Genomic DNA, 72,089 nt, shown 5'->3' on the forward strand with positions numbered 1-72,089 from the left:
TCAGAGAGGGCCCCGCGGTGGTCGTTGTCCCGCTTCCGACTGCACCGACTTCTTCATGTTGGGACCTCTGGTGGCGCCCACCCTGGCTGCGGCCTCCTTGGCGGTTCGTCCTGGCCCGAGTCATCCCTTCAGCGCCCCCTCAGCCGTCGCTGAATCCTCGACCCACGCCGCCACCCTCGTGCAGGTTTCATTTTTTTAGGACATTCACGGCCCGCAACATGATTATGGGGATCTAGCAGGTGTATCATTTTTTTCAATGCAGTTTTTCCTTTCCGCTATGGCGGTGCCTCAGCGACCATCTTAGCCTATGGCGGCACCTCGGCGACCTATCCTAGCCTATGACGGCCAGGCCATCCCTCGCCTCCCCCACATCTCGTTTTATTCTCCGGTGACGCCAGCTCAACGGGCCCACCCTGCACCCGAACAAGTCAACGGTCGTATTCCCCTCTACATGCATCTTCCCCGGCTCCAGTTAGTTTCGGTCCGGGGTCTCAACATCTCCTCCACCTTGGTGCTCCCGCCGCGGTGCCGTCATTTGTCGTTCTTGACATGGTCAATAAACGAGAGGAATCGGGAGATGACAGTATGTGGAGAGGTTGACAGTTCAGGCCCACCAAGTCCATGGCCTAGGTTTTGTAGTTTAACATGCGCAACACATCGTACAGACACAGTTGATCCAACATGTTTCAACATTTTTTAGGTCCAGGAGGTATCAAGTGGCCTCTAGGCCTCCGAGCCTATCTTGTTTTATAACATCAGCAGCCCAACTTATTTTTCTATAAGAATGTCAAACTGAACCTATGTTTTCCCTTCTATAATAGTATACATATTTATATTTATATTTTATTTTGTTACATACATATATATTTGAAACAACCTAAGGTTCTCGTTTGACCTGTCCTTCGTCCAACATTTTTATAGACCTTACCACTTCCTTTATTTTCTTTTTTATTAATCATATATCTGATTTTTCTCCCACTTTCTTTTTTGAGGTAATCTGATTTTCTCCCTCTAGTTTTCCCTAGAACCAACTCAATTGTCCATCGTCTAGCTTAAAATATAATAATACCCCACGTCTTATTAACTCATCAAGTTAACATAATATTTTATTTTGTAAATGATAAGTTCTTACAAAAATTAATATTTGTTTAATAATAAGCTTGCAAGTTAATTCCTGGTGAACATAAGCTTGCTAAGATCTTAATGACCAATGCAGTAATAGACATGCAATCATGCATTTATGTTTTGATAACATTTCTCCGTCCATCCCAACATGATAACCCAGCCCAACAAATCTGTGTATTTTGATTTTTTTTTGGCAAATGGGCTATAAATTCTAACACAACACATAAATGGGCTGCATAGATGTTACATTATTGTTTCATCCAACCCACCAAATGGACTCGCTGACATGTGGGCCAATAGGTCGAAGCCTAAGCAAGGCGTTGGATTTACATCCAACGACCGGCATTCTTCTTCAATCTCTCATCTTCTTCCTCCATGGTGGGACTGCCCGCTCTAGCCTACGGCATCCAGCGGCATTGCTTCGCATGCCTCGGAGCAAAACAATACCCCACGGACGACCAGGCCATTCTTCCACACATCCGCACCTCCTGTTATTCTCCGTCGAGTCTAGCCCCAGCCGGCACCTGAACCAGTCATGTCTCGCACTCCTCTCCTTCTGCGACTCCACTTTAGTGTCTTCCCCATCTCCGTGTAGTTCCTGTCTAGGGCCTCACTGTCGTCCATCACCATGGTGTGTTGGGCATGGCGTGGTCAACATGGTCAACAAGCGAGAGTCATCAGAAGACGAGTGTACGTGGAGAGGCTGATAGTGGGGACGCACCACGTCCATGGACGCACACATGCAACTGCCTCCTTTTTACGCGAAAAAATAATGTTTCCGCCCCTGGGACCCACTAGATACATCTTCACATGCAAGGAAGTGTGCCCTTATTGTTGGGGAACGTAGCATACAATTTCAAAAAAAAATCCTATGATCACGCAAGATCTATCTAGGAGATGCATAACAACGAGAGGGGGAGAGTGTGTCCACGTACCCTCATAGACAGAAAGCGGAAGCGTTAGTTTAACGCGGTTGATGTAGTCGAACGTCTTCTCGATTCAACCGATCAAGTACCAGACGTACAATACCTCTGAGTCCAGCACACATTCAGCTCGATGACGTCCCTCGAACTCTTGATCCAGCAAAGTGTTGAGGGAGAGTTTCGTCAGCATGACAGTGTGGTGACGGTGATGGTGAAGTGATCCGCATAGGGCTTCGCCTAAGCACTACGACAATATGACCGGAGGAGTAAACGGTGGAGCGGGGCACCGCACACGACTAAGAACAATTGATGTGCCTAGAGGTGCCCCCCGCCCCCGTATATAAAGGAGGGAGAGGGGAGGAGGCTGGCCTAGGGCGCGCCAAGTGTGGGGGAATCCCACTTGGACTCCTAGTCCTATTCGGACCCCCTTCCTTCTATCATAGGGGGAAAGGGGGAAGGAGAGGGAGAAGGAAAAGGGGGCCGCGCCCCCTCCCCTAGTGCAATTCGGACTCCCCATGGGGGGGCGCCACCCCCTTTTGGGCTGCCTTGCCTCCCTCCTATGGCCCATGTGGCCCATTACTTCCCCCGAGGGGTTCCGGTAACCCCCTAGTACTTCGATAAATACCCGAAACACTCCGGAACCATTCCAGTGTTCGAATACTATCGTCCAACATATCAATATTTACCTCTCAACCATTTCGAGACTCCTCGTCATGTCCGTGATCTCATCCGGGACTCCGAACAATCTTCGGTCACCAAAACACATAACGCATAATACAAATCGTCATCAAACAGTAAGCGGGCGGACCCTACGGGTACGACAACTATGTAGACATGACCGAGACACATCTTCGGTCAATAACCAATAGCGGAACCTGGATGCTCATATTGGTTCCTACATATTCTACGCAGATCTTTATTGGTCAAACCGCAATGACAACATACTTTATTCCCTTTGTCCATTGGTATGTTACTTACCCGAGATTCGACCGTCGGTATCTTCATACCTAGTTCAATCTCGTTATCGACAAGTCTCTTTACTCGTTCCATAATGCATCATCCCATAACTAACTCATTAGTCACATTGTTTGCAAGGCTTATCATGATGTGCATTACCAAGAGGGTCCAGAGATACTGCTCCGATACTCGCAGTGACAAATCCTAATCTCGATCTATACCAACCCAAGAAACACCTTCGGAGATACCTGTAGAGCGTCTTTATAATCACTCAGTTACGTTGTGACATTTGATAGAACACAAGGTACTCCTCCAGTATCCAGGAGTTGCATAATCTCATAGTCAAAAGAATATGTATAAGTCATGAAGAAAGCAATAGCAATAAAACTTAACGATCATTATGCTAAGCTAACAGATGGGTCTTGTCCATCACATCATTCTCCTAATGATGTGATCCCATTCATCAAATGAAAACACATGTCTATGGTTAGGAAACTTAACCATCTTTGATTAACGAGCTAGTGTAGTAGAGGCATACTAGGGACACTTTCTTTTGTCTATGTATTCACACATGTATCGAGTTTCTGATTAATACAATTCTAGCATGAATAATAAACATTTATCATGATATAAGGAAATATAAATAACAACTTTATTATTGCCTCTAGGGCATGATATGTCTCCAACGTATCTACTTCTCACGCTTTTCCTCTTGTTTTGGACTCTAATTTGCATGATTTGAATGAAACTAACCCCGGACTGACGTTGTTTTCAGCAGAACTGCCATGGTGTTGTTTTTGTGCAAAAATAAAAGTTCTCAGAATGGAACAAAACTTTTCGAGGAATTTTTATATTATATATAAGAATTTCTGGAGCCAAGACCTACCGGAGAGGGGGCCTTGGGTGGGCACAACCCACCAAGGCGACCCCCTCTCCTGGAGCGCCCAGGTGGGTTGTACCCACCTGGTGGCCCCGCAGACCTCAACCATCACTACTGCAGGATGCTACTAACGTGACACTACGATCAGAGACCCTTCGACGAAACTGTGTGCGATGCCATAATGGCAAACGGTGGTGTAAAAAACCCGTCAAAAAAGGTGCAATACGTTTGCGATGGAGGATGCATCAAACATGGTTCAGATTTAAGTTGCATGTGCGATGCAGGGCATACGGTTCAGTCCACTTAACTGTTTGCAATGAGGAGGAACAAAAGAAACGGGCAGCCAGATGAAGGTGTGTGCGATATACAACATACGGTTCACTCGGATGAACTGTTTGTGATTAGGCATAACAAAAGAAACGGTCAGCCAGATTCAAGGTGTGTGTGTTCTACGACATGCGGTTCACACTGATGAACTGTTTGTGTTGAGACAACAGAACAGAAACGGTTCAATATAACAAGATGTGTGTGATACGCGACAAACAGGTCTGTAATCAGAAATGTGTGCGAAGACCAATAATAACACAGACGGTTGCTGCTAATATGACGTGTGTGTTGTGCGGTGGGATTGCATACAGAACAACAACAATATATACACACTTATGAGGACATGGTTGCATAAACAAATTAAACATCCATTTACATAGGTGGCTACTACAACCATGGCATTTGCACACACCAAAGTAAACTATTACATGCATAATTACATAGGTGGCTACTACACACATGACATTTCCACACACCAATAAAGTAAACTATATATTACATGCATGATTAACTAGTATAAACGACCATCTGATCATCATTTACTTCTTATGACGCTTGCTCCTCTTGTGGCTCGATCCGGGCTCATCGATTTGGGTAACGAGGCACTTCGTCATGTCAACGATCCGCCTGTGCATTTCATAGCATGTGTACACACTCTTGGCCGCAAACCTGAGGTGAGGTTCATCCAGTTGCCGCATCCAGACCTTGTGCCAGGGTACAGGACTTGTTCTCTGGGCATCCTGCTTCATCTTTTCGTAGTAGGGGTCGATGATGGCCGAGGCGAGTTCGACCAGGGAGTCCTGCTTCGTGCTGCCCCAGACCCTATAGTGGTCACGGATTTCGACAAGGTTCTTGCAGGCCAAGCCCGTAACGCTGAGCGATTTTACATCATCTTTGGTTTCCACCGTGGCGAACTTGTAGTCAGTGCTATTGACAAACCTGTTGAAACGGTCGCAAGGCTCTGTGGCCATGTAGTAGTGGTAGGTGAGGACATGATGGCACACGCACAACTGGGCGACGGCAACCTTCTGATCTATGCCGGGACGACTGGCGGTGTACTGGAGGTCGATGCCGACCACCTTGTACTTGTCTCGAGCAAGCAATTGCTCAACGCTGTTGATGTAGTCGTCCACCACGGCCGGGTCGATGGTGTACACCACCGAGAGATCCGTCTCCCTCGCGTGGGTCTCCACTCTATGCTCGCGTAACTCCATTGGAGCGCCGCTAGACATCCCCTCTCTATGTGTCATCGTGGGTGTGCTTGTTGTGTTGTGGGGCACGATTGAAAGGTTGAAGAGACTAAGGTTATAATGGCTGCGGGAATAAAAGGGGAAGCCGGACGGCCAGGATTATCGGCAGGCCCTGATGGCAGTTCTAATTTGCAGCGCGTAACTCCATCGTGTCGCATGTAACTGCATCGTGTGGCAACGCGCGCGGCGCAACCGCATGCATATGGGGGCCCCGACGTGATCGTGCGCGTGCCCAACCGCTGGCAGAGCACGCGCGGAGGGACACGAGCAGAGCGCTCTGCGGTCGCCTCAATGGCGAGCAAATATATATATATATGCATATAGGCATATAGTAGTTGAACGCGCAAGGAAAAGTTTTCCACAAGCCGAGCGTGCCGCAGCGCCTAACGGTGAGCACAGGGTGCTTCGGCGCCTAACGGCGGGATAGACCTTCATTCAAGCAAATCAACATGTGTTCAAAAAACAAAAATTATCAAAAAGTAACGAGATAGACATTGGCAGCACAACTTATAAATTGACAGATGGAGTACTAGTTACAATGATGCATATAATTAGGCAAGAAGAAAGATGCATCCATCAACGTATGACCTCCTCCTCCTCAACTCAGTGCACCGGGCCACCAACTGGCGGCTAAGGAGCGGCGGCTTTTGTGGCGAGGTCAAGGTGCTTCTCAACAATGGCATCCAAGGATTCCAGCCGGTTGAAGAAGGCCAACGTCATAGCGTCCTCACTTGCCTTGTAGATACCTATGTAAATGATTTGCTCATACACATAGGTCGACGGTTTCTTGCAGGGCGAGGCGCCTCACGGCGAGCGCAACCTCCAGATGGACATTCTTCATGGTGTCGGCGGGCAGTCGCAGGGCCACCAGTGCTTGAAAGAGGTTTCGACCATGGATGCCGATTAGGGTGGCAGGCAATGAGGAGCCCGGGCTCGCAGGCTGGAGGAGTACGGCGATGTCGTCCGCGAGCTTCTTGACGACGGTGAACCTGTTGGTGGTGCGAACGATCATCTGGTTGTACTGAGAGTTGTAGCTGGCGTCGACGGCGGCCATCCACCAGCCGGTCGCCAACACCATGTGGAGACGATCCACGGTGCCATGCCGCAGGCCGGTGTCGTGGACCATCTGGCACAGCCGCTGGCCGCTTGCGCGCATCACCGCCATGAGTCTGGAGTGAGCACTTTTGCGCTTATTAGTGTAGGTGCTTAGGCAAATGCTTAGGTGCGTACGATGTGGTAGATGCATTGGAATGGAGGGGCGCCTTTATATGAGTGCAAACTACATTGCATTCACATCGTGCTGCCTCTTTTCCCGGTCGTCCTCCCATTACTTCCCTCATGCATTCACATGATGCTAATTGAAGGAGGATCCATCATTGGCCGTTCAACATTTCGGGAACCGCTACCCTCTCCCTCGTCTGCATTAAAGCCGTATCGAGAACTGCGCCGCCCGCTGTCAAATTGAATAGTACTGCGCCGCCCGCTGCACGCCCGGCTGAACACGCCTCCTTGCCTCCATCTATGCTTAATTACTGAATATTAGTTGTAAAAATTAGATACTGCTAGTGATTTTTAGCTTCATATTTTGACAAATCGCAGTGTTACAAGGTTGGCAAATGGCAATGTTACTAGATCAACAAATGTCAATCTTTCTAGTTTGACAAATGGCAACATACCAAATATGATAGATGCAAATCGCACCAAATTGTTTGTAAGTGGTTCACACGGGTCATCTAAAAGAACCGTTTGTGTTCAAGAGATGCACAAATCCTGCTCTCACTTTGCATACGGGTGTTCTATCTAAAACATTTGCGATCAATAGCCATTAAAACCAAGACACGTGGCATCACGTGAATGGTTAACCGAACGCACACGGTTTGAATTATACAAACATTTGAGATATTAAAGTGGCAGCTATTTTTTAAAAAAATGCCTTTGTTGGTTGTCATTATTAGAGTGCGCCTTCTCTCAAAATGGACACGAAAAATAACACAGCATGTCGGGTGCCCTTCCATGATAGCATGCCAAGTTTCATGAATTTCAGACGAGTTTTAGATTTACTAGAATTAAAAAATCAAGCATCTCAATGTTTTGCAGGCAATCAATGGTGCCCTAGTGTTTGCAATTCATTCCCATTTCTTGCATGGGACCTAAGCATGCACCCAAGGAGACATATTTTATTTTTCAACCAATTTATATGCACTGGAGCATGCGCATGTAGTTCAAATTTGAATTATGCACATAAATGCATTGAAAACTCAGTTAATGCATAAAAATGTCCAAATGAATCCCGAAAAATCACAAAAATTCACACAACACTATTGTTGTTCTATGTTGACACGAGAAAAAAAATTGAAAGCAATAAGAGGCAATGGATATCGTTTCATCCCCAAAGGTGGGACGTTCCCTACCGAAAACCATCATGCTTGTTGTGAGAAGCTCCGGTTTGTGAGAAGCATAGACAAAAACCTGCCCCAAATGGGACAAAATTTGTACCATGACATGTTGATGCCGCTCCATGATAGCATGCCAAGTTTCATGAATTTCAGATGAGTTTTGGATTTACTAGAATTTAAAAACCAAGCATCTCAATGGTTTGCCGGCAATCAACGATGCCCTGGTGTTTGAAATTCATTCCCATTTCTTGCATGGGACCTAAGCATGCACCCAAGGAGACATATTTGATTTTTCAACCAATTTATATGCACTGGAGCATGCGCATGTAGTTCAAATTTGAATTATGCACATAAATGCATTGAAAACTCAGTTAATACATAAAAATGTCCAAACGAACCCCGAAAAATCACAAAAATCCACACAACACTCCCGTTGTTCTATGTTGACACGAGAAAAAAATTGAAAGCAATAAGAGACAATGGATATTGTTTCGTCCCCAAACATGGGACGTTCCCTACCAAAAACCATCATGCTTGTTGTGAGAAGCTCCGGTTTGTGAGAAGCATATACCCAAACCTACCCCAAATGGGACATAATTTTTACCACGGCATGTTGATGTCGCTCCATGGTAGCATGCCAAGTTTCATGAATTCCAGACGAGTTTTAGATTTCCTAGAATTTAAAAACCAGGCATCTCAATGTTTTGCCGACAATCAACGGTGCCATGGTGTTTGAAATTCATTCTCATTTCTTGCATGGGACCTAAGCATGCACCCAAGGCCACAGATTTGATTTTTCAACCAGTTTATATGCACTGGAGCATGCACGTGTAGTTCAAATTTGAATTATGCACGTAAATGCATTGAAAACTCACTTAATGCATAAAAATGTCCAAACGAAGCCCGAAAAATTACAAAAATTCACACAACACTCCTATTGTTCTATGTTGACACGAGAAAAAATTTGAAAGCAATAAGAGGCAATGGATATCGTTTCGTCCCAAAAGGTGGGACGTTCCCTACTGAAAACCATCATGCTTGTTGTGAGAAGCTCCGGTTTGTGACAAACATATACCTAAACCTGCCCCAAATGGGACAAATTTTTTACCACGACATGTTGATGCTGCTCCATGATAGCATGCCAAGTTTCGTGAATTTCAGACGGGTTGTGGATTTACTAGAATTTAAAAACCAGGCATCTCAATGTTTTGCCGGCAATCAACGGTGCCATGGTGTTTGAAATTCATTCCCATTTCTTGCATGGGACCTAACATGCACCCAAGGACACAGATTTGATTTTTCAACCAGTTTATATGCACTGGAGCATGCACATGTAGTTCAAATTTGAATTATGCACATAAATGCATTGAAAACTCACTTAATGCATAAAAATGTCCAAACGAACCCCAAAAAATCACAAAAATTCACATAGCACTCATGTTGTTCTATGTTGACACGAGAAAAAAAATTGAAAGCAATAAGAGGCAATGGATATCGTTTCGTCCCCAAAGGTGGGACGTTCCCTACCGAAAACCGTCATGCTTGTTGTGAGAAGCTCCAGTTTGTGAGAAGCACATACCCAAACCTGCCCCAAATGGGACAAAAAATTTACCACGGCATGTTGATGCCGCTCCATGATAGCATGCCAAGTTTCATGAATTTCAGAGGAGTTTTGGATTTACTAGAATTTAAAAACCAGCCATCTCAATGTTTTGCCGGCAATCAACGGCGCCGTGGTGTTTGAAATTCATTCCCATTTCTTGCATGGGACCTAAGCATGCACCCAAGGACAAAGATTTGATTTTTCAAAGAATTTGTATGCACTGGAGCATGTGCATGTAGTTCAAATTTGAATTATGCACATAAATGCATTGAAAACTCACTTAATGCATAAAAATGTCCAAACGAACCTTGAATAATTCCAATTCTTTTATGATCGCTGCAGATAAGAGGTCTAGCAATTCAAACACCGTCCATGGCCGCTGTAACCCCATTACGTAATTCAAATCAAGATGAAAAATCAAGTAGATCCCACACAGTTTATTATAACCAACCGTGTGAGATACAACACAAAATATCTTTGGGCCGTGTCTGAATAAGGGACCGTGTGTGATGACACTTTGCGCGCCAGTTTTTTGGCTGAAGCAATTCCAAATTTTCGACATTCGTGAAAATATCTTCCTCCCCGCCCCCTCCCCTTACCAAAAGCCACATTTCCTCTCTTTCCGCCTTCCTTTCCAAGTTGAAACCTTCACTCCTTGCTTGCAGTGCCGCTGCCTCCTCGCCGGCGACCCTCCTTCACGCTGCTCGGCCTCGCCTATCCAAGCATGTAATCCACACCGGACCCCCATCATCCTCCTCCTTCCACATCCCACATGCCCCGACTGCCGGCGCGAGCACGACACCTTCCACCCAAATCACCGACCACTCAACCAAATAAGCGCCGGCCTAAGCCATGGTGCATATAGTATAGCCAGGACCTCAAGGAGCATTTGGCAACGGAGAAGCAAATCGCGGCCGCGCCTCGCCAAGGTTGCGATGGCTGCCATTCGTCCTGCCCCCAAATCTTGGAGGAGCACCTCGTCGTCGAGGCCACCGTTGATGCCTCGCACGCCGACGCCGCGACGTGGTTGGCTGCTTTAAACGACAATTCGTGGTGTTTTCTCGAGGCCACCGTCGGTGCCTTCGACAAATACTACGAGGTGTTTTCTCAGCGTGCACGTGCTTACCTCATCTCGAGAGCCAGCAGGTTGGTGCCCGGAGCGGCTCAGGCAACTCACCACTACAATGAGGGCACCCATGATGCGGAGGCCTCACCCTCTCCCATGTCCAAGGAGCCAATCATCATCGATATCTCCGACAATGAGGAGTAGCTTGTCTTATTAGCTCTCTATAAGGACCCATGTTCAGTTTTCTAGCTACTTCCTTTCCTTAACAAATTCTAGTGAATTGTGCTATCTATTTTTACCATGCAATCTTCTACTATAATGTATATGTTCTATATGTCGTGCAATGTGGTGTTCAATTAACTGCTTGGTTCAATTCTGCAAATGTGATGTTCAATTCTTCAAGGTGCAATATTTCCAAGTTGTTAAGCATGCTTGGTTTGGTTAACTATATGATCTTCTATTAGGAGTATGTTATATTATTCAATTGGTGTTTAGTTAACTGCTTGGTTCATTTGTTGTGGCTTGGTTCACTTGTTGTGGTGTTTAGTTAACTGCTTGGTTCAATTCTGCAATGCGATGTTCAATTGTTGTAGGTGCATTCTGTTATTGTATACCATGTGAGGAATAAATTGAATTTGGCTGTACTAAATACATGAGAAACAAATACAATTGCTATATTTCCAAGTTGTTAAGCATGCTTGGTTTGGTTAACTGTCTGATCTTCTATTAGGAGTATGTTATATTGTGTGATGTGGTGCTCAGTTAATGTTTGGTTCATTTGTTGTGGTGTTTAGTTAACTACTTGGTTCAATTCTGCAATGTGATGTTCAATTGATGTGGCTGCATTCTCTTATTGTATACCATGTGAGGAATAAATCGAATTTGGCTGTACTAAATACATGAGAAAGAAATACAATTGCTCTATTTCCAAGTTGTTAAGCATGCTTGGTTTGGTTAACTGTCCGATCTTCTATTAGGAGTATGTTATATTGCAATGTGGTGCTCAGTTAACGTTCGGTTCATTTGTTGTGGTGTTTAGTTAACTACTTGGTTCAATTCTGCAATGCGGTGTTCAATTGATGTGGCTGCATTCTGTTATTGTATACCATGTGAGGAATAAATTGAATTTGGTTGCACTTAATACATGAGAAACATATACAAGTGTTGTATTTCCTAGTTCTTAATCATGCTTGGTTTGGATAAATGGGTTTTCCATGTGGCTTGAATTAATCTGATTAATCTGATGAATTAATCTGATGAATCTGCAAAGGTTTACAAGATGGTACTAACTATTATACCTTGCCTTTTTGTATTCCTTTGCCCCATTTCCAATATAGAGAAGATATTTTTGCACATCCTTGTTTTCAGGCTTCACGGATGATACCTCCCAAACCACCTCTGTGGTCAGGAGGTGAGGAAAGTTTTCATACAACACCCACGGTTTAATATTGAAGTGTTCCTGAAGAGATTGAAGGATGAAAGGTCAATCATCCATAGGCACTGGCCTAAAGTTGCAAAGACCTTCAACCTGAATGAAGGCTCAATATTCGCCTTCCGCTTCAGCAGTTTTCCAGATGAGATGCATCTCTCTATGTACCGTCTATGATGCTAATTTCGAATGGTTCTAGATGTTGCATGTGAAACTTGCTGCTGGTGCAGTTGTGTAATGGGGTAGCTGAGTGCTGACGCTATATCATGTTGTACTCAGATGTATTTCAATTATGAAATCCTACTTCCTTAATATGGAAATGGAATATATTATGTGCTTAATATGAATGTCAATTAGATTAGTAAATGGATTATCAATAATAGGGAAATTAGCCCACTAATTGGCCAATTAGCTTGCTAATTGGGTTTTCCTATTGCGAACGGATAATGAGAAACCACCGTGGGCGATGACCTCAAGCAACGCACACAGTTTCTAGGAATAAACCGTGTTGGATCAATGAACAATCACACACGACATTCTCTTCAAAATTGTTTGCGTTACGCCACCTTGCGCAAACGTTTTCCTTGTAGTGACCATGTGGGATGTATATACGAATGGAAACTTTTAGTGGTGACTGACTGTGTGGGATGTACTTACGACCGGAAATGATTTCGCCTATATAATTGTATTTTTTTAGCACTACTGTACGTATTTCTGTATTTGAGTGCTCGCCGGTCGCACACGACCTCATTTTGCCGAGCGTGTGTGCCAGGAGGGCATATCCCCAACGGTTTCTGGGTCGTGTGGGAAGGACCCCCCTATCGCCCACACTCACTTGGAGATGGTTCCGAATGCCATCGCGGAAAGGGGTTAAAAAACGTTTGTTTAGGACCGACGCATACCAGTGCATGACACTATAAATTCCTATTTTCGGAGAAAAAAATAGTGGAGAAAGAATTATCATGATCCACAAGACGGAGCCATCGCCAAGCCCTGTTCTTCCTCGGGAGCGCAGATCTGGAGTCCGTTTGGGTCTTCGGAGAGGGGGATCTTCGTTCTTCATCATCACCAACCCTTCTCCATCGCTAATTCCATGATGCTCCCCACCGGGAGTGAGTAATTTCTTCATAGGCTCGCTGGTCGGTGAGGAGTTGGATGAGATTCATCATGTAATTGAGTTAGTTTTGTTAGGGCTTGATCCCTAGTATCCACTATGTTCTTAGATTGATATTGCTATGACTTTGCTATGCTTAATGCTTGTCACTTTGGGCCCGGGTGCCATTATTTCATGTTCTGGACCGTTTATGTTATCATCATTATATCCATGTTCTAGATACGATCTTGCAAGTTATAGTCACCTACTACGTGTTATGATCCGGCAACCCTGGAGTGACAACAGCCGGGCCCACTCCCTATAATGACCGTAGTTTGAGGAGTTCATGTATTCACCATGTGTTAATGCTTTGTTCCGGTTCTCTATTAAAAGGAGGCCTTAATATCCCTTAGTTTCCAATATGGACCCCGCTGCCATGGGAGGGTAGGATAAAAGATGTCATGCAAGTTCTTTTAATAAAGCACATATGACTATTTACGGAATACATGCCTACATCATATCGATGAACTGGAGCTAGTGTCATATCGCCCTAGGTTATAACTGTCACATGATGAATATCATCGAACAAGTCACCGATCCAATGCCTATGAACTTTTCCATATTGTTTCTGCTAAGTTACTACTGCTATCATCACTGTTACACTCGCTACAAAATTACTGCTATCACTATTACTGTTACTATTGATGCTGCTACTAGTATCAAAACTATCAAACTACTTTGCTGCAGATAATTAATCTTCAGGTGTGGTTGAATTGACAACTTAGCTGCTAATACCTTCTAATATTCTTTGGCTCCCCTTGTGTCAAATCTATAAATTTGGGTTGAATACTTTACCCTCGAAAAATATTGTGATCCCCTATACTTGTGGGTTATCAGGGCATATTTCCTTCAGTATCCCACTTGCACTAGAGACAATAATCTAGATTACATTGTAATGATTCTAACACCCATGGAGTCTTGGTGCTGATCATGTTTTGCTCATGGAAGAGACTTAGTCAACGGGTCTGCCACATTCAAATCCGTATGTATTTTGCAAATCTCTATGTCTCCCTCCTTGACTTGATCACGGATGGAGTTGAAGCGTCTCTTGATGTGTTTGGTTCTTTTGTGAAATCTGGATTCCTTCGCTAAGGCAATTGCTCCAGTATTGTCACAAAAGATTTTCATTGGACCCGATGCACTAGGTATTACACCTAGATCGGATATGAACTCCTTCATCCAGACTCCTTCATTTGTTGCTTCTGAAGCAGCTATGTACTCCACTTCACACGTAGATCCTGCCACAACGCATTGCTTGGAACTGCACCAACTGACAGCTCCACCATTCAATATAAATATGTATCCGGTTTGTGACTTAGAGTCATCCGGATCAGTGTCAAAACTAGCATCGATGTAACCATTTACGACGAGCTCTTTGTCACCTCCATAAACGAGAAACATATCCTTAGTCCTTTTCAGGTATTTCAGGATGTTCTTGACCGCTATCCAGTGATCCACTCCTGGATTACTTTGGTACCTCCCTGCTAAACTTATAGCAAGGCACGCATCAGGTCTGGTACACATCATTGCATACATGATAGAACCTTTGGCTGAGGTATAGGGAATGACTTTCATTTTCTCTCTAACTTCTGAACTAGTCGGGCATTGAGTCTGACTCAACTTCACACCTTGTAACACAGGCAAGAACCCTTTCTTTGACTGGTCCATTTTGAACTTCTTCAAAAATTTATCAAGGTATGTGCTTTGTGAAAGTCCAATTAAGCGTCTTGATATATCGCTATAGATCTTGATGCCCAATATATAAGCAGCTTCACCAAGGTCTTTCATTGAAAAATTCTTTATCAAGTATCCTTATATGCTATCCAGAAATTCTATATCATTTCCAATCAACAATATTCCATCCACATATAATATTAGGAATGCTATAGAGCTCCCACTGACTTTCTTGTAAATATAGGCTTCTCCGAAAGTCTGTATAAAACCATATGCTTTGATCACACTATCAAAGCGTATATTCCAACTCCGAGATGCTTGCACCAGTCCATAAATGGATCGCTACAGCTTACACACTTTGTTAGGATCGATAAAACCTTCTCGTTGCATCATATACAACTCTTCTTTAAGAAATCCATCAAGGAATGCAGTTTTGATGTCCATTTGCCATATTTTATAATCATAAAATGTGGCAATTGCTAACATGATTCAGACAGACTTAAGCATCACTACGGGTGAGAAGGTCCCACCATAGTCAACTCCTTGAACTTGTCAAAAACCTTTCACAACAAGTCAAGCTTTGTAGACAGTAATATTACCACCAGCGTCAGTCTTCTTCTTGAAGATCCATTTATTCTCTATGGCTTGCCGATCATCGGGAAAGTCAATCAAATTCCACACTTTGTTCTCATACATGGATCCCATCTTAGACTTCATGGCCTCAAGCCATTTCGCGGAATCTAGGCTCATCATCGCTTCCCCATAGTTCATAGGTTCGTCATGGTCTAGTAACATGACTCCCAGAATAGGATTACCATACCAGTCAGGTGCGGAATGTACTCTGGTTGACCTACGAGGTTTGATACTGTCGGATCACGGGTTCCGGCAAAACCCTCAAGGTTCGAACACTGGGGTGCGCGCAAAGATCTCCCCCTACCGATCCACGTCCTAGCTCAGCTAAGATCTTACGAACTAACTCGACGAACTCACAACACAAAGGACACAAGATTTATACTGGTTCAGGCCACCGTTGTTCTGTAATACCCTACGCCAGTGTGGTGTGGTGGATTGCCTCTTGGGCTGAGGATGAATAGTACAAGGGGAAGAACGGCCTCCTGAGGAGAGGCGTTCTTGTGCTTGGTGAACTTGTGGTCATCCTAGTCTCTCTTGGCCAGACCGATCGATTGATCGATCACCTAGCTACGGTGGTGGCTAGTCCTACTCATAGTGGCCCTGGTCCTCTCCCCAAATATTGAGCGGGAAGGGAGCCAACAACGCCAATTTGAAAGGGGACAACTAGTACAACTTATCCTGACAAAAGAGTCTTCACATGTCAAAGGCTCTGGTGGTGACGCTGTCTTGGGCTCCACGGTGACCTCCGTCTTGCTGTCCTTCTGGTCTTGGTCTTGTTGCACTAATATGAAAACCTCTGCTTCATGCCTCGGTACTCCACGCCTGCGCCTGCTTCCTTAGCACCGAAGAGGAAACAAGGACACTGTGCACGCTGGCGCCCGCCTCGCCTTGGTCATCGTGGCTCACGTCACTAGAACCTCGCGAGGTTCGCCTGGCCTTGAACTCTCCGCCCCTCACGAGCCAGCCTGGTGAGGCCGCTCCTGAGGAGGTCTTGTGTCGCTCGCCTCGCGAGGCTCGGCCCCTCGCGAGGGTCTTGAGACCTTGCTGGTGAAGATGGGTCGTACGGGCCCGCTCGCCGAGCCACACCGTGGGCCGCAGGCAGGCAAGTCTGGGGATCCCCATTCCTAGAACACCGACAGTAGCCCCCGGGCCCAAGGCGCGCTTGGGCTTGGCTTCGAGGTGAAGCCAAAGGGGCAAGCGCAGAGCGCTGTGGGCCCCAATAGCCTGCGGCCTTGGTCGACATGTGGCGGTTGATTGGACGTGTGTCGGTGTCAAAACCGGCGGATCTCGGGTAGGGGGTCCCGAACTGTGTGTCTAGGATCGATGGTAACAGGAGACGGGGGACACAATGTTTACCCCGGTTCGGGCCCTCTCTATGGAGGTAATACCCTACTTCCTGCTTGATTGATCTTGATGAATATGAGTATTGCAAGAGTTGATCTACCACGAGATCGTAATGGCTAAACCTTAGAAGTCTAGCCTATGAGTATATGGTAATGAATCTGTCCTACCCGGACTATGCTCTCCGGTTTATATAGACACCGGAGAGATCTAGGGTTACACGAGGTCGGTTACATAAGAGCTTCATAATCGGTCGCCTAGCTTGCCTTCCATGCCAAGTAGAGTCCAATCCGGACACGGGTATATTCTTCAGTCTTCATGTCTTCATAGCCCATCAGTCCAGCCCATCGGATAACAGGCCGGACACCCAAGGACCCCATAGTCCAAGACTCCCTCAGTAGCCTCTGAACTTGGCTTGAATGACGAGGAGTCCGGCGTGCAGATTGTCTTCGGCATTGCAAGGCGGTTCCCCTTCGTCCGAACTTCAATATAGTCGGAGCTGATGATTGTATCTAGACCTGTGTATATAATTGCAGAAAGTACAATACTCCACAAGGCCAATTTGCAGACAATTGTTTACGGCACTATATTACGCCTGCTCGGTGATTATTTCCAACCGTTGGCTAGCATGTCGCCCCACGTCTCGGGAAGCGGTTTTATTGGCACGTCTTGTCAAGGCAGAGATCGTGCCCCCTTATTCATGGGATTTTCAATAATGCTGGCATGGGTAACCCAACCGTCCTCTGGGTACAACTCTTTGAAGATAGGTAAGTTTCTAGACCCCATGAGGGGACGCTCGATATTCTGGGCCTTTATATAGGGACTCGGACTTGTCTTTCTCTTCTGCACTTGCTTCTTCCTCAATCCCAGCCACCTCGAGTTCTATCCCTTGAGTCCCAATCACCACCAGACCCAATCATGTCTGGGTCCAGCCGTTCAGGCCGGTGGGTGGCCTCTTCCGTCACGGAGGAGGATATTGCGAAGCTCCGCGTAGCGAGGTACCTGACCCCAGAAATTTTTCATCGGCTCCCTACCGAGGGGCAGATTATTCCCACTCAAAAATCCGGCGAGAGGGTAGTATTTGTGTCCCACTTCCTTTGTGGTCTAGGGTTCGCGTTTAGCCCCTTTGTCCGGGGGCTCATGTTCTACTATGCGCTAGATTTTCACGATCTGTCCCCGGACGGCATTCTTATCATCTCGGCATTTATCGTCACGTGTGAGGCCTTCCTTCGGACTCCTCCGCACTTTGGTTTGTGGCTCAGGACTTTTGATGTGAGGCCACGGATGATAGAGGGGGAGCAGGCAGAGTGTGGCAGCGTTGTAATAAACAAGCTTGCCAGCGCGGTTTGGTTTGAAGGATCCTTCGCCGAGTCTTCTAAACTATGGCAGCAGAGGTGGTTTTATGTTAACGAGTCGCGGGGCTCCAAGTGGGCGGCAACGCCTGCATTCCGTCCCGGCCCTCCAACTCAGCTTGCCTCATGGATCAACAAGGGGTTGGACTAGGGATCCGCTAATGAGGTGCAGACTCTGCAAGGTCGCATCTGAAGCCTTACCGAGAAGGGCATCGATCTTGTGAATGTCGTTCAGGTAATGCTGGTCCGCCGGATCCTGCCGTGTCAACGGCGGCCTCTCCGTATGTGGGAGTTCAATCCAGAAGGGCGGCAGACTCTTCAGCACTTCTTCGGTACTACGCACGAAGGAATGTGGAAATTATATTTCGAGGAGCGAGAGCAATGGCTGGACACCACCGAAGATGTTGGCCTCGACTGCAATCATCCGGACACTTCAGTAAGTATTCAACACCTTTTACTCCAACATCTTTTGACAAGGTACTGAGCAATCCGTCCCTACATGAATGGATAAAGAAAGCGGTATTAATCTGGAGTCCGGCGCCCCTTCCCGAAGATCCCGCGTCCCCTCTGCTGATGCAGATGTTAGTTCCGACACTGTACTGGGTGTCTGCAGAGGGGGGTGAGAGCGGGGAGCCCAAAGGAGATGCATGCCACGGCAAGAAGCGGGCTGCTTCTGGAGGCCAGGAGGGGAAACTTTCCAAGAAAGGAAAAATGCCATCGTCGGTCGGCTTGAGCCGGGCAAGCGATGCCGATGTAGAGCTTGATGCTGAGGACGAACCTCCGGCCAGACCGTAAGTGAAGCGGGGTACTTTAACCATTCCTCATTCTTTTCTTATTACTGAAGTAGTTCTCCGACATGTGCACGTCCTCGCAGGTTAACACCTGGTATTTCTCAATCACCCTCCTCCTCGAGCGACCTTCTTCCAGAGATGATGGAGAGTGACACACCTTCTCCGGCCTCCTCGCCCAATAGGGCGGTTGATCTTGAGGTGTTGTCCCGGAGGGCCCCTCCCGTCCGGCAAGTAGCATAGTTAACGAGGAAGGAGTTACCCGAAAGTTGTGCCTCTGTCACTCTGGGTTCGGGGGTCAAGAATGGCGGCCCTGAACTGTCCGGCTTACAACCGGAGATGATTCTGGAGGCAGGTAGGTGGATTCCTTTAAAGGAATGTCGTGCTCCGGCAACGACGTCTGAAGACCCCGGAGTGCCGGAGACACTGACGGACATGCTGCGAGAGGCGTCCGTTTCATAGGAGCATCGTGCCTTAATGGCTACATTGGCCGAAAAGGTTCTCTCCGCGAAGAGCGGGTTGAATGAGGCCTTCATGAGCCTTCTAAGGGGTTTTGAGGTTTGTGATGTAATTTTGTCAATGGAATAATGTTGACAGAATGCACCTCTTGTGTATGCAGTAGCCCCTGAGACTCGGAACACCTTCAAAGGAAGTTATCGGAGGATCGAAAAGAGATCTTCAGGTGCTAACCCTGGTTTAACTTGGAATGCAGGCTGTCTCCCCTCCTGCCACTGCCCGGAATTCGGAGGTAACCGAGCTACAGCGAAAGCTGGATATTGCGGAGGATGAGATTGCTTTGATCAACAGGCATCTTGATGACTCGCAAGGTATATATTTCAAGTATTCCTTACACCCATGTGCTTGTAATTGAAGCCGGACTCTGAGAAAGAGTTGTATATGAAATGTGCATGAATGCAGATGGTGCCGCCGTCGTGGAAGCTCTGCGGGCGGAGCTGGCCCGGGTCGAGGAGCAGGCCTGGTTTAGTGATGCGGTGGCCGAAAAGGCATCGGCTGAGTTGAAGGCCGAGCAAGCTGCGCGGCGCCAAGACAAGGAGAAAATGTCCACCATGGCGCGCAAGTTAGAGAATGCGGCTAGCCGCTGTACACTTCTTGAGAAGGAGGATGAAGCCAAAACGGCTGATCTTGACAAGGCCTTACGAGAGGCGAAAGAGGCGCGGTCTGAATCCAGAGCAGCCCGTGAGGAGATTCGGCAAGCTGGGGAGATTGTGGCTGGCAAACCCTTTTTGCCACAGGCTAAGTTCGGCGATCCGAACTATGCTCAGCTTAACCAAGTATGGAGTTCTCCAGAGAATTTTTTAGACTTGCCAAAGAGTTTTTTCGATGCGGCGCAATTTTATCAGGCGTAAGAGGGGTGTGCAACGGAGAAGCTTTTTTGGTCGCAATTTGGCGCGTCAAAGCGCCCTCTGTTGCTGAATGAACAGATGTCCCAGTGGGCCTAGCTGCGTAGGATATCTGGTGCTGCCATGAAGAACATCGTAGTCCATTTGTGGCTGACTGAAACTATTTCGAGTAGTTACTTCGGCCTAGTGCAGCAGCTTGCTGACGCGGTGCCGCGTATCGACGCTGTGAAGCTATCGGCGTGCATTGAAGATGCACGGATGGCCTTCACCCGAGTCAAGACATTCTGGGGGACGATGAAGGCCATCAATATTGCGACGAAGAGTCCACCCGAAGGCAAAGACCGTCCGGAACCGGAGCATTATTTTGGAGACCTCCTAGAGGCCGCCCGCTTGATAGAGGGCCAGTGCTCGAAAGACATAATATTCGAGTGATGTGTACAAGGGTTGTAACAGACAACTTTATAGTTAATCAATATTTTTTTGAAAGCTTGTATTCCTCCTGTGCGGCCGTTTTAACATGATTTGGAAGTTTTCCAGTCGTCGGCTTCAGCCCCCTCATAGGAAATACGGGGGTGTTCGGAAAAGCATTGAATCACTCTTTATCCAACGTCTTGGTCCATAAAGGAGGTGGTAATGCGGCGAACCAGGCAATCGGACTATAGGGCGTTAACACTTTCACTTAGCCATAGGAGTTTTATGGTGGGGCTACGACATAGCCCCTGGTATGTATGTGGCATATCGTAATATTGTGCCTTACATGTTTTGATCTAAAAAAGATCCTTCGTGTGACACGGAGAATCTCTAAAGATTCGGATAAGTCGTCAAGTGGTTGACCAGCTCTGGCCGCATCATGACAGTCAGTTTTCGGCTTTCTCTACTGAGGTGCTCATCCGGTCAAAGCCAGGGCACAATCGCAGTAGTTCTCCCTTTACTACCCTAGCCGATAGAGCGGAACATAGGGTAGCAAGCACAGGAGCCGGGCAACCCAACTATTGACCAAAGACAATGATTCGGAGCTGATGCATATAAGGCCAAACTTGTGACGCCGAAGTACGCTATAGAGCTGTTTGGACTTTTATTGGCAACTCATTTATTCCCATACCGAGCCCCTGGCGGCTTATGCCGAGGTGCGTCTTGTAACACCGCCATTACAGCCGTACTCAATTTAAAAAGAGTATAGGGGATTAGTTCGGATGAAGTTTACTGGGAGTGGAGCAACAAGCCAATGATAAATTCATGTATATATAAAAAGAAGAGAAAAAACCACAACCCGGCTATTTGACATGCTCAGGGTCGGGAACGGAGGAAAAAGGCATAGTACAGTCTCAAAATAAAGAGTGTGGTCTACAAAAAAGTTGTTTTGGACCTCCTGTCGCACGTCTACGCCGCCCGTCCTCGGGGAGGGGGGTTCTTAACGGAAGTGGCCCCTTAGGTGAGTGTGCGGATCCGAACTCCGACGAAGTCCGTTGTATATGAAGTCCCGTCGGTCACCTGTTTATAATAAAGAAAAATAAAGAAAAATGGATAAAACGTTACGAGAATTCTTGCAGGGTTGTCCGTATTATGCTTCCGCCGATGCCCATGGTATCTTGAGCGCATAGTGATGTACGCGTGGTGTAAATCCTGCCATCATAGTGGGTTGGTGACGAAAGATGAACTACTATTTCTGCTCTGGTAGTGGTCGAACATCAGAGGGAAACTGCTTCTGGCCCCCGGTGTTCGGCTGGCGAGCCTTGTCGTCGTCTTTATCGCTCGGTGTCCTTCTCCCTTTGTATTCGGCATTAAGATTGCCTATATGCTTGAAGACCCAACAGTTTCTATTGGTATGATTAGCTGGCTTATCAGGGTAGCCGTGAATCTAACAGGGTCGGTCCAATATCCTGTCAAGGGCGGATGGTCCGTCCTGTTTAGCCTTAAATGGCTTCTTCCGTTGACCGGGTTTCAGATTGTGAAATCCGGCGTTGACCACTATGTCACGCAACCTTTCGTTATTGCTGTGATTGTTATGCTCGTTGAGTCGTGGCTTGCCGTTGTCATCTCGGATTTCGGAAGTGCCCGGGCCGCTGGCGTTGTTGCTTTTACGAGCGAGCCAGTTGTCTTCTCCCGCACAAAAGCGAGTCATTAGAGCGGTAAGGGCTGTCATGGATTTAGGTCCTTCCTGGCCGAGGTGACATGCTAGCCATTCGTCCCGCACGCTAGCTTGAAGGCCGCTAGGGCTTCCGCGTTCGGACAGTCGATAATTTGGTTCTTTTTGACTAAGAACCTCGTCCAGAGTTCCCTGGCTGACTCGCCGGGCTGTTGGACAATATGACTTAGGTCATCGGCATCTGGTGGCCGAACATATGTTCCTTGGAAGTTGTCTGCCAATAGAATTTTTTGGCAAACTATTTAGCCAGTACCGTGCTGGTCCCTTAAGCTTGAGAGGCAGGTATTTAATGGCATGAAGGTCGTCTCCGCGAGCCAAGTGGATATGGAGGAGGAAGTCCTTAATCCATACTGCGGGATCTGTTGTTCCATCGTATGATTCGATGTTGATGGGTTTAAATCCGTCTGGAAATTCATGCTCCATTACCTCATTGGCGAAGCAAAGAGGGTGTGCGGCTCCTCTATGTTGGGCCACACTGTGAAGCACCTCCGGCAGACTCTGCTTACGATTTTCGGACCGAGCGTGCTCAGGTCTGTTATGTCCGAATAGATAACCGTTATTACTGGCCTAGGCATGTCTCCGTGATATGTGTATCGATTTTGTGTGTCCTGTTCTACCCTCCGGGTCTTGTTGGATGTCGCGAGTGTTCCCCCGAGCTTCTTTATTCTTGCTTGGACGGTCGGATGGGTTGGAATGGTGCTCTGTTCTACCCTCCGGGTCTTGCTGAGGCTGCTGCTTTGCCTGGACCGAACTGTGGTCCGCCTACCGGCTTAGTCGATGGTGATGTGGGCTCCAAAGCCTTGCCATCGTATTGAGGGAACCACCTACTGTTGTGGTGGCTTTTGTCTGGGATGCTAAGGTCGTATTCTTTGGCGGCCAGGACCTCGGTCCATCTATCATTGAGCAAATATTGGCTCACTTGGAGCTGCAGCTGTTTCCCCCTTAGGCTCCTTGAAGTGGCTATGAGCCGACGTTTAAAGTGCTCCTATTCTAGAGGTTCCTCGGGCACGATGAATTCCTCATTGCCGAGGCTCTCTTCTTTCCCGGAAAGTGGAAGATAATTACTATCCTCCGAGCCTCCGTATGTGGCTTGTTCATCAGGGCTATCCTGCCTGCTTTCCTGGTCCTCCTGTTCGGATCCTGTCTCAACAGGGTCTTCGTTGTCCGGAGTATTATCACCTCCGATGCTAGTATTGTTTTCTCTTGAGTGACGTGGCTGAGGGTGGCGCCGGGGGTGCCAATGTTTGGACTGTGTACCAGGAGGCTTATCCTCGACTGGATCCTCCTTGTCATCATCGAGATCGTCGTTGGGTGTGTCTACCATGCACACGTCATACCAGGAAGTGGTCGCCCCGTGTCTAGCGGATAGTAATCTGGCTTGGCCCTTCATTTTTGTCCAGACCGTCGATGTCTTTGGAGCAGGGGTCAGGCGTGTTGGTTGGGTCATCGACGGTGGCTATGAAGTGGGTGGCGGGTGGGAAGCAAAATTGTCCATCATCCGCCGTAAGGTCGAACCGAACATAGTTCGGCGACGAACCGTCTGCCAGGGATAGGTTTTTTAGCGAGATTAGTAGGTCGCCCATGGGCGAGTGTCGGAAGATATCCGCGGCGCTGAACTTGGAGATCGATAGCCGATCGAATTCGGTATCCGTGGGCTCGCAGCGTTCGGAACTCGATACCGGAAACAAGTCTGGGGTTCCGTTGATGCAAGTATCGTACGAAGTGGAATCTGCATGCGGCTCCGACACCGCCGAATTGGTAGCCCCTGCGATGGGGTTGAGTTTCCCATCTTTGGACGACTTGGTCTGCTCCAGATCTAAGGCCAGTGTGGTTACAGGAGCTATCTCCTGGATGTGGCCTGATGACAGGTTTAAGCCATGTTCATCGGGGCGAAGGGGAGTGGTTGCCGCGGTCTCGAATCCGTCGAAGATCAAGTCTCCACCGATGTCCGCGACGTAGTTCAGGCTTCCGAATCTAACCTGACGGCCAGGGGCGTAGCTATCGATCTGCTCCAGATGGCCGAGCGAGTTGGCCCGTAGTACGAAGCCGCCGAATACAAAGATCTGTCCGGGGAGGAAGATTTCTCCCTGGACTACGTCATTACTAATGATTGAATGGGTCGTCAAACCTTTCATCGATGGCACAGTGGAACTCTCAATGAAAGCAGCAATGTCGGTGTCAAAACTGGTGGATCTCGGGTAGGGGGTCCCGAAATGTGCGTCTAGGATCGATGGTAACAGGAGACAGGGGACACGATGTTTACCCAGGTTCGGGCCCTCTCTATCGAGGTAATACCCTACTTCCTGCTTGATTGATCTTGATGAATATGAGTATTACAAGAGTTGATCTACCATGGCATCGTAATGGCTAAACCCTAGAAGTCTAGCCTATGAGTATATGGTAACGAATCTGTCCTACCCGGACTATGCTCTCCGGTTTATATAGACACCGGAGAGATCTAGGGTTACATGAGGTCGGTTACATAAGAGGGAATCTTCATAATCGGTCGCCTAGCTTGCCTTCCACGCCAAGTAGAGTCCAATCCGGACACGGGTATATTCTTCAGTCTTCATGTCTTCATAGCCCATCAGTCCGGCCCATCGGATAACAGGCCGGACACCCGAGGACCCCTTTGTCCAGGACTCCCTCATCTCTGGAAGAAGGACCCCCGAGGAGGAGGAGGATTGAGAAACACCATGTGTTAACCTGCGAGGACGTGCACATGTCGGAGAACTACTTCAGTAATAAGAAAAGAATGAGGTATGGTTAAAGTACCCCGCTTCACTTACGGTCTGGCCGGAGGTTCGTCCTCAGCATCAAGCTCTACATCGGCATCGCTTGCCTGGCTCAAGCTGATCGATGATGGCATTTTTCCTTTCTTGGAAAGTTTCCCCTCCTGGCCTCCAGAAGCAGTCTGCTTCTTGTCGTGGCATGCATCTCCTTTGGGCTCCCCGCTCTCACCCCCCTCTGCAGACACCCGGTACAGTGTCGGAACTAACATCCACGTTAGCTGGGGGACACGGGATCTTCGGGAAGGGGCGCGGGACTCCAGATTAATACCGCTTTCTTTATCCAGTCCTGTAGGGACGGATTGCTCAATATCTTGTCAAAAGATGTTGGAGTAAAAGGTGTTGAATACTTACCGAAGTGTACGGATGATTGCAGTTGAGGCCAACATCTTCGGTGGTGTCCGGCCATTGCTCCCGCTCCCCAAAATATAATTTCCACATTCCTTCGTGCGTAGTACCGAAGAAGTGTTGAAGAGTCTGCCGCCCTTCTGGATTGAACTCCCACGTATGGAGAGGCCACCGTTGACACGGCAGGATCCGGCTGACCAGCATTACATGAACGGCGTTCACAAGATCGATGCCCTTCTCGGTAAGGCTTCGGATGCGACCTTGCAGAGTCTGCACCTCATTAGCGGATCCCCAGTCCAACCCCTTGTTTATCCATGAGGCAAGCTAAGTCGGAGGGCCGAGACGGAATGCAGGCGCTGCCGCCCACTTGGAGCCCCGCGGCTCGTTAACATAAAACCACCTCTGGTGCCATAGTTTGGAAGACTCGGCGAAGGATCCTTCAAACCAAACAGCGCTGGCAAGCTTGTTTATTACAATGCTGCCACACTCTGCCTGGTCCCCCTCTGTCACCCGCGGCCTCACATCAAAAGTCTTGAGCCACAAACCAAAGTGCGGAGGAGTCCGGAGGAAGGCCTCACACGTGAAAATAAATGCCGAGATGAGAAGAATGGCGTCCGGGGCCAGATCATGAAAGCTAGCCCATAGTAGAACATGAGCCCCCAGACAAAGGGGCTAAGCGCGAACCCTAGCCCACGAAGGAAGTGGGACACAAATACTACCCTCTCGCCGGATTTGGGGGTGGGAATAATCTGCCCCTCGGCAGGAAGCCGATGAAAATTTTCTGGGGCCAGGTAACTCGCTACGCGGAGCTTCGCAATATTCTCCTCCGTGACAGAAGAGGCCACCCACCGGCCTGAACGGCTGGACCCAGACATGATTGGGTCTGGTGGTGATTGGGAGTCGAGGGATAGAACTCGAGGTGGCTGGGATTGAGGAAGAAGCAAGTGCAGAAGAGAAAGACAAGTCCGGGTCCCTATATAAAGGCCCAGAATATCGAGCGTCCCCTCCTGGATCTCGAAACTTACCTATCTTCAAAGAGTTGTACCCAGATGACGGTTGGGTTACCCATGCCAGCATTATTGAAAATCCCGTGAATAAGGGGGCACGATCTCTGCTTTGACAAGACGTGCCAATAAAACCGCTTCCCGAGACGTGGGGTGACAGGCTAGCCAACGGTTGGAAATAATCACTGGGCAGGCGTAATATAGTGTCGTAAACAATTGTCTGCAGATTGGCCTCGTGGAGTATTGTATTTTCTGCAATTATATACACAGGTCCGGATACAATCATCATCTCTGACTATATTGAAGTTCAGACGAAGGGGAACCCACCTTGCAATGCCGAAGACAATCTGCACACCGGACTCCTCGTCATCGAAGCCAGGTTCAGGGGCTACTGACGGAGTCCTGGACTAAGGGATCCTCGGGTGTCCGGCCTGTTATCCGATGGGTCGGACTGATGGGCTATGAAGACATGAAGACTGAAGAAGAAGGCATGTCACTCTCCATCATCTCCAGAGTTGATTGGATGTGGGCGTCTTCGCTTCCCCACGCTGCCTCGGCAACTGCCCGACTGTCAAAAAGGTTGGCGTAGACAGCGCTTGCCTTCACTGCTTCATTTCGCCTTGCTCAGTTCCCCTTTCTTGCCCCCTGCCTCCAAAATCTCCAGATCTATATCCTTCCCGCATCGGCGACCAATGGCGCCCCGAAGGGTCAAGCCTGCCTCGTCGCTGGCTTGGTACGAGCCAGCTCTCGACGCACCCAATGTTTCGGAGAAGAACCTCGCCGCCACGCGCTTGCTGACGGCGGGGGAAAGCAATGAGAAGGGGAAGAGTGGACTCCGGGCCAGCTCCGACATGCCTGAGCCCGAGGGAAGCACCTTCTACCCCTTCTTCACGAGCAGCATCGCCGCTGGGCTGGTTCCCCCCTTCTCTGACTTCTTTTACGAGGTCCTTGATCACTTCGGGCTGCAGGCACTGCATCTTCATCCCAACTCTATCCTTCTCTTGTCGATCTTCACCTACTACTACGAGGCATACCTTGGCATGATGCCGTCCATGGCCCTTCTGCGCCACTTCTTATTCCTCCGCGCCAAGGAGGATCACGCCTCCGGGTGTGTCAATTTCATCGCGGCCGGCAAGGGCAACTAGATCTCAAAGACGGGGAAGAAAGCCGACGGCTTTCGGAGCAAGTGGGCCATGATGGATGCTAAATGCCTCCACCCACCCTTGACGCTGCCGACGGAGGGGCCCCAGTCCGACAAGGGGTGGTCTTGCGCGAAACTCACCGACGAGCGGGCGACGTTGGTGCTGGAGCAGATGAAGTCTGACCTGAAGCCTGGCAACGCGAAGGCGGCGAAGATTACGGGGGCCATGCTCCTGAGGGAATTCCTAGCGCTGCGCGTGGCCCCGCTTCAAGCCTATATGCGCCCCTTGTGGGAACTTGGGGATGAAGAGTACACGGTTCGCTTGAGCTCAGAGGCCTTGTCCGACGAAGAGCTGACCGCAGCTCTCCGCCTCCTGGTTGGGGACGATCAGGAGTATCCGCCGAATGTCTTCACTCCCTTGTTCCGCCACAAGGACGGGGCGCTGGTCGTGGCCTCCAGGGCGACCTTTGACGGTCGTGGACTGGTGCCGCCAGTGCTCACCGGGGCCCCTGCGGCGCCAACGCCGATGGAGCTGTCTTCTGGTGAGTCCCGCGGGAAGGAAGAAGACGAGGAAGATTCAGAGGTGACCCCCGAAGGGACGGGGGAGACCTCCCCCTTGAGTAAAGTTGACATCCTCCACGCCTTTCCTGATGACGACGAGGCTAGCAGCCGCCTGGAGAGGGGGGAGCCGCCCGTTGTCCCGACGAGGGCCCGATCGACGTTGATCTCCTGGGACGTTGCTTCTGTTCTGACGCTGCCTGGAGCCGCTTCTAGCCCAACCGCCGCTTCTGCTTCCGGAGCTGGCGCACCCGCCCCTCGGGTTGCGAAGCTCTCCGGCTCCAATCTCACCAAGCGGAGGGTGGACTACGCTGCTGTAGACCAGTAAGTGTTTGAGCTTCGTCTTGTTCTTGCTTATACTGCTGCCTTTTGACATTCGCCCTTGTCTTTGTTGTTGGTGTTTTTTTCCAACTCTTTTTCCTTGTTGTGCAACCAGGCCGACGCCTGTGGTGAAGAGGAGGAGAGAGAGCGAGGTGGTGCTGCTTGAGTCCGAGTTGCCTCCTGCGACCGTGCCCCTCTCCACGAGCAAAGGTGGGGACGGTGCTCGTGCTTCTCCAGCGCGACCATCCTCGCGAGGACAGGTGGAGCATCCTCGGGAGGAGTCAGCCCCCGAAGCGCCGCTGGCTCAGGAGGTGCCGGTGTCTGGCTCGGGTGCTGAGGTCCAAAAGGCTCAGGAGCTTCCTGCCTCTCAGGCCATGGTGACAATGCCTCTTCCTCCTTCTGCGCCATTACTCCCAAGTTCTTCCGCCTCCTCTGCTGTCTTGGAGTGTGCCCTTTTAGAGATGACTCAGCTGCAAGAAGATCTCCTGAGCGCGGATCCGCGCCTGGTAGCCGGGCGCCTGGAGCTGGCCTCCGGCTGGCTTCAGTCTGAAGCGGCAGTCCGAGCGCCGCTAAGCCAGGCCGCGATGACCTCCGAGAAGGAGAAGTGGGCCGTCACCCAAGCTGCGGCCGATCACGAGGCGACGATGAAGGACGCCGAAGCTGCCCATGGCCACTGCCGGGCGCTGGAAGACGAGCTGAAGAGTCTGCATGATGAGCGCGTGATACGTCTCCAACATATCTACTTTTCCAAACACTTTTGCCCTTGTTTTGGACTCTAACTTGCATGATTTGAATGGAACTAACCCGGATTGACGCTGTTTTCAGCAGAACTACCATGGTGTTATTTATGTGTAGAAACAAACGTTCTTAGAATGACCTGAAACTTCACGGAGCACTTTTTGGAAAATATAAAAAATACCTGCAAAAGATGAAGGCCAGGGGGCCCACCACCTGTCCATGAGGGTGGGGGGCGCGCCTGCCCCCCTAGGGCGCACCCCCCTACCTCGTGGGCCCCCTGGTGCCTCTCCGACTCCAACTCCAACTCCATATATTGTGTTTCAGGGAGAAAAAAATCAGAGAGAAGAATTCATCACGTTTTACGATACGGAGCCGTCGGCAAGCCCTAAAACCTCTCGGAAGGGCTGATCTGGAGTTCGTTCGGGGCTCCAGAGAGGGGAATCCGTCGCCATCGTCATCATCAACCATCCTCCATCACCAATTTCATGATGCTCACCACCGTGCGTGAGTAATTCCATCGTAGGCTTGCTGGACGGTGATGGGTTGGATGGGATCTATCATGTAATCGAGTTAGTTTTGTTAGGGTTTGATCCCTAGTATCCACTATGTTCTGAGATTGATGTTGCTATGACTTTGCTATGATTAATGCTTGTCACTAGGGCCCGAGTGCCATGATTTCAGATCTGAACCTATTATGTTTTCATCAATATATGAGTGTTCTTGATCCTATCTTGCAAGTCTATAGTCACCTATTATGTGTTATGATCCGTTAACCCCGAAGTGACAATAATCGGGATACTTACCGATGATGACCATAGTTTGAGGAGTTCATGTATTCACTATGTGTTAATGCTTTGTTCCGGTTCTCTATTAAAAGGAGGCCTTAATATCCCTTAGTTTCCGTAAGGACCCCGCTGCCACAGGAGGGTAGGACAAAAGATGTCATGCAAGTTCTTTTCGATAAGCACGTATGACTATATTCGGAATACATGCCTACATTATATCAATGAACTGGAGCTAGTTCTGTGTCACCCTAGGTTATGACTGTTACATGATGAACCGCATCTGGCATAATTCTCCATCACCGATCCATTGCCTATGAGCTTTCCATATATTGTTCTTCGCTTATTTACTTCTCCGTTGTTATTGCTATCATCACTACAAAATACCAAAAACATTACTTTTACTACCGTTACCTTTTGCTACCATTACCACTACTATCATATTACTTTGCTACTAAACACTTTGCTGCAGACATTAAGTTTCCAGGTGTGGTTGAATTGACAACTCAGCTGCTAATACTTGAGAGTATTCTTTGGCTCCCATTGTGTCAAATCAATAAATTTGGGTTGAATACTCTACTCTCGAAAACTATTGCGATCCCCTACACTTGTGGGTTATCAAGATTATTTTCTGGCGCCGTTGCCGGGGAGCATAGCTCTATTCTTTGAGTTACTTGGGATTTATATCTGCTTATCATTATGAAGAACTTGAAGGATCCAAGAACCAAGATTTATACCTCAACTACAAGGGGAGGTAAGGAACTGTCATCTAGCTATGCACTTGATTCACCTTCTGTTTTGAGTAAGCTTGCGACACCTGTACCTGCTTCTGATATTCGTTCTGATATGTCGCATTTTATTGATGATGCTACTTCTGCTATGCATGATACTTATGATGAAACTACTTCTATGCTTGATACTACTATGCCACTTGGTAAATTTTTGGATGAACAACTTACTAGGGCTAGAGAGATTGAAAATATTGAATCTGATAATACTGATGAAAGTGATGATGAAGAATCACTTGTTATTCCCGAGGGTTATGTTTTTGATCAAGAAGCTTCTTTAGCTATTTTAGCTTGCAAAGATAGAAACGAACTTAAGAGGTTATTAGCTAAATGGAACAAGCAATCTCTAAATGCTAGAATGAAACCTGACCCTGCTTTTGCTACTTCACCTATTTGTGTTACTGATAAGGATTATAAATTCTCTGTTGATCCTGATATAATTACTTTGGTTGAATCTAATCCTTTTCATGGTTATGAATCTAAAACTGTTGTGGCACATCTTACTAAATTAAATGATACAGCCACCCTGTTCACTACTGATGAGAGAACTCGTTACTTCTATATCCTTAAAATATTTCTGTTCTCATTAAAGGGTGATGCTAAGATATGGTTTAATTCTCTTGATCCTGGTTGTGTGCGTAGTCCCCAGGATATGATTTATTACTTCGCTGCTAAATATTTCCCTGCTCATAAGAAACAAGTTGCTTTAAGGGATATATATAATTTTGTGCAAATTGAAGAAGAGAGTCTCCCACAAGCTTGGGGAGGCTTCTCCAATTACTTAATGCTTTGCCTGATCATCCTCTTAAGAAAAATGAAATACTTGATATCTTTTATAATGGACTAACCGATGCCTCCAGAGATTACCTGGATAGTTGTGTTGGTTCTGTTTTCAGGGAAAGAACACCGGATGAAGCTGAAATTCTATTGAATAATATGTTGGCAAATGAAAATAATTGGACACCTCCGGAGATAATTCCTGAGCCTATTCCTAAACCAACTCCGAAGAAGAGTGGTATTCTATTTCTCGGTCCTGAAGATATGAAGAGGCAAAGAAATCTATGAAAGAAAAAGGTATTAAAGCTGAAGATGTTAAGAATTTACCTCCTATTGAAGAAATACACGGTCTTAATTTACCGCCTGTTGAAGAAACATATGATCTTAATCCTTTACCTATTGAAGAAACTCATGGTCTTGATAACCCGACACAGGTAGTAAAGGTAAATTCTCCCTATAGATATGATAAAGCTGAAATACCATTTACTAGGTTTGCTAGACCATGCTTAGATGAGTTTGATAAATTTATGGTTAAGAAAGAAGATTTTAATGCTTATTTTGGTAGACAATTGAAATACAATTCAAATATGCTTGAACACTTGGGTGATTATATGGCTAATGTTAAAGGTGAACTTAAACTTATTAGTAAACATGCTTCTATGGTTACCACTCAAGTAGAACAAGTACTTAAGGCTCAAAATGATTTGCTCAATGAATTGAATAGTAAAGATAATGATTATGCTATTAGAGTGGCTACTAGAACTAGTAGAATGACTCAGGAACATTTATATCCTGAAGGCCAACCTAAGAGAATTGAGCAAGATTCTCAGAGAAATAATATAGGTGCACCTAGTCCTTCTAAAAGGAAGAAAAAGAAAAATGATAGGACTTTGCATGCTTCTAGTGATCCTATTACTGAAACACCTGAGAATCCAAATGATATCTCTATTTCTGATGCTGAAACTCAATCTGGTAATGAACCTGAAACTAGTGATAATGTTAATAATAATTTTCATGATGATGCTCAACCTAGTAATGATAATGATATAGAAATTGAACCTGCTGTTGATCTTGATAACCCACAATCAAAGAATCAACGTTATGATAAGAAAGACTTTGTTGCCAGGAAACATGGTAAAGAAAGAGAACCATGGGTTCAGAAACCCATGCCTTTTCCTCCCCAGCCATCCAAGAAAAAGGATGATGAGGATTTTGAGAGCTTTGCTGAAATGATTAGACCTATCTTTTTGCGTACGTGATTAATGGATATGCTCAAAACCAATCCTTATGCTAAGTACATGAAAGATATAATTACAAATAAAAGCAAGATACCGGAAGCTGAAATTTCCACCATGCTTGCTAATTATACTTTTACGGGTGGAATACCAAAGAAACTTGGAGATCCCGGTGTACCCACTATACCATGCTCTATTAAAAGAAACTATGTTAAAACTGCTTTATGTGATCTTGGAGCCGGTGTTAGTGTTATGCCTCTCTTTTTATATCATAGACTTGATCTGAATAAGTTGACACCTACTGAAATATCTTTGCAAATGGCTGATAAATTAACTGCTATACCTGTCGGTATTTGTGAGGATGTGTCTGTTGTAGTTGCAAACGTTACTATTTTAATGGACTTTGTTATTCTTGATATTCCCGAGGACGATAGTATGTCTATTATTCTTGGAAGACCCTTTTTGAATACTGCAGGGGCTGTTATTGATTGCACTAAAGGCAATGTCACTTTTCATGTTAATGGTAATGAGCATACGGTACACTTTCCGAGGAAACAACCTCAAGTTCATAGTATCAACTCTATTGGAAAGATTCCATCGATTATATTTGGAGGTTTTGAATTTCCTCTTCCTACTGTCAAGAAGAAATATGATATTCTTATTATTGGGGATGTGCATATCCCCGTTGAGGTAACATAGTGTTATTCGAAATTTCTCCGGTTCCATGTTATTCGGAATGAGTTCGTTAACAAGACTTGATCAACCTTGTTAGTGGATTCCTTTTGATGATCATGAGATGGATGAAACTAGAAGGCACAACCTTCTGTACCCCACTTTTACTTTCTATTATTTATATTAAATAAAATAAAAATAAATATTTTTCTGTCTATTATCTGATTATCCGTGCAATATAAAAATACCCCGAAAATAAAGTTCTCCAAATGCCCTGAAATTTAAATATGATTTTTTCTAGAATATTTGAGAATATTTGGCACTAAGAACACAGCAGGGGGGTCAACCACCTGCCCACGAGGGTGGAGGGCGCGCCCTCCTGCCTCGTGGGCCTACGGTGGCCCTCCTCCACTTATCCCTGCACCCACACACTCCTTCTTCCTCCCACAAACACGAATATCCAACTCAAGCACGAGTTCTAGCTCATTTTGCTGCCATTTTCGATCTCCTTGCTCAAAGCACCTCTCACAAAACTGCTTGGGGAGATTGTTCCTTGGTATGTGACTCCTCCATTGGTCCAATTAGTTTTTGTTCTAGTGCTTTATTCATTGCAAATTTTTGCTGCTTAGGTGACCCTGTTCTTGAGCTTGCATGTCAAATTTATATGGTCAAAAGTAGTTTTGATGCATGATAGGCCCTAAGAACTTGTAGGAGTAGTTGCTATCAATATTATTGAGTTTGGTTTACTTTTATTTTGAAGTTACTAAATTTTTTAGAATTTTTCATAAAATGATGAAGAGATTTTTGAGGGGCTCATCGAGCCAAAGCTCGAAGGAAAAGGCACCAAAGCCTAAGTATAATCTGCCTCGCATCGCGGAGGTTCGGGCGTGTGAATGCCCTTCCGATGATTTCTTGAGGGCAGCCGGGATTTATGAAGATGTTCATGAATTGGCTAAGAATGCAGGCCTCACCGCTTTCCTCCACGACCAATGCGATCAGTATCTCTTACTCACAAATATCTTTGTGCAAAACTTTCATTTCCATTCTAGGAGCTCACCACCTACGGTGGAGTTTTATTTATATGATGAGCATAAGGAGATGTCACTTTATGATTTTTGTCGGGTTTGTTTAGTCCCTTTTGAGGGCAAGACAGAAGAACCACATCGCGATGATGTGGATGGGTTTATTGATACTATCACTGTAGGGGAAACAATGAAGGTTTCCGATGCACGAATCACTAGCATACATTTTCCTGTTTTACGTTATTTTGCATTATTTGCTAGTCGTTGTTTAATTGGTCGCGGAAACTGTGGAAACCTTAGTATCCCTGATATTATTATTTTGCTCCACGGTTTATATGGTGATAACTCTGTTAGTATGGGCGGCTGATACGTCTCTGTCGTATCTATAATTTTTGATTGTTCCATGCCAATATTCTACAACTTTCATATACTTTTGGCAACTTTTTATACTATTTTTGGGACTAACATATTGATCCAGTGCCCAGTGCCAATTCCTGTTTGTTGCATGTTTTTTTCGCAGAATATCCATATCAAACGGAGTCCAAACAGAATAAAAACTAACGGAGATTTTTTTGGAATATTTATGATTTTTGGGAAGAAAAATCCACGCAAGACGGTGCCCGAGGTGGCCACGAGGCAGGAGGGCGCGCCTGCCCTCCCCCCCCAGGCGCGCCCCTGGCCCTCGTGGGCCACCTGTAAGGCGGTTGATGCACTTCTTTCGCGCAACAAAGCTAATATCCGGATAGAGATCGTGTTAAAATTTCAGCCCAATTGGAGTTATGGATCTCCGGGAATATAAGAAACGGTGAAAGGGAAGAATCTGAGAACGCAAAAACAGAGAGAGACAGAGAGACATATCCAATCTCGGAGGGGCTCTCTCCCCTCCCATGCCATGGAGACCATGGACTAGAGGGGAAACCCTTCTCTCATCTAGGGAGGAGGTCAAGGAAGAAGAAGAAGGAGGGGGGCTCTCTCCCCCTCGCTTCCGGTGGCACCAGAGTGCCACCGGGGGCCATAATCATCACCGCGATCTACACCAACACCTCCGCCATCTTCACCAACATCTCCATCACCTTCCCCCCTCTATCTACAGTGGTCAACTCTCCCGCAACTCGATGTACCCTCTACTTGAACATGGTGCTTTATGCTTCATATTATTATCCAATGATGTGTTGCCATCCTATAATGTCTGAGTAGATTTTCGTTGTCCTATCGGTGGTTGATGAATTGCTATGGTTGATTTAGTTTGATTGTGGTTATGTTGCTATCCTTTGGTGCCCATCATATGATTGCGCACGTGGATCACACCCTAGGGTTAGTTGTATGTTGATAGGACTATGTATTGGAGGGCAAGAGTGACAGAAGCTTCAACCTAGCATAGAAATTGATGCATACGGGATTGAAGGGGGACCAATATATCTTAATGCTATGGTTGGGTTTTACCTTAATGAATGTTAGTAGTTGTGGATGCTTGCTAATAGTTCCAATCATAAGTGCATAGAATTCCAAGTCAGGGATGACATGCTAGCAGTGGCCTCTCCCACACAATACTTGCTAGCGGTCTAATAAAGTAGTCAATTGCTTAAGGGGCAATTTTGCAACTCCTACCACCACTTTTCCACACTCGCTATTTACTTTATTGTTTCTTTATCTAAACAGCCCCTACTTTTTATTTACTTGCTCTTTATTATCTTGCAAACCTATCCAACAACACCTATAAAGTACCTCTACTTTCATACTTGTTCTAGGTAAAGCGAACGTCAAGCGTGCGTAGAGTTGTATCGGTGGTCGATAGAACTTGAGGGGATATTTGTTCTACCTTTAGCTCCTCGTTGGGTTCGACACTCTTACTTATCGAAAACTGTTGCGATCCCCTATACTTGTGGGTTATCAAGACCTTTTTCTGGCGCCGTTGCCGGGGAGCAATAGCGTGGGGTGAATATTCTCATGTGTGCTTGTTTGCTTTATCACTAAGTAATTTTTATTTTCTGTTCTTAGTTGTTCTCTATCTTTAGTTATGGATATGGAACACGAAATACCAAAAAAATTAGGTGTACTTGCTACTCATGGAGATGGGGAACCTCCTAAAACCCTCGATGCTGGTTATGTGAAAAATATTATGTACTACTTTAATAATCCCGAGAAAACCCCATTCAATTATGTAATGGGAGTAACGTTGGATCAACGTGAATACTTTAGGGATTACCACTTGACACAAAAAGGGAAACTATTATGAGATCAAATTCATATATTGAATTGGTATGCTAGGCAACTATGCTTGAGATATGATTATACTTGTTGCTCTAAGATGAAGGCTCCACACCTTCCCTTTTTATGCGAATTTAATGATAATAAAACCTTAGCTTCTTATGCTAGAGGTATATATGATTACTATGATGTGGAACAAATAGAAGAATTTGTTGCTTTTATGGGTGCTTATGAAATTGAATCTATGTTTAAAGAGTTTGAAGATTTTGATGATTTGGTTTACAGACCTGAAAATTTAGCTATCCTTAAATATTTTTATGAGAATTATGAATACAATTACGATATTAATGCACTTATTGAGAAAGTCTCCGCTGTCCAAGAAGAGACTAATATTTTGCAGGAATCTATGGAAGAAGAAGTTGATGAAACTGTGAGCTCATTGGATGAAAAAGATGAGGGCGAGAGCGAAGAAAAAAACGAGGAAGAGCGGATTGATCACCCGTGCCCACCTTCTAATGAGAGTAACTCTTCAACTCATACATTGTTTAATTCCCCTTCATGCTTACCGAAGGATGAATATTATGATAATTGCGATGATCCCGTCGATTCTTTTGAAATATCCCTTATTGATGATGCTTGCTATGCTTGTGGCCAAGATGCCAATATGAATTATGCTTATGGAGATGAACTTGCTATAGTTCCTTATGTTAAACATGAAATTGTTGCTATTGCACCCACGCATGATAGTCCTATTATCTTTTTGAATTCTCCCGACTACACTATATCGGAGAAGTTTGCACTTATTAAGGATTATATTGATGGGTTGCCTTTTACCGTTGCACATGATAATTTTGATGAATATAATATGCATGTGCTTGCTGCTCCTACTTGCAATTATTATGATAGAGGGACTATATCTCCACCTCTCTATGTTTCCAATATGATAAAATTGCAAGAAACTGTTTATACTATGCATTGGCCTTTACTTTGTGTGCATGAATTGTTCTTTTATGACATGCCAATGCATAGGAAGAGAGTTATACTTCGTCATTACATGATATATGTTACCTTGTGCTCACCACTAAATTACAAATCATTGTTAATTAAAATTGGCTTTGATATACCTTGGGATCCGGGTGGATCCATTACTTGAGCACTATATGCCTAGCTTAATGGCTTTAAAGAAAGCCCTGCCAGGGAGACAACCCGGAAGTTTTAGAGATTCATTTATTTCTGTTGAGTGCTTTTATATAGTTTAAAAACAAAAAAAATAAATAGGGGAACCCAAAACTTTTTCAAAAAGGAAAGTGGAAGTGAAAGAGACAAAAATTGTTGAAGTGGGAGCTAGCCTTGAACTTTGTTCATGCTCATGGAAATTTCGTAAATCTTGATTACAGAAAATTTTCAATAAAAATAATTATCCCCTTGTACAATTCCATTTTATTATAAAAATAATGTGCCAAGGTTTGCCTTTAGGATGTTTACATTTTCTTGATGGTTTGTACGGTGCAGGACAGAAACTTTGGCTGTAGTGCGCGATTTTACATTTTTAGCTGGAATGTCAAATGGTTATGATTATTTTTGCACTGTCTTCCTACACAATTTTTTTATTTTTCCTAATTTTGGTAGAATTTTTCAAGTATCAGAAGTATGGTGAATGTTCAGATTATTACAGACTGTTCTGTTTTAGACAGATTCTGTTTTTGATGCATAGTTTGCTTGTTTTGATGAAACTATCAATTTATATTAGTGGATTAAGCCATGAAAAAGTTATACTACAGTATACAAAATGCAAAAAAAATATGAATTGGTTTGCAACAGTACTTAGAGTAGTGATTTGCTTTATTATACTAACGGATCTTACCGAGTTTTCTGTTGAAGTTTTGTGTGGATGAAGTGTTCGATGATCGAGAAGGTCTCGATGTGAGAAGAAGGAAGAGAGGCAAGAGCTCAAGCTTGGGGATGCCCGAGGCACCCCAAGTAAATATTCAAAGAGACTCAAGCGTTTAAGCTTGGGGATGCCCCGGAAGGCATCCCCTCTTTCTTCAACAAGTACCGGTATGTTTTCGGATTCGTTTCATTCATGCGATATGTGCAATCTTGGAGCGTCTTTTGCATTTAGTTTTCATTTTTCTTTTATGAACCATGCTGGTATGAGATAGTCCTTGGTTGATTTATAGAATTCTCATTGCACTTCACTTATATCTTTTGAGTACGGCTTTATAGAATGCTTCATGTGCTTCGCTTATATCATTTGAAGTTTGGATTGCCTGTTTCTCTTTACATAGAAAACCGCCATTTGTAGAATGCTCTTTTGCTTCACTTAGATTTGTTAGAGCACGGGCATATCTTTTGTAGAAATAATTAAATTCTCTTGCTTCACTTATATCTATTTAGAGAGATGACAGGAACTGGTCATTCACATGGTTAGTCATAAAATCCTACATAAAACTTGTAGATCACTGAATATGATATGTTTGATTCCTTGCAATAGTTTTGCGATATAAACATGGTGATATTAGAGCCATGCTAGTGGGTAGTTGTGGATTGTAGAAACTTGTGTTGAGGTTTGTGATTCCCGTAGCATGCACGTATGGTGAACCGTTATGTAACGAAGTCAGAGCATGAGGTATTTATTGATTGTCTTCCTTATGAATGGCGGTCGGGGACGAGCGATGGTCTTTTCCTACCAATCTATCCCCCTAGGAGCATGCGCGTAGTACTTTGTTTCGATGACTAATAGATTTTTGCAATAAGTATGTGAGTTCTTTATGACTAATGTTGAGTCCATGGATTATACGCACTCTCACCCTTCCATCATTGCTATCCTCTCTAGTACCGCGCAACTTTCGTTGGTACCATAAACCCACCATATACCTTCCTAAAAACAGACGCCATACCTACCTATTATGGCATTTCCGTAGCCATTCCGAGATATATTGCCATGCAACTTCCATCATCATCATATACATGACTTGAGCATTCATTGTTATATTGCTTTGAATGATCGTAAGATAGCTAGCATGATGTTTTCATGGCTTGTCCATTTTTTGATGTCATTGCTATGCTAGATCATTGCACATCCTGGTACACCGCCAGAGGCATCCATATAGAGTCATACTTTGTTCTAGACATTGAGTTGTAATATTGAGTTGTAAGTAAATAAAAGTGTAATGATCATCATTATTAGAGCATTGCTCCAGTGAGGAAAGGATGATGGAGACTATGATTCCCCCATAAGTCGGGATGAGACTCCGGACTTTACAAAAAACTAAAAGAGGCCAAAGAAGCCCAAATAAAAAAAGAAGCCAAATAAGCCCACCAAAAAAACAAAAAAACAAAAAAAATGAGAGAAAAAGAGAGAAGGGGCAGTGCTACTATCCTTTTTCCACACTTGTGCTTTGAAGTAGCACCATGTTCTTCATGTAGAGAGTCTCTTGAGTTATCACTTTCATATACTAGTGGGAATTTTCATTATAGAACTTGTCTTGTATATTCCGATGATGGGCTTCCTCAAATGCCCGAGGTCTTCATGAGCAAGCAAGTTGGATGCACACCCACTTAGTTTCAGTTAGAGGTTTCATACACTTATAGCTCTAGTGCATCCATTGCATGGCAATCCCTACTCACTCACATTGATATATATTGATGGGCATCTCCATAGCCCGTTGATACGCCTAGTTGATGTGAGACTATCTTCTCCTTTTTGTCTTCTCCACCATCATATTCTATTCCACCCATAGTGTTATGTCCATGGCTCACGCTCATGTATTGCGTGAAAGTTGAAAAGGTTTGAGAACGTCAAAAGTATGAAACAATTGCTTGGCTTGTCATCGGGGTTGTGCATGATGTGAATATTTTGTGTGGTGAAGATGGAGCATAGCCAGACTATATGATTTTGTAGGGATAACTTTCTTTGGCCATGTTATTTTGAAAAGACATGATTGCTTTATTAGTGGGCTTGAAGTATTATTGTGTTTATGTCAAATGATAGACTATTTATTTGAATCACTCGTATCTTAATGTTCATGCCATGATTAGATTACATGATCAAGATTATGCTAGGTAGCATTCCACATCAAAAATTATCTTTTTTATCATTTACCTACTCGAGGACGAGTAGGAATTAAGCTTGGGGATGTTGATACGTCTCCGTTGTATCTATAATTTTCTATTGTTCCATGCCAATATTCTACAACTTTCATATACTTTTGGCAAATTTTTATACTATTTTTGGGACTCACATATTGATCCAGTGCCCAGTGCCAATTCCTGTTTGTTGCATGTTTTTTGTTTCACAGAATATCCATATCAAACAGAGTCCAAACGGAATAAAAACTGAAGGAGATTTTTTGGAATATTTATGATTTTTGGGAAGAAAAATCCACACGAGACGGTGCCCGAGGTGGCCACAAGGCAGGAGGGCGCGCCTGCCCCCCCCCTAGTCGCGCCCCTAACCCTCATGGGCCACCCGTAAGGCGGTTGATGCCCTTCTTTCGCCGCAAGAAAGCTAATATCTGGATAGAGATCGTGTTAAAATTTCAGCCCAATCGAAGTTACGGATCTCCGGGAATATAAGAAACGGTGAAAGGGAAGAATCTGAGAACGCAGAAACAGAGAGAGACAGAGAGACAAATCCAATCTCGGAGGGGCTCTCGCCCCTCCCATGCCATGGAGACCATGGACCAGAGGGGAAACCCTTCTCCCATCTAGGGAGGAGGTCAAGGAAGAAGAAGAAGGAGGGGGGCTCTCTCCCCCTCACTTCCGGTGGCACCGGAGTGCCACCGGGCGGCATCATCATCACCGCGATCTACACCAACACCTCTGCCATCTTCACCAACATCTCCATCACCTTTCCCCCTCTATCTACAGTGGTCCACTCTCCCACAACCCGTTGTACCCTCTACTTGAACATGGTGCTTTATGCTTCATATTATTATCCAATGATGTGTTGCCATCCTATGATGTTTGAGTAGATTTTCATTGTCCTATCGGTGGTTGATGAATTGCTATGATTGATTTAATTTGCTTGTGGTTATGTTGTTGTCCTTTGGTTCCCATCATATGATTGCATGCGTGGATCACACCCTAGGGTTAGTTGTATGTTGATAGGACTATGTATTGGAGGGCAAGAGTGACAGAAGCTTCAACCTAGCATAGAAATTGATGCATACGGGATTGAAAGGGGACCAATATATCTTAATGCTATGGTTGGGTTTTACCTTAATGAATGTTAGTAGTTGTGGATGCTTGCTAATAGTTCCAATCATAAGTGCATAGAATTCCAAGTCAGGGATGACATGCTAGCAGTGGCCTCTCCCACATAATACTTGCTATCGGTCTAGTAAAGTAGTCAATTGCTTAAGGGGCAATTTTGCAACTCCTACCACCACTTTTCCACACTCTCTATATTTACTTTATTGTTTCTTTATCTAAACAGCCCCTACTTTTTATTTACTTGCTCTTTATTATCTTGCAAACCTATCCAACAACACCTATAAAGTACCTCTAGTTTCATACTTGTTCTAGGTAAAGCGAACATCAAGCGTGCGTAGAGTTGTATCGGTGGTCGATAGAACTTGAGGGAATATTTGTTCTACCTTTAGCTCCTTGTTGGGTTCGACACTCTTACTTATCAAAAACTGTTGTGATCCCCTATACTTGTGGGTTATCAGCGGCATTATTGCTAAACGGTTAAGTCTGAACCGTACCAAGGGCCCCATCTTTGGGGGCATCTATGCTTCCCGCCTAGCTGCACATTTTAACATACCTATTAGGCATTATGAGAAGGAAGAAATGTGCTGCCTCATGTTTATCTAGATTATAAAAGTATGGTGGCACATGATTTTATTGTTAAGAATAGGGAAGGAGAGCTTAAATACATATTGTTCTTTAATAAACATCATCCTGAAACTATTACCCTGCCTGCTCCTTCTTTGTTTGATTTATCTGCAGGCCAGTACCTTGTTCCGTTGAAGGCTATTCACGCCTACCGGAACCCTGCACCAGCCATGGAGCCAGAGCCAGAACCACAAGTTGATCCTTCACGACAGTCTAATTAATAGTGGGATCCGGACATGATTGTCAGCCAATGGCAATCAGAGTCTCTTCTTCTTCTTAGTACGACCCCAACTACTATTATGGATATCCGCCAGGCCAGCCGTGGCCATAGACCAACTTAGGCCAAAAGCCTAAGCTTGGGGGAGTACATATTTCCCACCGACATTACATTTATGTTCACACACTCATTGCTAGATGTCGGTGCTCATACTTTTTCATTGTATCATCCATGCTAGTTTATTTTCCCTTTTATGCTTTCTTCTTATGTGTTTGATAAACCTTAAGAAAAACCAAAAAAATTAGTTTTAGCTTTTAGTTAGTTTAATTTCCATGCTTGTAGTAGTAATTAAAAAGAAAACCCAAAAATATTTCTTATTCTTCTTTTACTTGTTGGGAGCTTTCCCGTGTAAATAGTTTTATTTATTTTCTTTCCTTTGGGGGTCGATAGGAGAAGACCATAATTAAATTGTTGAAGTGGCTCTTATATGCATTATTGTTGATCTGACAAAAGAGCCCATATTGCCTTGTCTTCTCCTTTTACTTGAATGCTTGCAGATTCCAGCTTAGTCCAATGCACATGCACTATTATTATTATTCACATCGTTCGGTCGTGCAAGTGAAAGGCAATTATGATGATATATGATGAACTGACTAAGATGAGAAAAGCTGGTATGAACTTGACCTCTTTTGTTTTTGTAAATATGATTAGTTCATCGTTCCTGATTCAGCCAATTATGAATAAACATGTTTGCAATGACAACTAGAGATCATAGTTTCTTGTGTCATGCTTGATTAGCTAGGAGCTTATAATGGTTTACCTTGCGTGCCAACATGCTATTAAAATGGTTGTGATGTGGTATGATAGGGTGGTATCCTCCTCTGAATGATTTAAGTGACTTGACTTGGCGCATGTTCACACATGTAGTTGAAACAAAATCAACATAGCCTTCATGATATTTATGTTCATGGTGGATTATATCCTACTCATGCTTGCATTCGGTGTTGATTAATTTTAATGCATGTTCATGACTGTTGTCGCTCTCTAGCTGGTCGCTTCCCAGTCTTTTGCTAGCCTTCACTTGTACTAAGCGAGAATACTGCTTGTGCATCCAATCCCTTAACCCCCAAAGTTATTCCATATGAGTCCACCATACCTACCTATATACGATATCTACCTGCCGTTCCAAGTAAATTTGTATGTGCCAAACTCTAAACCTTCAAATAAATATCCTGTTTTGTATGCTCGAGCAGCTCATGTATCAACTAGGAGATTGTCTGTATCTTCCATGTTAGGCGGGTTATTCTCAAGAGGAGTGGACTCCGCTCCTCACTCACGAGATAAATGGCTGGTCACCGGGATGCCCAGTCCCATGCTTTATGCAAACTAAATCAAAATAAATGCAAACAAAACTCCCCTGGGACTCTTGTTAGTTGGGGGCACTCGTTGTTTCGAGCAAGCCATGGATTGATGCTTGTTGGTGGAAGGGGGAGTGTAAACTTTACCATTCTGTTTGTGAACCGCCTATAATGTGTGTAGCATGGAAGATATCGCCATCTCTTGGTTGTTATGTTGACAATGAAAGTATACCGCTCAAAATATTATTCACCTCTGTTTCAAAACCGAGCTCTGGCACTTCTACAAATCCCTGCTTCCCTCTGCGAAGGGCCTATCTACTTACTTGTATGTTGAGTCATCATCCTCTTATTAACAAGTACCAGTTGGAGGGCCCCGCTGTCATTTGCATTCATTACTGTTAATTTACATTGAGTATGACTTGACTGGATCTCTTTTACCATGAATTACAATGTCTAGTCAGTCCTTGGTCTTTAAAGGTGCTCTGCATTTATATTTTGCGGTCTCGGAAAGGGCTAGCGAGATACCACATTGTTATATCATATTATGATTGTTTTGAGAAAGTGTTGTCATCCGAGACCATAAAGTTGATTATGCCATTGATATGAGTAAACTTGAGACCTATGCGTTATTGTGAATGTGGTTAGTTATAATCTTTGCTGAAAACTTGAATGCTGGCTTTACATATTTACAACAACAAGAGTAAACAGAGTTTGTAAAAGTTTTTCTTTATCACTTTCAGTTTATCAACTGAATTGCTTGAGGACAAGCAAAGGTTTAAGCTTGGGGGAGTTGATATGTCTCCGACGTATCTACTTTTCCAAACACTTCTGCCCTTATTTTGGACTCTAACTTGCATGATTTGAATGGAACTAACCCGGACTGACACTGTTTTCAGCAGAACTACCATGGTGTTATTTATGTGCAGAAACAAACGTTCTCGGAATGACCTGAAACTTCACAGAGCAACTTTTTGGAAAATATAAAAAATACCTGCAAAAGATGAAGGCCAGGGGGCCCACCACCTGTCCACGAGGGTGGGGGGCGCACCTGCCCCCCTAGGGCGTGCCCCCTACCTCGTGGCCCCCCTGGTGCCTCTTCGACTCCAACTCCAACTCCATATATTGTGTTTCGGGGAGAGAAAAATCAAAGAGAAGAATTCATCGCGTTTTACGATACGGAGCCGCCGTCAAGCCCTAAAACCTCTCGGGAGGGCTGATCTGGAGTCCGTTCAGGGCTCCGGAGAGGGGAATCCGTCGCCATCGTCATCATCAACCATCCTCCATCACCAATTTCATGATGCTCACCGCCATGCGTGAGTAATTCCATCGTAGGCTTGCTGGACGGTGATGGGTTGGATGGGATCTATCATGTAATCGAGTTAGTTTTGTTAGGGTTTGATCCCTAGTATCCACTATGTTTTGAGATTGATGTTGCTATGACTTTGCTATGCTTAATGCTTGTCACTAGGGCCCGAGTGCCATGATTTCAGATCTGAACCTATTATGTTTTCATTAATATATGAGTGTTCTTGATCCTATCTTGCAAGTCTATAGTCACCTATTATGTGTTATGATCCGTTAACCCCGAAGTGACAATAATTGGGATACTTACCGGTGATGACTGTAGTTTGAGGAGTTCATGTATTCACTATGTGTTAATGCTTTGTTTCGGTTCTCTATTAAAAGGAGGCCTTAATATCCCTTAGTTTCTGTAAGGACCCCGCTGCCACGGGAGGGTAGGACAAAAGATGTCATGCAAGTTCTTTTCCATAAGCACGTATGACTATATTCGGAATACATGCCTACATTATATCAATGAACTGGAGCTAGTTTTGTGTCACCCTAGGTTATGACTGTTACATGATGAACCGCATCCGGCATAATTCTCCATCACCGATCCATTGCCTACGAGCTTTCCATATATTGTTCTTCACTTATTTACTTCTTCGTTGCTATTGCTATCATCACTACAAAATACCAAAAACATTACTTTTACTACTGTTACCTTTTGCTACCGTTACCACTACTATCATATTACTTTGCTACTAAACACTTTGCTACAGATATTAAGTTTCCAGGTGTGGTTGAATTGACAACTCAGCTGCTGATACTTGAGAGTATTCTTTGGCTCCCCTTGTGTCAAATCAATAAATTTGGGTTGAATACTCTACCCTCGAAAACTATTGCGATCCCCTATACTTGTGGGTTATCAGCGCGCAGAGGAAGCTCGCGGCCATCAGGCAAAGGAGGAGGAGATGAACGCCCGGGAGGACGCCATCAAGGACCGCGACGCCGAGCTGGGGGAGTTGGCGAAGGCGCAGGCCACTGAACGCAGCCGGCTGGAGGAGCTGGAGCGGAAGGTGGAGGCGAAGTGGGTCGATCTTCACGCCAAGGCGAAGGTTTTGGCCGAGGACCGCGCGACCTTCGCGCTTCTGGAGAAGAGGTCTCGCGAGGCCCTGAAGTCACTCGGTGAAAAGGGCTTGGAGAAGCCGTTGGCCACCAATGAGGACGGCCCAGCCCAGTTGCTTCCCTACTTGGTCGATGCGCTTCAGGAAGTCGTGCGTGGCATCGGCCCCATGGCAGAGGCAGAGGCGCGCGTCCTTTCTTCAGCCGTGCTGACGCGCGTCTTCAGCCACCTCCATCTTCGCGATCCTGCCGCCTGCCTTGACGAGCTACTGGAGCCTGTGGACGAGGAGCGTTGCGCGGCTGCCGCCGCAGCCGTGAATGGTCAGGTGGAAGCCCTGCTGGAGAAGTTCGACGCCTTCGCCCCCGCGCCTTCGACTGGTGGTGCAGGTGAAGACGATGCCACCCAGGAGGGGGCACCTCTTGTAGGTGCCGGCAGTATCGAGCGATGACTGGCTTGCGGCTTCTTTCCTGTTTGAAACTCCTACAGCATGTAGCATGCCTCATGGAGGCGTTTAAACTTGTGTTTGGTATTCGGAGAACAATATGTCTTGTAATATTTGCTTTGAGATTTTGTGATTTTCTTCCTATTTGCTTTATGTTGTACGTCGGCAGAGCCCGGCCCCGCGCATATCTCAACCGCCGTTTGACCAATTGGAGACCAGGACGGACCCAAGGAGTGAGGGGCTACGTGACCAGTTAGGCTCCTGAGTCGCAGTGCTCAGGAGTCCCCCTTGACGCGCAAACAGCTTGTGAAAAGGAGATGTAATGGTTGGTCTTGTGTTCTACATCGGCAGGGCCCGACCCCGCGCATACCTCAACCGCCGTTGGGCCGACCGGAGACCAGGACAGACCAAGGAGTGAGGGGCTACGTGGTCAGTTAGGCTCTTGAGTTGTGATGCTCAGGAGTCCCCCTTGACGTTCAAACGACCTTCATACCTTAGCTCTGCTTGGGAGGGCATGCGACGACCAGGTCCGAGGGACCTAGTGAGGTGGCATACGCTTGGGCGTGACCCGAGCGCAGCTCCCGTGCCCAGCCCCCTTGCGCGGCTCTCCCGAGGGGAGGCGTTGCGTTGAGGCCAGACACTGAGCCCGGAGGCTCCCTGAGGTTGATACGGCCGTGAGGCCGCCCTCAGTTGTTTATCACCAGGACGGACCATGGCGCTTCCACACTTGCACGGGCATAGCCGCTCCTCGGCAGTGTCGACTGCCAGCGCGGAGCATGGTGCTTCCACTGGTACGTGGGAGGGGACTCCCTACTGCGGAGAGCCCCCGGGGTGTGTACAGCCCCGCCCTGACACGTCGCTTGCACGGCAGGGCTAGACGAGGTGTGTCTGGGCACTCGTGAGCCAGCGCGGGACTCACAAGGCCCTACCTGAAGGCGGGTTGTGCCTGGTCTTGATTCTTGTTCGTTGTCTTGGTCCTGCGAGGTGGTTAGACAACCTGCGCCGAACGAATCTCCTGAGGTTATCGCATGGGAAAGCCAAGCACCAACGGCCCCAGGAGGTGACGTGAATGGGGCCGGCCCGCCAGACAGAGCTCGGCCGTTGGATTTATCGACACTACAGGGACGGGCCCGAGCACAGACGCCGTGCCTAATCCTCTCACGCGAAGGGTCCCGAAGAAAGACGACCGGTGCGCGGCTCCCGCGATGGGTGACAATCAAGCAGGTGATAGTCATAGATAGATTAAGCATGAAAGGCAACCTAGCTCAGGTAAATGCATAAATGATACGCGCCACTGGGTCCGGCCCAAGCGGCTTGGGGATGATGCAGCTCGAGGGGCGCCCCCAGCAAGGTAAGCTAAAGACATAAACAAGGAAAGATACATGCCACAGGGACGGACCCACGCGGCCTGGGAATAATGCAGCCCCCCGGGTGCTCCCAGCTAAATGAACTTGGAAAATATCACCTGGTTCCATTGATGAAGGGGTGTTGTGGCAGCTGAAGGTATGCGGCGAAGGTGTTGCCCCTCACGAGCCACCGGGGCTCTGAGCCTCAGGAGGCTCTGGGGGTCCCGGTGGTTCCTTGAGGACCGTCTCCATCTCCGCCAGGACTGCGTGGTTCCCTGGCCTCCTGACCTGCCATGACGCTCCGCGGTTGCGCTAGAAGGTAGCGGCCACGCTCGGCAGACCGAACGGCATGCGAACGTAGCTGTGAGGTGGACCTTCGTAGCGCCCGACACGCGAAGGCCAGAAGCGCTCCTGAGATGCGGCTCGGTTGAGCCCTGGTATGTCGATGTAGACGTGCATCTCACCACCCTCGCCTGGGTGGGGAGCAACGCCAGGTGGGCGGCAGTCGTCGCATATTGCTCTTGCTTCCTGAAGCTCCTGAGATACCTTGGTGATGAACTCCTGAGCACCGGGCGCTCCTTGCCCAGTGTCCTCCTGAAGGAGACATGCTGTGAAACACGCCTCCAAGTGGTGCCCGAGCGCCTCCCTCGTGACGTTGGCGAGGTCTGAGGCCCTCCAAAAGAGAGCCCCCGAGCCCTGCTCGAGGAGGGCACCGGGCGCGCCTTCCTATGCGATAGAGGGCGCGCCCCAGGTGCGGGCACTGATCCTGACGAGGTGCCACCCGCGGCACTGCTTCTTCTTCTTGGGGACGACCTCCAGAGGGTACCGAGCTGCATTGTGGCCGGGGTCTTCGATTGACGCTGCTTGGAAGGCGCGCTCGAGGGAGCACACCGCATCTCTTTCTTCGCAGGGGACTGTGATGATCCCGCTACTTCCTGGCATCTTGAGGACGTTGTAGCCGTGGTGCGTCACGACCATGAACTTGGCCAGGGTCGGATACCCGAGGATGGCATTGTATGGCAGACGGATGTGGGCGACGTCGAAGTCGATGAGCTCGGTGCGGTAGTTTTTGCGCTGTCCGAAGGTGACTGTAAGGCGGACCTGACCGATCGGCGTGGTGGAGCTGTCGGTCACTCCTGAGAAAGGCTTGGTGGGCTGAATCTGATCATACGGCACTTGGAGGTTGTCGAACGTCTCGACGGACAGGACGTTGAGCCCTGCGCCGCCGTCGATTAGGGTCTTGGTGACTTGCACGTTGCTGATGATGGGTGAACAAAGCATCGGGAGGACGCCGGCAGTAGCCGTGCACTTGAGGTGGTCTGCTGAGCTGAATGTGATGGCACACTAGGACCATCTAAGCGGGGCGTGGCCTCGAGCTTAAGGATGGCAATTTTATCCATGGATATGCATACCCATGGATATCCAACCCGAATGGATAGGGTTTGGATATGCTTTTGTGCCCATGGGCAGCGCCCAAACCCAACCCGATTGCTCGTGGGTAGGGCATGGATCTAATCTTGTACCCATGGGTATACCCAAACCCGACCCGATAGTATGATTTAATGGGCCAAAATCTGCTATCCTTACCCCACGACCACATGTCCCACTTCAAGTTTTCACTTTGTTATCTAAAACATGCAAAAGAAATTGCATAATCCCTGTCGTAACTTCTATTAGTTGACATTCAATCCCCACCGCAACATACTCCAGCGCCTTCCCTTATTTTTATCTCCTCGTTAAATCACTCGTCATTCTCATCTTTTAGTAAAAATACTAAATGATATTGGGTTGTTAGTGGACGCTGATTGGCCATAAGTTGATGTTTACTATAAGTGAAGCCTAGCCTGCCATGAGGTGAATAATGGAAGAGCTTACGTTAACATGGTGTTATGTCTTATTTATATGCCTTGAGAGGACCTAATGGATATCCAGTGGGTATGGATAACCATCGGGTTTGGACATGGACACAACTTTTCACCTATGGATTTTTTGATGGGCAGGCAAAGACTGTTTTCATGGATATGGATATGGATTTGATATTGTTCAACCCGATCCAAACCCGACCCATTGCCATCCTTACTCGAGCTTGGGGAGGACTGCATTCACCTCATGAGCAAACTGTTTGAAGATACGCTGTGAGGCTGGGGCTTGAGCTCCGCCCAAGATGCATGCGATGGCACGCGGCTCCTGGAAGCCCCCAGCCCCCTCGTCTTGGTGGTGGTCGTCATTCCTTCTTGGTGGTGGCGGTAGTGGAGGAAGACCGGCATTGCCCTGAGGGCGATCCTCACGAGGCTGATCCCTCCAGGCGCCCTCACGAGTCTGATCCTGCCAGTGGTCCTCACGAGGCCGGTCGCGCCACTCCTGGCACGGGCCACGGTCATCCCAGTGTCCGCCACCATGTCCTCCTCCTCCTCGGCCGTAGCCCCGGTCGTTGCGCTCAGGGCGTCGACCGAAGCGTCCTTCTCGAATGGCTCTGAGCTCTCGATAGTCGCTGGTGTTGTGGCTATGCAGGTTATGGAAGGCACAGAACGGTCGGCTGCTCTTGGATCACTCAGGTTGGTCGCTGCCGTGCTTTGGAAGCGGCCATTCTCGCTCGATGTGGACCTTGCTCAGCAGTCAGGACCATATGAGGTTTCAGGAGTCCGGGCTCCGCCTTGGGATGCGGCAAACGGTGCTCAAGGTCCTGACAGGTGTCCCTTCGTCGGACGACTTTCCTGGGAAGAATTGTCTGTTGTACCACTACAAGAACAAGGCTGAATTCGCAGGGAGCATGCCTCCCTTTGACGAGTGGGGGCTGCGTCTGGACAGCCTGGTGGGGTCCCGCAAGAACCTTGTCATCGTGGTTCCCCTCTTCGTCGCTGGCGCCGAGCTCGTCCCGAATGTGGGTGGAGGGGGACGAGCACCGCCAGAGGCTGGCGACTCGAGTGCTGATGTGCGGACGCCGCCTGGGGCTCCTGGGGCGTCGTCCTCAGAATCCCGTGATTCTGGGACGTCGGTCGCTGAGACGGTGCAGCATGCGGCTCCCGAGGCCGAAACTCCGGAGGCCTTGGGAAGTCGCGGTGAGACGGCGCCCGACTATTCTCCGCAGCCAGGCACCCTTAAAGTTGTTCTCTCGAGCACTTCTCTAGTTGCACCCCATACTGGCCGCCACGTTCAGCGCTTCGGTCAGCTTTGCGTGGACTTTGAGGAGCTCCGCAAGAGGAAAGGATCTCTGAGCGGGAGCGGTATCTTCGGGCCGTTGAAGCGACGAAAGTACATCGCCGTCGACGAGTAAGTACTGCACCTCGTGATTTCTTGATTGCTACTTTCCTCCCTGGCGCTGGCTCTTCAGAACCCCTTCTGCCAGGGCCGTTGAGTCCCTAGAGAAGCAACCCCCGCCTTCTTCTGCACCCCCGATGGCCTTGAGCATCCTGAGCCTGCATGCTGCGCCTGGAGCCGAGCCGGTCGAGGGGGTGCGCTTGCCTTCATGGCGTTTTGAATCTGCGGCTCCGTCGACCTTCCTCCACGGCCTAGCTTGGAGCTTGGCAGGCGTTCCCCGGACTCCTCCTCTGGTCATGGACAGCAGCTGGTTGGCTTCGGTCTTCAGCTCCTCCTCAAGCAGCGGGCCCCGACTGGCCTGGGCCCCTCGTGAGGTCAGGCTGGCACCTGGAGCGGCACCAGCCCACAGCCCCCTGCTGAGAGGGGGTGCGCGGCTCCACGTCCCGCCTGCAGCCCCCGTAGCGGAGGACGAGGTGGGCCGTGCGTTGGAGTTCGAGCGCGGGCGGAGCGTCGTTCGTCATGAGCTCTTCCAGGAGGCGATGGGCGCGATGAGCCGACTTGGTGAAGAACTCACGGGTGTCGACGCGCGCCTCGAGGCCGAGGGTCTTCGGCTGGCGAAGGAGTGTCACAAGCTGAAGGTGGCCATCAACCTCGAGCGCCACCAACGCGAGCTGGACAACAGGAAGGCCGAGGCTTCCCTTTGTGGCGTCCCGTGAGGCCTGCTCCCGAGCTTTGGAGGAGGCTTGGGAAGCTGACCGCCATCGCGAGGCCGCGGAGAAATGTGCGTGGGAGCTCCAAGCCAGGAGCGTTGTCTTGGATCAGCAGGTAGAGGCGCGCAGGGCTGCTCTTGCGTCGTTGAGGGGGTCGCCCGCTGAGGAGGAAGAGATCCGGAAGCGCGAGGAGGCGCTGGCGCTAGAAGCCATGGAGCGCGGCCTTGAACTCGAACGGCTGGAGACAAGGGAGCGCCAGGTTGCTCAGGCAGAGGATGACGTCGGCACGCGCGAGGTCAGGGTCCAGGAGGAGGTCGACCGCCGTGTGGCCGAGGCTCACACGGATCTCGAGAGCAGGAACAACCTGAAGCTGAAGCTCGTGGAAGCTGGGGCCGCTGGTAGGAATGCTGCCCTCAAGTCCCGGCTGGTCGAGGTGGAGCTGCGCGAGGAGGTCACCGCATCAGCCCTGGCCTCGGTGCAGGCTGAGCTGGTTTCATCCTGCATTGAGCTGCTCTCTCTTCGACAGCAGGTCACCGACACCGAGTCCGTCGCGCGGCAGAACAGGGATGACATGCTTGAGGGGCGGACGTTGGAGCGTGTGCACGCCCCCATGCTTGAGGACCTCAGGAACAGGGCCAACACTGCCATGGGCCATATCTGCGATGAGAATGCTCCTCATCCCCATGCAAACGACTACGCCAGCCACCTCCGCTTCTTTGGGGATGTGGTGACACGCCTGCAGAACCGTTCCGAGAGGGCTCACCAACTTGTTGAGGAGAGGAGTCGCAGTCTGCTCGGGCGCGCGTTCTCCTCCGTCTTCAGCCACCTCAGGAACATTGACCCCAACTTCGATTTTGACGCCACCATTGCTCCTGCACCAGAAGCCATCTGGGGCGATCTGGCGCGATGGGTTGAGGACAATGTGGATGCGCTGGTCAGGGCCTTCACTTCTGACGACGACGGGGTAGTGCTCGTGGCAGACGAAGGCGTCGTGGTTGACGACGGCGACGCCGGCGCCGGTGAAGGTGGAGGTGACGCCAATGATGGCGACAGCGACGCCAGCGGTGCATCAGAAGATGATATGGGAGACGCAGTGAGCGCATATCTGGCTGATTCCTCGTTCCCCTGACGTTTATCCTATAAAAACTTGGGCGTGGCCCTGGAAGACTGTAAGAGCATTTTGAGAGGGGGAGCCCCTCATGTAAACAATCGCAGCTTTTATCCTTCTGTGCTAAATTGAGTACGTGTCTTCACGAGCTTACGCATACCGGGGCAAGGTTGTTGTTGTGGTTTACCTTAGCTTGGACGAGCCCAAAACCGGTCTGAGAGATTGCGGGTTTTTGAAGAGCTCCTGATGAGTTCATCGACACGCCCGAGGGGGGCGCATGATAAGCAAGCGCCAGCCACGGCTTGGCGCGTGCGTGGCTCGTGTGCTTCATGCCCAGCCCGGCTCGCGAGGGGCCCGCGAGGGAGGAGCGACTCGCGTGAACTCCGAAATAAGGCAAGAACGAGACTGCGGTAAATAGCTCGAACGAGAAAAGGCATCCCCCCACGCGCATCAAATAAAATTCAACTTCAACTTAAATCCAAATCCAGAAGGCAGGGTTACAGAAAAGAGATCCAAAGCAAATGGTCGCGTCCGGCGTCTAGTCTAGTCTTCGACGTCTTCTCACCAGCACGGAGCTAAGTGCTGCCACTAGGCGTAGGAGGGAGCCCCCGAGGCCCGGGGGCGGCTCTCCTGAGGCTCCGAGGCGTGTACAGCCCCACTCATTATTACGTGAGAGTGTCACAGGCGGAGATCTTCACAGGCGTGAGCCTTACTTCATATCGCCTGACGAGGGCCCCGCCTTGCGCCACCCCCTACCACCGCTGGGACGACCGGAAACCAGGACGGCCCAACGTGGGCAGAGGGGACGCCAGCGGCGCCCTCGGCGACAACGGGTCCTCTGCCAGGGGAAAGGTCGCCATCGCCACCCCGGCAGAGGGCCTACCTTCGGGCATTGCCTTGCTCCATGCGATACGGGGAGGGGCCTTGCTCCTGGCCCCGTCCACGCAGCCCCCAGCGGGTCTCTCCTGTCGGGGCGGGCATTGCCTTGCCGGAACCATCGTTTGGCACCATGACCTGGTTCATCTGTGACTCATGGTTAGCGTAAGCTTGCCACTAAGGGATTAATGGTACCCTGTATCTGTCGTCGATGGCGCGACCGGCGGGGCTCTCTGGCGGCTCCTGGAAGGCTTCAGCTCCTAACGCCTCCTCCTCCCATCCTGGCCCGAGGAACGAGCTAGGGTCGTCCTCCGGCGTGTACCCCTGGTCCATCATGCGGGTCACATCGGCTTCTCGGGCTGTCACCCCAAACACCTCGCCGTAGTACCCCATGCTCCACATCGCCCGTCCCAGCGCGGCGTCCTGAGGATGATAGCGCGACGCCTCGCTGGGGCCATGGGGGGCAGCGCTCCTGCCCATGCTCGTCGGAGGCGGCGTGGGGGCAACGGGGCCCCCGGCACCGTCGGACGTCCTGGTGTCGATGAAGCCCCCAGGCGCCCCCGAGGGCGCGTGGTTGTGGCCAGGCCCGTCGTGAGGTCCAGTAGCGGCCCGGGAAGGGAGCAGGTAGCAGAAAGGCGGCGCTCCTGATGCCGCCGCATCCAACAGCTCAGCGATATGTTCCAGCAGTGCGTCGCGTCCGCTCTCCATCAGCCGGCACCGCAGCAACTCCCGCACCACCGTGAGCGTGACCCACATGTTCACCTGCTCCCGCCGGGTGTGTTGTGCCGTTGCTGCGGCGTGGCTTGCAACCCATGCAGCGGCTCGCGCTTGTCGTGGAGTGAGGGTCGATGATGCCTGGCAGCACCGCCCGCGCCCCACAGTGTTAGGCGGCGCTCACGCCGCCTGGAGCACGAGGTTGAGGTCTTCATGGGCAGGTGGCGCCGCCTAGGCTGGCCAGGCTGCCCAGCGGTCGGAGTCGGCCCTTGGGTCGCCGGACATCAGGGCCGCGGAGCGTCGGCGGGTCGATTGGCGGGGAAGAGACTCCAGCGCACCCCTACCTGGTGCGCCAAATGTCTGATCACGGGTTCAGGAAAAACCCTCGAGGTTCGAACACTGGGGTGCACCCGAAGGTTTTCTCCCTATCGATCCACGCCCTAGCTCGCTAAGATCTCGCAGATGAACTCGACGAACTCACAAGACAAAGGCACAAGATTTATACTGGTTCGGGCCACCATTGTGGTGTAATACCCTACTCCAGTGTGGTGGTGGTGGATTGCCTCTTGGGCTGATGATGAACAGTATAAGGGGATGAACAGCCTCCTGAGGTTGAGATGTTCTTGTGCTTGGTGAACTTGTGTGAGTGAGATGCCTCTGAATGAGTTCTCCCTCTCCCCGAATCCATCTTTTTCTACTATGGTGGCTAGTTCTACTTATATAGGCCCTGGTCCTCTCCCCAAATATTGAGTGGGAAGGGAGCCAACAACGGCCAATTTGAAAGGGGACAACTAGTACAACTTATCCTGACAAAAGTAGTCTTCGCCTGCAAAAGTTTCTGGTGGTGACGCCATCTTGGGCTCCATGGTCACCTCCATCTTGTTGTCCTGCTGGTCTTGGTCTCATTGCACCGATATGGAAACCTTTCCTTGATGCCTCGGTACTCCGCGCCTGCGCTTGCCCCCTTGGCACCAAAGAGGAAGCAAGGACACTGCGCGCTGGCGCCCGCCTAGTCTCGATCATCATGGCTCACGTCACGAGGACCTCGCGAGGTTTGCCTTGTCTTGATCTCGCCGCCCCTCGTGAGCCTGCCTGGCGAGGCCGCTCCTGAGGAGGTCTTGCATCGTCCGCCTCGCGAGGGTCTTAAATACCTTGTCGATGAAGATGGGCCGTACAGACCTGCTAGCCCAGCCATGTCGTGGGCCGCAGGCAGGCAAGCCTGGGGACCCCCGTTCTTGGAACGCCGATAGCAGGCGATGGGGAACGACGGGGTGGCCCGCCGATGGGAGCCGTCTGAGCGATGCGGGCGGCGAGGGCAGCCCGACGCTCAGCGTGAGTGCGGCAAGCGTCCGCCATGGAGACGATGGAGCAACAAGACGCGGAGCGACGGAAGGGAAGCTTCGGCTCACCCCTACCTGGCGCGCCAAATGTTGGATCACGGGTTCTGGCAAAACCCTTAAGGTTCGAACACTGGGGTGCGCGCAAACATTTCCCCCCTACCGATCCATGTCCTAGCTCAGCTAAGATCTTACGAACTAACTCGACGAAATCACAACACAAAGGACACAAGATTTATACTGATTCGGGCCACCGTTGTGGTGTAATACCCTACTCCTGTGTGGTGTGGTGGATTGCCTCTTGGGCTGAGGATGAATAGTACAAGGGGAAGAATAGCCTCCTGAGGAGAGGCGTTCTTGTGCTTGGTGAACTTGTGGTCGTCCTGGTCTCTCTTGGCCAGACCGACCGATCGATCGATCCCCTAGCTACGGTGGTGGCTAGTCCTATTTATAGGGGCCCTGGTCCTCTCCCCAAATATTGAGTGGGAAGGGAGCCAACAACGGCCAATTTGAAAGGGGACAGCTAGTATAGCTTATCCTGACAAAAGCAGTCTTCGCCTATCAAAGGCTCTGGTGGTGACGCCGTCTTGGGCTCCACTGTGACCTCCGTCTTGCCGTCCTTCTGGTCTTGGTCTTGTTGAACTGATATGGAAACCTTTGCTTGACGCCTTGGTACTCTGCGCCTGCGCCTGCTTCCTTAGCACCGAAGAGGAAACAAGGACACTGTGCGCGCTGGCGCCCGCCTAACCTTGCTCGTCATGGCCCACGTCACTAGAACCTCGCGAGGTTCGCCTAGCCTTGATCTCTCCGTCCCTCGTGAGCCAGCCTGGTGAGGCCGCTCCTGAGGAGGTCTAGTGTCGCTCGCCTCACGAGCCTCGACCCCTCGCGAGGGTCTTGAGTCCTTGCTGGTGAAGATGGCCTGTACGGGTCCGCTCGCAGAGCTAATGACCCACAAGTATAGGGGATCTATCGTAGTCCTTTCGACAAGTAAGAGTGTCGAACCCAACGAGGAGCAGAAGGAAATGATAAATGGTTTTTAGCAAGGTATTCTCTGCAAGTACTGAAATAAGTGGTAACAGATAGTTTTGTGATAAGATAATTTGTAACGAGCAACAAGTAACAAAAGTAAATAAAGTGCAGCAAGGTGGCCCAATCCTTTTTGTAGCAAAGGACAAGCCTGGACAAACTCTTATATAAGGAAAAGCGCTCCCGAGGACACATGGGAATATCGTCAAGCTAGTTTTCATCACGTTCATATGATTCGCGTTCGGTACTTTGATAATTTGACATGTGGGTGGACCGGTGCTTGGGTGTTGTTCTTACTTGAACAAGCATCCCACTTATGATTAACCTCTATTGCAAGCATCTGCAACTACAACAAAAGTATGAAGGTAAACCTAACCATAGCATGAAACATATGGATCCAAATCAGCCCCTTACGAAGCAACGCATAAACTAGGGTTTAAGCTTCTGTCACTCTAGCAACCCATCATCTACTTATTACTTCCCAATGCCTTCCTCTAGGCCCAAATAATGGTGATGTGTTATGTAGTCGATGTTCACATAACACCACTAGAGGCTAGACAACATGCATCTCATCAAAATATCGAACGAATACCAAATTCACATGACTACTAATAGCAAGACTTCTCCCTTGTCCTCACGAACAAACGTAACTACTCACAAAGCATAAACATGTTCATAATCAGAGGGGTATTAATATGCATATAGGATCTGAACATATGATCTTCCACCAATTAAACCAACTAGCATCAACTACAAGGAGTAATTAACACTACTAGCAACCTACTAGCACCAATCCCGGACTTGAAGACAAGAATCAGATACAAGAGATGAACTAGGGTTTTGAGATGAGATGGTGCTGATGAAAATGTTGATGGAGATTGCCCTCTCCCGATGAGAGGAGTGTTGGTGATGACGATGGTGATGATTTCCCCCTCTAGGAGGGAAGTTTCCCCGGCAGAACAGCTCTGCCGGAGCTCTAGATTGGATCCGCCAAGGTTCCGCCTCATGGCGGCGGAGTTTCGTCCCGAAAGGTTGCTTTTATTTTTTTCTCGATGAAAGACTTCATATAGGAGAAGATGGTCATCGGAGAGCCACCAGGGGGCCCACGAGGTAGGGGGCGCGGCCTAGGGGGGACGCCCCCCACCCTCGTGAGCAGGGTGTGGGCCCCCTGGTCTTCATCTTTGGCGAGGATTTTTCATTATTTATTATAAGGTGTTCCGTGGAGTTTCAGGACTTTTGGAGTTGTGCAGAATAGGTCTCTAATATTTGCACCTTTTCCAGCCCAGAATTCCAGCTGCCGGCATTCTCCCTCCTTATGTAAATCTTGTAAAATAAGAGAGAATAGCCATAAGTATTGTGACATAATGTGAAATAACAGCCCATAATGCAATAAATATCAATATAAAAGCATGATGCAAAATGGACGTATCAACTCCCCCAAGCTTAGACCTCGCTTGTCCTCAAACGAAAAGCCGAAATCGAAAAATATGTCCACATGTTTAGAGATGAAGGTGTCGATAAAAATAAAATACGGACATGAGGGCATCATGATCATTCTTAGAACAGCAACTTATATAATTCTTGTCATATGATATCTTATGCTAGAGTAATAATTCAATCACAATATCAAGTATGAATCGTAAACTTCATTGAAAACTAACAAACTATAATCTCAGTCATTGAGGCAATTGCAATTTACCATAACATAGGAAAGAGTCAATATATAAGAGCTTTTCAGCAAGTCCACATACTCAACCATCATATAATCTTTCACAATTGCTGACACTCACGCAATACTTATGGGTAAGGAGTTTTAATCGGACACAGAGAAAGATAGGGGCTTATAGTTTTGCCTCCCAACATTTTACCTCAAGGGTAATGTCAACAGTAATAGTTCATGAAAACTCACATCCAATTAGCCATATATACCAGGATCTTTCCAACATACTGTGCTTGCCAAAGGATAAAGTGTAAAAAGGAAGGGTGAAAATCACCATCACTCTTATGCAAGGTAGGAGATAAAAGTAAAATATAGGCCCTTCGCAGAGGGAAGCAGAGGTTGTCATGCGCTTTTATGGTTGGATGCACAAAATCTTAATGCGAAAGAACGTCACTTTATATTGCCACTTGTGATATGAGCCTTTATTATGCAGTCTGTCACTTTTATTACTTCCACATCACAAGATCGTATAAAGCTTATTTCTCCCACACTAATCAATCATACATATTTAGAGAGCAATTTTTATTGCTTTGGGCCGATGACAACTTACTTGAAGGATCTTATTCAATCCATAGGTAGATATGGTGGACTCTCATGGCAAAACTGGTTTAAGGGTATTTGGAAGCACAAGTAGTATCTCTACTTGGTGCAATGAATTTGGCTAGCATGAGGGGGAAAGGCAAGCTCAACATGTTGGAGGATCCAAGACAATATAATTTATCTCAGATGTAAGAAAACATAACCCATTACATTGTCTTCCTTGTCCAATGTCAACTCTTTAGCATGTCATATTTTAATGAGTGCTCACAATCATAAAAGATGTCCAAGATAGTATATCTATATGTGAAGACCTCTCTTTCTTTATTACTTCCTATTAATTGCAACGATGACCAAAACTATGCTTGTCAACTCTCAACAACTTTTATTCATCATACTTTTTCTATGTGAGCTCATTAGTCTCCATGGGATCCATATGATCTCTTTGTTTCTTTTTATTTTTTTCTCTTTTCTTCTCTTTTATTTGGGATCATGGCAAAAATAAGCAAGCCCTTGACTCAATCACTAATCTTTATTATATAGCTCACGGACTCGATTACATAGAAGGATAATAAAGCAAAACTCACAACTAGATCATACCATAAACTTTAATCTACTAGATCAAAATACTCCTAATAGGATCGAACTAAGGAAAACGGTAAAGATAAAAGTGATGGTGATACGATACCAGGGCACTCCCCCAAGCTTGGCGGTTGCCAAGTGGAGTGCCCATACCAGATACTCAATTCTTCTTTGTTGGAGGAGACGGTGGAGGTGTTATTGATGATGCAGGCTTGTCATCCATCTTCCAAGGCATAGGTTCACCATCATAGAAGGATGATCGAGTCTCCGGAATCCTCGAATCTGCAGCCAAACTCATTCTTTTGAATCTATATTCATACTCACAGTTTTGGTTTTGCAGGTCATAGATTTGGGCTTGGAGGTGCTCGATCTTCTCATGTAGCTTGAAGATAGCCTCCTCGGTGTTCTTGGCATCCGGCTTGTAGTTGTTAGTGAACTCCGCGAGCATCATGTGGCTAGCGTTGATTCCACGCTCCACCATCCCCTGGCACTTGAAAACTTGTTGCTCCATTGCTTCGAGCCTCGTCTCCATGCTTCTGATTCCCTTTGGTCCCTCAGCATCGCGGATGTACAGCAACCCATCACGCATCTCAATAGTTTGAGGGTGTCGCAACACCTCCGCGAGGTAAGGGTTGATGACCTTCTCGAAGAACTTGTCCTTGGAAGCACTTGGGGACGTCATGATAATCTAGATCTGTCAGAAAAACAGCTCGAAACAAAAACGGGAGATTTTTGCGTGATACGGGAGTCAATACTCCCGGGAGATTATATAGTGAATTTTTACCGACCAAAATACGTATCGTGCAAGAAAACGGAGTCCGGAAGGCACACGAGGTGCTCACGAGGTAGGGGGCGTGCCCAGGGGGTAGGGCGCGCCCTCCACCCTCGTGGGGCCCTCGTGTCCTTCCTGGACTGCTACTTAATTTTCTATTTTTCTAAATATTCCAAAACGGAGAAATATTGCCTTAAAAAATTGTTTTGGAGTCAGTTTACTTACTGTACCACATACCTATTCCTTTTCGGAGTCTGAAACATTCTGGAAAGTGTCCCTTATGTGTTCCTCTGGGGTTACGGTTTCAATAATATTGGTTTCAACATTTATGGGATTACCTAAGATATAATGTTTGATTCTTTGGCCGTTTACCACCTTCGGATTTGTGCCTTCGAAGTTGTTGATTTTTATGGCACCAGAACGATAGAGCTCCTCGATAACATAAGGGCCTTCCCATTTAGAGAGAAGTTTACCTGCAAAAAGTCTTAAACGAGAGTTGTATAGCAATACATAATCACCTACATTAAACTCACGCTTTTGTATCCTTTTGTCATGCCATCTTTTAACCTTTTCTTTAAACAATTTGGCATTTTCATAAGCTTGGGTTCTCCATTCATCAAGTGAGCTAATATCAAATAACCTCTTTTCACTGGCAAGTTTGAAGTCATGGTTGAGCTCTTTAATAGCCCAATATGCCTTATGTTCTAGTTCGAGAGGTAAGTGACATGCTTTTCCATATACCATTTTATACGGAGACATACCCATAGGATTTTTATATGCAGTTCTATAGGCCCATAATGCATCATCAAGTTTCTTGGACCAATTCTTTATAGACCTATTGACAGTCTTTTGCAAAATTAATTTGAGTTCTCTATTACTCAATTCTACTTGACCACTAGACTATGGGTGATACGAGATGCAATTCTATGATTGACGTCATATTTAGCAAGCATTTTACGGAAAGCACCATGAATAAAATGTGAAGCACCATCAGTCATTAAATATCTAGGGACTCCGAACCTCGGAAAAATAAATTCTTTAAGCATTTTAATAGAAGTGTTATGATCAGCACTACTAGTTGGAATAGCTTCTACCCACTTAGTAACGTAATCAACAGCAACTAAAATATGTGTATATCCATTAGAGGCAGGAAAAGGTCCCATATAATCAAAGCCCCAAACATCAAACGGTTCAATAACAAGTGAATATCTCATAGGCATTTCTTGACGTCTACCAAAATTAGCAATTCTTTGACATTCATCACAAGATAGGACAAACTTACGGGCATCCTTGAAGAGAGTAGGCCAATAAAAACCGGATTGCAATACCTTATGTGCAGTTCTATCTCCCGCGTGGTGTCCTCCATAAGATTCGGAGTGGCACTTGCGTAGGATCTGTTCCTGTTCATGCTCAGGTACACAACGTCTAATAACACCATCTACTCCTTCTTTATAAAGATGTGGGTCATCCCAAAAGTAATGTCTCAAATCATAGAAGAACTTTTTCTTTTGTTGGTATGTGAATCTAGGTGGTATAAATTTAGCAACTATGTAATTAGCATAATCAGCATACCAAGCGGTACTATGAGAAGTACTTATGACATTTAATTGTTCATCAGGAAAGCTATCATCAATAGGTAATGGGTCATCAAGAACATTCTCTAACCTAGATAAGTTGTCTGCAACGGGGTTCTCGGCCCCTTTTCTATCAACAATATGCAAATCAAATTCTTGTAGCAAGAGAACCCATCTAATAAGTCTAGGTTTAGCATCTTTATTCTCCATAAAATATTTAATAGCAGCATGATCAGTGTGGATAGTTACTTTAGAATCAACAATATAAGGTCTAAACTTATCACAAGCAAATACAACTGCTAAAAGTTCTTTTTCAGTAGTAGCATAATTTCTTTGAGCATTGGGTAGAGTCTTACTAGCATAATGGATAACATTTAATTTCTTATCAACTCTTTGCCCTAGAACAGCACCAATAGCATAATCACTAGCATCACACATAATTTCAAAGGGTAAATTCCAATTAGGTGGTTGAACAATAGGTGCAGAGACTAATGCTTTCTTAAGTATTTCAAATGCTTCTACACAATCATCATCAAAGACAAATGGTATATCTTTTTGTAATAAATTGGTCAGAGGCCGAGAAATTTTTGAGAAGTCCTTAATGAACCTCCTACAAAATCCAGCGTGACCAAGGAAACTTCTTATACCTTTGATGTCCTTGGGACATGGCATATTTTCAATAGCATCAACCTTGGCTTTATCAAATTCAATACCTCTTTCAGAAACTTTATGCCCCAAGACAATACCCTCATTAACCATATAGTGGCACTTTTCCCAATTCAAGACAAGATTAGTTTCTTCACATCTCTGCAAAACTCGATAAAGATTTCTCAAGCAATCATCCAAAGAAGATCCATAGACGGAAAAGTTGTCCATGAAAACCTCACAAATCTTTTCACAAAAGTCAGAGAATATAGCCATCATGCATCTTTGAAAGGTAGCAGGTGCATTACATAAACCAAAAGGCATACGTCTATAAGAAAAAGTACCAAAATGGCATGTAAAAGTAGTCTTTGATTGATCTTTAGCCGACACAGGTATTTGAGAGAAACCAGAATAACCATCTAGAAAGCAGTAATGCGTATGTTTGCATAATCTTTCTAGCATTTGATCGATAAAAGGTAAGGTGTAATGATCTTTCTTAGTAGCCTTATTTAATTTGTGGAAATCAATTACCATCCTATAACATGTAATAATTCTTTGTGGAATCAATTCATCTTTATCATTAGGAACAACAATAATACCTCCCTTCTTAGGGACACAATGAACATGACTTACCCACTGACTATCAGCAACGGGATAAATTATACCTGCCTCCAGAAGCTTTAGTATTTCTTTTCTTACCACTTCTTTCATTTTAGGATTCAGACGTTGTTGAGGATCACGAACTGGTTTGGCATATGCTTCCAAATTTATTTTGTGTTGACATGGAGTGGGACTAATGCCCTTAAGATCATCAAGAGTATATCCAATAGCAGCACGGTGCTTCTTCAGAGTTTTCAATAATCTTTCTTCTTCATGCTCTAAAAGGTTAGCACTAATAATAACATGATATATCTTCTTTTCATCAAGATAAGCATATTTAAGATTATCAGGCAACAGTTTAAGCTCAAACACGGGATCACCCTTAGGTGGAGGAGGATCCCCTAGGATTTCAACAGGCAAATTGTGTTTCAGCATAGGTTCCTGTTTAAAGAATGCTTCATCTATTTCTCTTCTTTCATTCATAAACATATCATTCTCATGGTCTAGCAAATATTGTTCTAAAGGATCATTACGAGGTACGGCAATAGAAGCAAGACCAATAATTTCATCCTTACTAGGCAATTCTTCTTCACGCTGTTGTTTACTAAATTTAGAGAAATTAAATTCATGAGTCATATCATCTAAGCCGACAGTAACAACATCCCTAGTGCAATCTATGGTAGCATTAACAGTATTTAAGAAGGGTCTACCAAATATAATGGGACAAAAGCTATTTTGTGGGGAACCAAGAACAAGAAAATCAGCAGGATATTTAGTTTTCCCACACAAGACTTCAACATCTCTAACAATTCCCATTGGTGAAATAGTATCTCTATTAGCAAGTTTAATAGCAACATCAATTTCTTCTAACTCAGCAGGTGCAATGTCATGCATAATTTCTTTGTATAAGTCAATAGGTATTGCACTAGCACTAGCACCCATATCACATAAGCCATGATAACAATGATCTCCTATTTTAACAGAAATAACAGGCATGCCTACCATAGGTCTATGTTTATCTTTAGCACAAGGTTTAGCAATTCTAGCAGTTTCACCGCAGAACTGAATAACATGCCCATCAACATTATCAGACAAGAGATCTTTAACAATAGCAATATTAGGTTCTACTTTAACTTGCTCAGGGGGTGTATATGTTTTAATATTGCTTTTACGAACCATAGTTGAAGCTTTAGCATGATCCTTTATCCTAACAGGGAAAGGTGGTTTCTCAACATAAGAAGTAGGAACAATAGGATCATTATAAGTAATAGCCTTTTCTTCAACTTTAATAGGTGCAACTACTTTTACTTCTATGGGAGGATGATATTTAAACCACTTCTCCTTAGGGAGATCAACATAAGTAGCAAAAGATTCACAGAAAGAAACTACTATCTCAGAATCAAGTCCATATTTAGTGCTAAACTTACGGAAAATATCGGTATCCATAAAAGATTTAACACAATCAAACTTAGGTGTCATACCTGACTCCTTCCCATTGTCGAGGTCCCAATCTTCAGAGTTGCGTTTAATTCTATCCAATAAATCCCATCTAAATCCAATAGTCTTCATCATAAAAGAGCCAGCACAAGAAGTATCAAGCATGGTGCGATTGTTACCAGAAAGCTGAGCATAAAAATTTTGAATAATCATTTCTGTTGAGAGCTCATGATTGGGGCATGAATATAACATTGATTTAAGCCTCCCCCAAGCTTGAGCGATGCTTTCTCCTTCGCGAGGCCAAAAATTATATATATAATTGCGATCACGATGAACAAGATGCATAGGATAAAACTTCTGATGAAATTCCAATTTCAATCGTTTGTAATTCCAAGACCTCATATCATCACATAGCCTATACCATGTCGATGCATCTCCCCTCAAAGATAAGGGGAAGACCTTCTTCTTAACAACATCTCCGGATACACCTACAAGCTTAAATAATCCACAAACTTCATCCACATATATTAGATGTTCATCAGGATGTTTTGTTCCATCTCCTAAAAAAGGATTAGCTAGCAGTTTTTCTATTATACCCGAAGGAACTTCAAAACAAGTATTTTCATTTTCATTTTCAGTAGGTTCAGTAGGTTGAGGAGAAACTCTTTGCTCTACTGGTCAGGGTGAAGATACCCCAAACAAGCCCCTCAGAGGATTACTTTCCATAATAACAAGTGACAGTAAATTTCAGCACACTATATAAATTTTTCCTCACCAAATTCCACCTACCAAAGGCGCTTCACTCCCTGGCAACGGCGCCAGAAAAGAGTCTTGATGACCCACAAGTATAGGGGATCTATCGTAGTCCTTTCGATAAGTACGAGTGTCGAACCCAACGAGGAGCAGAAGGAAATGATAAACGGTTTTCAGCAAGGTATTCTCTGCAAGTACTGAAATAAGTGGTAACAGATAGTTTTGTGATAAGATAATTTGTAACGAGCAACAAGTAACAAAAGTAAATAAAGTGCAGCAAGGTGGCCCAATCCTTTTTGTAGCAAAGGACAAGCCTGGATAAACTCTTATATAAGGAAAAGCACTCCCGAGGACACATGGGAATGTCGTCAAGCTAGTTTTCATCACATTCATATGATTTGCGTTCGGTACTTTGATAATTTGACATGTGGGTGGACCGGTGCTTGGGTGCTGTTCTTACTTGAACAAGCATCCCACTTATGATTAACCTCTATTGCAAGCATCCGCAACTACAACAAAAGTATTAAGGTAAACCTAACCATAGCATGAAACATATGGATCCAAATCAGCCCCTTACGAAGCAACGCATAAACTAGGGTTTAAGCTTCTGTCACTCTAGCAACCCATCATCTACTTATTACTTCCCAATGCCTTCCTCTAGGCCCAAATAATGGTGAAGTGTTATGTAGTCGACGTTCACATAACACCACTAGAGGCTAGACAACATGCATCTCATCAAAATATCGAACGAATACCAAATTCACATGACTACTAATAGTAAGACTTCTCCCTTGTCCTCATGAACAAACGTAACTACTCACAAAGCATAAACATGTTCATAATCAGAGGGGTATTAATATGCATGTAGGATCTGAACATATGATCTTCCACCAATTAAACCAACTAGCATCAACTACAAGGAGTAATTAACACTACTAGCAACCTACTAGCACCAATCCCGGACTTGAAGACAAGAATCGGATACAAGAGATGAACTAGGGTTTTGAGATGAGATGGTGCTGATGAAGATGTTGATGGAGATTGCCCTCTCCCGATGAGAGGAGCGTTGGTGATGACGATGGCGATGATTTCCCCCTCTGGGAGGGAAGTTTCCCCGGCAGAATAGCTCTGCCGGAGCTCTAGATTGGATCCGCCAAGGTTCCGCCTCGTGGCGGCGGAGTTTCGTCCCGAAAGGTTGCTTTTTATTTTTTTTCTCGACGAAAGACTTCATATAGGAGAAGATGGTCATCGGAGGGCCACCAGTGGGCCCACGAGGTAGGGGCGCGCGCCCCCGACCCTCGTGAGCAGGGTGTGGGCCCCTTGGTCTTCATCTTTGGCGAGGATTTTTCATTATTTATTATAAGGTGTTCCGTGGAGTTTCAGGACTTTTGGAGTTGTGCAGAATAGGTCTCTAATATTTGCTCCTTTTCCAGCCCAGAATTCCAGCTGCCGGCATTCTCCCTCCTTATGTAAACCTTGTAAAATAAGAGAGAATAGCCATAAGTATTGTGACATAATGTGAAATAACAACCCATAATGCAATAAATATCGATATAAAAGCATGATGCAAAATGGACGTATCAAGAGCCACGTCGTGGGCCGCAGGCAGGAAAGTCTGGGGACTCCCGTTCCCAGAACACCGACAGATAGTAACTTGATATGAAGTTTCATGATCATTATCATTAGCTTCGTCCTCACTAATTGGTGTAGGCATCATGGGAACAGTTTTCTGTGATGAACTACTTTCCAATTCAAGAGAAGGTACAATTACCTCATCAAGTTCTATTTTCCTCCCACCCAATTCTTTCGAGAGAAACTCCTTCTCTAGAAATGATCCATTCTTAGCAACAAATATCTTGCCTTCGGATCTGTGATAGAAGGTGTACCCAACAGTTTCTTTTGGGTATCCTATGAAGACGCACTTCTCTAATTTGGGTTCGAGCTTATCAGGCTGAACCTTTTTTACATAAGCATCGCAACCCCAAACTTTAAGAAACGACAGCTTAGGTTTCTTGTCAAACCATAATTCATACGGTGTCATCTCAACGGATTTAGATGGTGCCCTATTTAACGTGAATGCAGCTGTCTCTAATGCATAACTCCAAAACGATAGTGGTAAATCTGTAAAAGACATCATAGATCGCACCATATCTAATAAAGTACGGTTACGATGTTCGGACACACCATTACGCTGTGGCGTTCCAAGTGGCGTGAGTTGCGAAACTATTCCACATTGTTTTAAATGAAGACCAAACTCGTAACTCAAATATTCGCCTCCGCGATCAGATCGTAGAAACTTTATTTTCTTGTTACGTGGATTTTCTACTTCACTCTGAAATTCTTTGAACTTTTCAAATGTTTCAGACTTGTTTTTCATTAAGTAGATATACCCATATCTGCTCAAATCATCTGTGAAGGTCAGAAAATAACGATACCTGCCGCGAGCCTCAACACTCATCGGACTGCATACATCGGTATGTGTTATTTCCAATAAGTCAGTGGCTCGCTCCATTGTTCCGGAGAACGAAGTTTTAGTCACCTTACCCATGAGGCATGGTTCGCAAGCATCAAATGATTCATAATCAAGTGATTCCAAAAGTCCATCCGTATGGAGTTTCTTCATGCACTTTACACCAATAGGACCTAAACGGTAGTGCCACAAATATGTTGCACTATCATTATCAACATTGCATCTTTTGGCATCAATATTATGAATATGTGTATCACCACGATCGTGATTCAACAAAAATACACCACTCATCAAGGGTGCATGACCATAAAAGAGATTACTCATATAAATAGAACAACCATTATTCTCTGATTTAAATGAATAACTGTCTCGCATCAAACAAGATCCAGATATAATGTTCATGCTCAACGCTGGCACCAAATAACAATTATTCAGGTCTAAAACTAATCCCGAAGGTAGATGTAGAGGTAGCGTGCCGACGGCGATCACATCAACCTTGGAACCATTTCTGACGCGCATCGTCACCTCGTCCTTAGCCAATCTTCTTTTAATCGGTAGCCCCTGTTTCGAGTTGCAAATAGGAGCAACAGAACCAGTATCAAATACTCAGGCGCTACTACGAGCATTAGTAAGGTACACATCAATAACATGTATATCAAATATACCTTTGTTCACTTTGCCATCCTTCTTATCCACCAAATACTTGGGGCAGTTCGGCTTCCAGTGTCCAGTCCCTTTGTAGTAGAAACACTCAGTTTCAGGCTTAGGTCCAGACTTGGTCTTCTTCCCAGGAGTAGCAACTTGCTTGCCATTCTTCTTGAAGTTCCCCTTCTATCCTTTACCCTTTTTCTTGAAACTAGTGGTCTTGTTAACCATCAACACTTGATGCTCCTTCTTGATTTCTACCTCCGCAGCTTTGAGCATTGCGAAGAGCTTGGGAATAGTCTTTTTCATCCCTTGCATATTATAGTTCATCATGAAGCCTTTGTAGCTTGGTGGTAGTGATTGTAGAAATCTGTCAATAACACTATCATCCGGAAGATTAACTCCAGCTGACTCAAGTGGTTATGGTACCCAGACAATCTGAGTATGTGTTCACTGACAGAACTGTTCTCCTTCATCTTGCAGCTATAGAACTTGTTGGAGACTTCATATATCTCAACTCAGGGCATTTGCTTGAAATATTAACTTCAACTCCTAGAACATCTCATATGGTCCATGAAGTTCAACGCGTCTTTGAATTCCTGATTCTAAGCCGTAAGGCATGGCACACTGAACTATCGAGTAGTCATCAGATCGAGCTTGCCAGGCGTTCATAACATTAATAGTTGCTCCTGCAATAGGCCTTTCACCTAGTGGTGCATCAAGGACATAATTCTTCTGTGCAGCAATGAGGATAATCCTCAAGTTACGGACCCAGTCCGCGTAGTTGCTACCATCATCTTTCAACTTAGCTTTCTCTAGGAATGCATTAATATTCAAGGGAACAGTAGCACGGGCCATTGATCTACAACATAGATATGCAAAAACTATCAGGACTAAGTTCATGATAAATTTAAGTTCAATTAATCATATTACTTAAGAACTCCCACTTAGATAGACATCCCTTGAGTCATCTAAATGATCACATGATCCATATCAACTAAACCATGTCCGATTATCATGTGAGATGGAGTAGTTTTCAATGGTGAACATCTCTATGTTGATCATATCTACTATATGATTCACATTCGACCTTTCGGTCTCAGTGTTCCGAGGCCTAGGCTCGTCAAGTTTAACCCGAGTATTCTGCACATGCAAAACTGTCTTGCACCCGTTGTATGTGAACGTAGAGCTTATCACACCCGATCATCACGTGGTGTCTCGGCACGACGAACTGTCGCAATGGTGCATACTCAGGGAGAACAGTTATACCTTGAAATTTTAGTGAGGGATCATCTTATAATGCTACCGCCGTACTAAGCAAAATAAGATGCATAAAAGATAAAAATCACATGCAATCAAAATATGTGACATGATATGGCCATCATCATCTTGTGCCTTTGATCTCCATCTCCAAAGCACCGTCATGATCTCCATCGTCACCGGCTTAACACCTTGATCTCCATCGTAGCGTCGTGGTCGTCACGCCAACTATATATTGCTTCTACAACTATCGCTAACGCATAGTGATAAAGTAAAGCAATTACATGGCGATTGCATTTCATACAATAAAGCGACAACCATAAGGCTCCTGCCAGTTGCCGATAACTTTTAGAAAACATGATCATCTCATACAATAACGTATATCACATCATGTCTTGACCATATCACATCACAACATGCCCTGCAAAAACAAGTTAGACGTCCTCTACTTTGTTGTTGCAAGTTTTACGTGGCTACTATGGGCTTCTAGTAAGAACCGTTCTTACCTACGCATCAAAACCACAATGATGTTTCGTCAAGTTTGTTTTTTAGCCTTCAACAAGGACCGGCCATAGTCAAATTCGATTCAACTAAAGTTGGAGAAACACACACCCGCCAACCACCTTTATGCCAAACAAGTTGCATGTCTATCGGTGGAATCGGTCTCATGAACGTGGTCATGTAAGGTTGGTCCGGGCTGCTTCATCCAACAATACCGCCGAATCAAAATAACACGTTGGTGGTAAGCATGATGACTATGATCGCCCACAACTCTTTGTGTTCTACTCGTGCATATCATCTACGCATAGACCTAGCTCGGATGCCACTGTTGGGGAACATAGCATGCAATTTCAAAAAATCCTACGATCACACAAGATCTATCTAGGAGATGCATAGCAACGAGAGGGGGAGAGTATGTCCATGTACCCTCGTAGACCAAAAGCGGAAGCGTTAGTTTAACGTGGTTGATGTAGTCGAACATCTTCTCGATTCAAACAATCAAGTACCGAACATACGACACCTCCAAGTTCAACACACGTTCAGCTCGATGACGTCCCTCGAACTCTTGATCCAGCAAAGTGTCAATGGAGAGTGTGTCCATATTGGCTCCTACATATTCCATGAAGAACTTTATCGGCTAAACCTTATGACAATATATGTAATTCCCTTTGTCCATCGGTATGTTACTTGCCCGAGATTCGATCGTCGGTATCTTCATACCTAGTTCAATCTCGTTATCGGCAAGTCTCTTTACTCGTTCCGTAATGTATCATCCCATAACTAACTCATTAGTCACATTGTTTGCAAGGCTTATCATGATGTGCATTACTGAGAGGGCCCAGAGATACCTCTCCGATACTCTGAGTGACAAATCCTAATCTCGATCTATATCAACCCAACAAACACCTTCGGATATACCTGTAGAGCATATTTATAATCACCCAGTTACGTTGTGATGTTTGATAGCACACAAGGTATTCCTCCAGTATCCGGGAGTTGCATAATCTCATAGTGAAAGGAATATGTATAAGTCATGAAGAAAGCAATAGCAATAAAAATTAACGATCATTATGCCAAGCTAACGGATGGGTCTTTTCCATCACATCATTCTCCTAATGATGTGATCCCGTTCATCAAATGACAACACATGTCTATGGTTAGGAAAC

This window comes from Triticum urartu, chromosome 1, assembly GCF_003073215.2.
Source record: "Triticum urartu cultivar G1812 chromosome 1, Tu2.1, whole genome shotgun sequence".
NCBI lineage: Eukaryota > Viridiplantae > Streptophyta > Magnoliopsida > Poales > Poaceae > Triticum > Triticum urartu.